This window comes from Bos indicus, chromosome 26 (genome assembly GCF_029378745.1).
Source record: "Bos indicus isolate NIAB-ARS_2022 breed Sahiwal x Tharparkar chromosome 26, NIAB-ARS_B.indTharparkar_mat_pri_1.0, whole genome shotgun sequence".
In the NCBI taxonomy this organism is placed as follows: domain Eukaryota; kingdom Metazoa; phylum Chordata; class Mammalia; order Artiodactyla; family Bovidae; genus Bos; species Bos indicus.
In genome coordinates this window covers 18787427-18858098 of record NC_091785.1, presented here as the reverse complement: position 1 = coordinate 18858098, position 70672 = coordinate 18787427, and the positions used below count along the sequence as shown (strand labels likewise).

The following is a 70672-nucleotide window of genomic DNA, read 5'->3' as shown; positions in this document are numbered from 1 at the left end:
GCACAGGCAGCTAAAGAATAGCCCCCGCTCGCCACAACTAAAGAACACCCTTGCACAGCTATGAAGATCCAGCACAGCCAAAGTAAATAATAATATTAATTATTTTTAATAATTACTAATAATTAATATCTAAATAATAATATTGATTATTTTTTAAGTGTTAACCTGGGGACTTCTCTGGTGGTCCAGTGGTTAAGACTCAGAACTTCCAATACAGGGCTCACAGGTTCAACCCCTGGTCTGGGAACTAAGATCCTACATGCTACGTGGCCAAAAAAAAAATTATTGAACTGAATAAAAATGAAAATACACTGTTAGGTAGTTAGAATAGGAAACAGAAGTCCAAAATGGCGGTGGCTAAAAGACAAGGAAGGGAAAAGCCTGCAAAAATAGAACAAAGGAAGGTCAAAGGAAGGTCCGAGGACTGGAATGAGGACCTCAGGTAGAACAAACAGCACTCCTGGCTAGCCCAATTTACATAGGGCAGGCCCAGGGGGAGGAAAAACATAAAAGAGGAGCCAAAGCTCTTGCTCTCTCTCTCTCTCTCTCTCTCCCTCCCACCCGCCTCCCCCCTCATGCTGGCATGCTCCCCCACTCTCTTCTCTTCGTGTTTTTGGGTTGGCATGCCCTCACGCCTCGAGGATGGATTTTCCTGCTATTTTCTAAATAAAATAGAGCTGTAACACGGAGCTGTAACACTGATTTGTCTAAGAGCTATAACACGGTCTGTCCAAGACCCGAGAGCAGTGACGTGCCGAGGGCTTTAATGTCCATCCCTCCAAATCTTTATTGTGATGAGACAGAACCGAGGAGAATACACTCGCCGGACAACACCATATCAACTTTAAAAAATATTTTGAAACATGTACATTATCATATGTGAAATGAATCACCAGTCCAGGTTTAATGCATGATACAGGATGCTCGGGGTTGGTGCACTGGGATGACCCAGAGGGATGGGATGGGGAGGGAGATGGGAGGGGGGTTCAGGATGGGGAACACATGTATACCTGTGGTGGATTCATGTCAATGTATGGCAAAACCAATACACTGTAAAGTAATTGGCCTCCAATTAAAATAAATAAATTTATATATAAAAAAAAGAGTTAGCCTAGAGGCAAGTGTCTTCCAGATCACGTTAATTTAGTATCTCAACAAAGTCAGGGCTTTGGGTCAGATTCCCTGGAATTCTCTTGACTTTACCCACATGATCATAAGAGGCCTGCAACAGTGATAGACAGCTTATGCTCACACCATACCAACCAAAGACAGGAAGGGATCCTTGTACCCTTGTCTGGAGAACCATCAACATGTTCCCTGGTGCTCCCCTGTGATACTGTGACTTACAGCAAGAAAGAGGTATTTGTTCTTCACCCCTGTCCCTAGCACAGAGCTCATGATACCCTTGGAATTTCCTAAGTGATAAGAGCCATAAAGATGAAAGGAGATTCTTTTGTTATTCATAACAAGGCCCTTTCAACCACACCTGAATTTATGTTAAAATGTGGAAAATCCCTGGATAACCAGCCACAGGATGGGGCTAGTTGCCAAGGGGAAGCAATCATGTGATTAGAGCAGTGGAACTTTCAGCCTCTCAACTTAGCTTCCTAGGAGGGGAAGGGCTGGGGATTGAGTTCAAGCAGTGGCTGATGATGTAATCAATCATGTCTATGTGATGAAGCCTCCATAAAAAAAAAAAAGGAGGCCCTAATTCAAGAGGCTCAGAGAACTTCTAGGGGCTCAGTGAACATGTAGCGGTGCTGGGAGGGAGGCACACCAGGAGGGGGTCCCTTCCCCCACACCTTGCTCTATTTTCTCTTCCAGCTGACTGTTCCTGAGTTGTGTCCTTTTTATAATAAACTGGCTATATCGTAAGTAAACTTTTCCTGAGTTCTGTGAGCCATTCTAGGTGATTCATTGAAGGCAAGGAGAGATCATGGGGATCTTCAATTTATAGCCAGTAGCTTACAAGTGTAACAGGAGAGAAGGGCAGGACACAACTTTTGAAAGAATGACGTAGCCCAAGGACACAACATAAACTGATTAGCATCAAACGGGCCCAAGATGGCAGACAAGACTAAACTCTGATCCTGAATCAGCAAGTGAAATGACACAGCCAGAGGTGCCATGACAGTTCCAGTTCAGTTCAGCCGCTCAGTCGTGTCCGGCTCTTTGTGACCCCACGAACTGCAGCACGCCAGGCCTCCCTGTCCATCACCAACTCCCAGGGTCTACCCAAACCCATGTTCATTGAGTCAGTGATGCCATCCAACCATCTCATCCTCTGTCGTCCCCTTCTCCTCCTGCCCTCAATCTTTCCCAGCATCAGGGTCTTTTCAAATGAGTCAGCTCTTCACATCAGGTGGCCAAAGGATTGGAATTTCAGCTTCAACATCAGTCCTTCCAATGAACACCCAGGGCCAATCTCCTTCAGAATGGACTGGTTGGATCTCCTTGCAGTCCAAGAGACTCTCAAGAGTCTTCTCCAACTGCTACTGCTACTGCTGCTAAGTCGCTTCAGTTGTGTCCGACTCTGTGCGACCCCATAGACGGCAGCCCACGAGGCGCCCCATCCCTGGGATTCTCCAGGCAAGAACAATGGAGTGGGTTGCCATTTCCTTCTCCAATGCATGAAAGTGAAAAGTGAAAGGGAAGTCGCTGAGTCTCGTCCGACTCTTGGTGACCCCATGGACTGCAGCCCACCAGGCTCCTCCGTCCATGGGATTTTCCAGGCAAGAGTGCTGGAGTGGGGTGCCATTGCACCACAGTTCAAAAGCATCAATTCTTCGGCGCTCAGCTTTCTTTACAGTTCAACTCTCACATTCATACATGACCACTGGAAAAACCATAGCCTTGACTAGATGGACCTTTGTTGACAAAGTAATGTCTCTGCTCTTTAATATGCTGTCTAGTTTGGTCATAACTTTCCTTCCAAGAAGTAAGCGTCTTTTAATTTCATGGCTGCAATCAGCATCTGCAGTGATTTTGGAGCCCCCCAAAATAAAGTCAGCCACTGTTTCCACCCTTTCCCCATCTATTTGCCATGAAGTGACGGGACCAGATGCCATGATCTTAGTTTTCTGAATGTTGAGCTTTAAGCCAACTTTTTCACTCTCCTCTTTCACTTTCATCAAGAAGCTCTTTAGTTCTTCTTCACTTTCTGCCATAAGGGTGGTGTCATCTGCATATCTGAGGTTATTGATATTTCTCCCGGCTATCTTGATTCCAGCTTGTGCTTCCTCCAGAATGCAGAGTTCCAAAGAATAGCAAGGATAGATAAGAAAGCCTTCCTCAGCCATCAGTGCAAAGAAATAGAGGAAAACAATAGACGGGAAAGACTAGAGATCTCTTCAAGAAAATCAGAGATACCAAGGGAACATTTCATGCAAAGATGGGCTCAATAAAGGACAGAAATGGTAGGGCCTTAAAAGAAGCAGAAGATATTAAGAAGAGGTGGAAAGAATACACAGAAGAACTATACAAAAAAAGATCTTCACAACCCAGATAATCATGATGGTGTGATCACTCACACTCACCTAGAGCCAGACATCCTGGAATGTGAAATCAAGTGGGCCTTAGGAAGCATCACTACAAACAAAGCTAGTGGAGGTGATGGAATCCCAGTTGAGCTATTTCAAATCCTAAAAGATGATGCTGTGAAAGTGCCACACTCAACATGCCAGCAAATTTGGAAAACTCAGCAGTGGCCACAGGACTGGAAAAGGTCAGTTTTCATTCCAATCCCAAAGAAAGGCAATCTCAAAGAATGCTCAAACTACTGCACAATTGCACTCATCTCACATGCTAGTAAAGTAATGTTCAAAATTCTCCAAGCCAGGCTTCAGCAATACATGAATCATGAACTTCCAGATGTTCAAGCTGGTTTTAAAAAAGGCAGAGGAACCAGAGATCAAATTGCCAACATCCACTGGATCATTGAAAAAGCAAGAGAGTTCCAGAAAAACATCTATTTCTGCTTTATTGACTATGCCAAAGCCTTTGACTGTGTGGATCACAATCAACTGTGGAAAATTCTTCAAGAGATGGGAATACCAGACCACCTGACCTGCCTCTTGAGAAACCTATATGCAGGTCAGGAAGTAACAGTTAGAACTGGACATGGAACAACAGACTGGTTCCAAATAGGAAGAGGAGTATGTCAAGGCAGTATATTGTCACCCTGTTTATTTAACTTATATGCAGAGCACAACATGAGAAACGCTGGTCTGGAGGAAGCACAAGCTGGAATCAAGATTGCCGGAAGAAATATCAATAACCTCAGATATGCAGATGACACCACCCTTATGACAGTTCCAAGGCACTGTTAAAAGATCAAGGAGTGGGCGGTGGCCCAAATCCTGGAAATCTCCACCCCTTCCCCAAACTAGTTGGAATAGTCCTCCCACTCATAAGCATATGAAATTACCCAGCCTATAAAATCTAACCATGCCAAATTTCAGAATGGCATTTGCCCTCTGCAATGGCCTGCACTCTGTGGAGTGTGCTTCTCTCTGTATCTGAATAAATCCAATTCTTACCTATCACTTCGTCTCTCACTGAATTCTTTCTGCAATGAGACATCAAGAATCTGAGTTTCATTTGGTCCTGAAACCAGGTACTGTGGGTTTTGGCTGGGTTTGAGTCTCAGCCATGTGGGTCAAGTCCCAAGCAGGATTTTGGCTGGTTTCGAGTCCCAACAGCTGGGTTCAAGTCCCACCCTGAGGTAAATGGTTTCAGAAGTACAGGTAATAACTGGACAAGAAGTTGATGTCTGAAGTTGGGGTATTAGCGGAGAGGGATGGTCTCATGGGACTGAGCCCTTAACCTGTGGAATCTGCCACTCACTCCAAGTAGATAGTATCAGAACTGGACTGAACTGGACGACACCCAGCTGGTGTCACAGCATCACTTGTTGTAGGAGAAGCCCTCACTTGTTGAGTGACCAGAAGCATCGGAAGTGTTAAGAGAGTTTCTCCCTTTACATTCCCCTCCACACACTTTCAGCTTCCCACGTGGCGCAGTGGTAAAGAATCCACCTGCCAACACAGGAGATATAAGAGATGTGGGTTCGATCCCTGAGTTGGGAAGATATCCTGGAGGAGGGCGTGGCAACCCACTCCAGTATTCTTGCCTGGAGAATCCCATGGACAGAAGAGCCTGGCAGGCTACAGCCCATGGGGTTGCAAAGACACAACTGAAATGACTCAGCAAGGATACACACACACACCTCCTGATGTCTTAGTGGCCAGAATTGTATCCCACACCCACACCTAAGACAACCACTAGCATTAATAATTTATTGGGTTGGCCAAAAAGTTTATTCAGGTTTTTCATAAGATGGTACAGGAAAATCCGAACAAACTTTATGGCTACGTTAATATACTAACCAACATTTCTCTGGGCTGCTTCCTGGGTGCCTGGCATCCCATGTGTTCAGCACCAGAGGTTCTGATACAGGCATGATGAATACCTGGCAAGACAGTCCTCGGCATAATGAAGAATGCAGGCTCTAGGGTCATAGCCTGGCTCTACCACTTGCTGTTGTATAAGTTAGGGAGATCCCTCGGTTTCCCCTTCTGTAAAACAGGGATCGTAATAGAGCTCCGGCTTTGGTGTTCTAGTTGCTCTTGGATTCAAATCCAGCTTCTGCCACAAACTAGTCATGCAACCTTAGAAAAGTTTCTTGGCCTCTCTGGACCTATACTTCCCCTTCTGTGAAATTGGATAAATAGACAGCCTTATCAGGATATTAGGAAGAAAAAATGCAGATAAAATTCGGAGCACACCATCATTCAAGAGAGCATGTAGGAAAACAGAGCATTTAGAGATCACAGTAAAGACTGGCCCGAAACTCCAAGGATCTAGATATGATGGCAGCCCTCATATGTCTGAAAAGATGTGTCTGGGAGAGGCATCCAGCTTGATTGGTGTGATCCAGAGGGTAGAAATCCCAGGGAAGGAGACAAAGCTTCAAGGGAGAAAACTTCAACCTCTCTACCAGGAATATCAGCCTTGAGGGTATTGACTTGAGCCTGGCAGCACCAGGCAGAGGCCAGCTGAGCCAAGGTCCCAATATCTCTGGGTGCTAAATGCATGAGGTCCAATAAAGGAAATCTAGCCCCAGCTCCCCAAAATGTTACGGAGATTTCCTCCAACAGAGTAGTCCTCAAACTTCTACAAGCCTAAGAACCTGGCAGTCCAGTGGTTAAGATTCTGAGCTGCCACTGCAGGGGATGCACATTTAATCCCTGATCCAGGAACTAAGCTCCTACATGGTCTTAGTCAAAAGCATAGCATGGTCCAAAAAAAACCCAAAGAATCATTTGGGGAAGCATGTCAATAAAACTGACCCCAGGCTCCACCCAGAGATTCAAATTTAAATTTAGTAGTTTTGAGGAGATTCCACATTTTTGGCAAAATGATGAGAGCTCCAAGGACCAGACTTGAGGACTCCTGGTCTAAACTCCCACTGCTGCTGTCTCAGAGTCCCAAGGCTGGGGCTGAGCCCGCAGGTAAAAGTCACCATACATAAAGAACCACTTTGTGCTGAGAAAGACGGGCACAGGGAATCTGGCACCTTGATGGTGCTCAGAGAGAAAACAAAACAAGTGTTAATGGATTCTGGTCCTAATTCAGGAGGTGTGGCACGCCGGCACCTCAGAGGAGAGAAGTTATTCAATGTGATCACTAGAAAGGTAGGGGATGAGACGGTGTGTCAGGATGCTCTCCAAAAGGCACCCAGCCGTCAGCCCTTGGCTGGAGACTTGAGGGAGACCATGACCAAGGAACAGCTTCCTAGGTGTCTCAGCGGTAAAGAATCCACCTGCCAACGCAGGACACACAGGTCTAATCCCTGGGTTGGGGAAGATCCCCTGGAGGAGGAAATGGCAACCTGCTCCAGTATTCTTGGCTGGAAACCCATGGACAGAGGAGGCTGGTGGGTGGGCTACAGTCCATGGGGTTGCCAAGAGTCAGACATGACTGAGCACGCACATGCACACCATGACCAATGAAGAGTGGCAGGGCCCAGCTTCGGGGGGCACCACTCATCTTCAAGTCTTTGTGAATGGCTCCCCTGGAGTTGCTCGCTGGGGGCAGAGGGGGCCTGAAAACAAGGCTACAAATGCACAGTCCAAACCCTTTGGCACAGGGTTCAAAGTCCTTCAGTCGCCCCAACCCAACCTGCAGGTGCCTTTTCCTCTGAGTGACTTCTTCTGGAATTGCTTTATTTGTAAAAAAACAAAACACTGGGGATTCTGTTCTCTAGTCCTGCCCCTGTGTGCTCTGGCAAATCCCACTCGCATTCAAGACCCCAGCCAGTATCTTTTCTCATGTGAAACCTTTCCCAGTGCCGCAGACACAGCAGTCTCTCCTCCCACATCTGGGCCCCCCTGCACACTCTGTATTCTACAGCAGAGCTGAATACGTGCCCATGTAGCCTCACGAGGGCAGGGGCTCTGTCTGTTTTGCTCCCTGGTGCTTCCCAAATGCCTAGGACGGTGCTCGGCATGTACAAGATGCAGTGTAAATATTTGTTGAATGAATGAATGAACTTTGCAAGACAGAAGCTGCCAACCACTTGCACCACGTGAGCCAGCCAATGGCACCTGCACCAGTGTTCATGGAGGACACAGAGCCCCAGGAGCCCCTCTGTGTTATGCAAAGGTGAGGCACACAGACAGGCATTGCCCAGAACTTCCCACAGCCAGACAAAGACCACTGCTCCCAGTCTCCCTTGGAATGCAGAGTGAGTATTGAGGAGCAGGGGGCTACATTTTCAAAGGGCCCCAAAAGTCTCCTGCTCAAGCCCTGCACCCTCAAAGTGGCTGTTTGAGAAATTCTCCAGTGAAGAGGTTTGATGGTAGCTGAGAGCAACTTAATGGAAATCACACCACAGTCTCCAAAGGGTAGGGGCCTGTCCAAGCCCTGTATCTGGTCCTAATCCTGGCTCCTGAAGTCAAAAAAAGAGGACGTAGCCTGCAGCTGAAGCTGACCCCCTCTTAGCACCCAGCCTCTCAGGCACTGAGTGAACGTGAACTGAAAGAATCAGAACTTCAGGAGCTCAGGACCTCCCTGGCGGTCCAGTGGCTGAGACTCTGAGCTCCCAGCACACAGGGCTCAGGTTCAAGTCCTGGTCAGGGAACGAAACCCAACATACTGCAACTGAGGATTCAACGCCACAACTAAAGATCCCGCATGCTGCAATGAAGACAAATAAATAACTTTTTTAAAAAAGAAAAAGAACTTTGGGAGGTCAAGAATGAGCCGCAGTCTGCCTGAGAAGCAGGTCACAGCATCCCTGAGCAGTCAGGTGAGGACTCACAGGACCGTCTGGAACTGGAGCCAACAGTTAAAACCCTTAGAGCTGGGGCCTGCGAGTGGATGGCTCACCCTCTCCGTCCATCTTCCGTGAAGCACTTCAAGGCACAATGGAGCCCACTGGACTGAGCAGCACCACGGAATCTTGGATACTTTGGAAGGCCTCACTAGGGACATGCCAGAAAATGGATTTTTTCCCATGATTAATTGAAAAAATAAGAGCTGTGATTGCATTTTGTGAAGCTGATAATTTAGGACCCATTCAAACCATTGTTTTGAATTATTTAGGTACACAACATGTATTTAGTTAAAATGAGAAGAAACTGACTCTCTCTTATAAAACTTGAATACCTTTCTTTAGGTTCAAAACAATGAATTTATTACATGCATTTATTAGAGGCAATTTTCTAAACCAGACAGCTTCCTGGGAAGCATAGACACCATTTAAAATTTAGATGCTAAAATAAATCACTTGTTCCTGATAAACAGCACTGTGCAGACATTAATCAGCTTCAGGGTCGCAACTGATGGGGGCTGGTTACTCCAGTGACCTGCAGAGGCCAGAACTCAGGGTAGGGGGGTGACTGGCTGGGGGTACCACTGGGACAAACTTCTGGGGGAAAAAAATGCAGAAGTAGGTCGGCAGGAGTAAGGGGGGATTTGATTTTGTTTTATTTCCACTGAGCACATCTCTTCAGTCTGAACCAAACCAGTTAATTTAGGCCAGGGGTCAGCAAACTTTTTCTGGAAAGGGCCAGACAGTAAATATTTTAGGCTGTGCGAGCCAGAAAGCAAAACTGAACAACTGCCAGCTAAAGGGCTACACGGTCTTTTTCACATTTACATTTAAAACTGTGAAGTCTATTCTTAGCTCTTGGATTGTGTAAGACCAGGTGGTGGGCTAGATTTGGTCTGTGGGCCACCGTCTGCCAAGTCCCAATTTAAATCAGGCAGTTACTGAAGTGTGGTAACTGGAATTCCCAGGCCCTAGATGTATGACTTACAAAAGTGATGTTTTGGTGCCTTTAGCGACAATTGCATAGCTAACTCCTTAGAACAATTCTAAATAAGATAATGATACTACCTGATGTTTGCAGAGCACTTTACAATGTCTTCCCCATCTATGTAAATGCCACCATCACCAGGAATCATTCCTAATTCTAACCCTGCCTTTCCTTCCTACAATCAGCAAGTTCTGATGATTCCTAAACATATCTCAAAACCAACCACTGAACTCCAACAGATGCTTACACACCATGTTCATAGAAGCATCCATCACAATGGACAAAATGTGGAAATAACCTACATACTTATCAACAGATGAATGAATGAGCAAAACACATAATATCCATAGAATGGAGCATTATTTAATTGTAAAAAGGAACGAGGTTCTAATACAAGCTACAATGTGGATGAACCTTGAAGGCATTCGAACTGAAATAAGCCAGAAGCAATATGACAAATACTGTATGATTCTACTTCTATGAATTATCCCAGAATAGTCACATGCATAGAGACAGAAAGTGGAACAGAGATTACCAGAGACTGCGTGGAGGAGGAATGAGGAGTTATTATTTAATGGGTACAGAGTTTCTGTTTGGGATGAGAAAGTTATGGAAATGGATGGTGATGATGGCTGCACAACATTGGGAATGAATATAATGCCACAGAATTGTACTTGAAAATGATTAAAATAATACAAATTTGTTAAGAATATTTTACCATAATTTTCTAAATTAAAAAAAAAAAAAAAACATAAACACCCACCAGTGTCATAGCCTCTGCCACCACCTTAACCCAAACGACCATGATTTTTGGCTTCTTGACTAGCCTCCCAATGTCCCCTCTTGTCCCCTACGCCGCCTTCTCCACAGAACCACAGAAATCAGGTCACTACTCTTACGTAAAACTCTTCAGTGATGTCTACCCGTGTTCCTGGACGTGTGGGTAACAGACAAGCCACGTCAGCACCTCTGGAGTGCTCGTGTGAGATACAGAATCTCAGGCCTGGCCCAGACCATCCTATGCTGGTGGGTGATGGTGCCTGATGCAGAAGCACTGGGGAAGCCAACCATGCCCCACCCCAAGCCCCAGCTCTCCTTCCTGCCTCCTCTCTCCAGCCAGAGAAACTTCTTCCTCTACCTGACTCCCTTGTTTAGCCTCCCTTGCAGCTAGCACCATTCTGATTCATCAGAGGAAGCAGAATCTGCCTTGTATAGATGTGTTTGCCTAGAGTGGCTGCGGACACCTACACCCCGTGGGGGCAGTTTGCAGAACATCAGCCCAACACCATCAGGCAATCACTGAACTAGGGTTAACAGCCAACTGGGTTCCCATTACCTTGAGAGTAAAACTCAGGCTCCCTGCCAGTGCCCACAGCGGCCCTCCCCTAGCGGCTCCTGCCTGACCATCCTCCATCTCATACCTCTCTCCCCTCTGCTCATGATGGCCCAGCCACCAGCCAGACCTCCGTGGTGACCCCTCATGGGGAATGTTCTTTATATGGTTGGCTCTTTACATCAACAGGCTCCAGCTGCTCAGATGGTCCCTCTTTACCAACCCATCTGAGGTCGAGTGAGTCCCATCACCTGTCTTATTCATGGCACCACGCACTATGAGAAATCACCATATTTGTTCATTCATTGACAGGTTTATTGGGTATTTCCTTACCCTCCCCGCCTACCCTATTTAGATCCCATGAGTGGGACCGAGGAAGGACCTCAACTGTTCTTACTGGTTCCTAGAGGATCTCTGGTCCCTAGAAAAGTGACCAGCTCCAGATAGGGGCTTGATAAATCATTGCTGATTGAATAAGGGATGAACATACAAATACTGGTCACATGCCTTATCCAATTAGTTCTGACCACTCACTACTCTATGACATAATCAGGATAAAAGTATCTAAAAAAAAATCCGTCTTGCTGGTGAGCAAAAGGAAATCCCAAGTGGCAAAGTGGTTCCCAGCTAATAAGCAGCAGCAGGTCCAGTGTGTAACCCACGGAGGGGACACAGCGGGATCCAGTCCCAGCCTCTGCCTCACCTGCTGTGTGACCTTGAACTGACCACTGAGGCCCTCACCCTGTGGTTTCCTCTTTGAAAACAAAACCGACAGCACTTCCATCCTAAGAGCAGAGGATTAAAGGAAACAGTTCAGATAGCGCCTGGCCTGATGCCTGGCACACAGGAAGCACTAACAACACTAAAGCACTAAAAATAGTTATACTCCTTGCTAGTTCATATTCATTATTCATGGCCATCTATAACGATAGTGCCGGAATTATTATGTTAGCTCACGGATACTGAACGCCACAATCAGGACCGCGCTGGCTCGAGTCCTGACCTCATACCCCGCTCGTTGGTCTCCAGCCCCCATGGCCCCCAGCACAGTCCTCACCCCCTCTCCACACCCCAGGAGCAGGAGCTTTGGAGGGGTGAGAGGTGTCCGAGCCACGGCTCTGTTGGCCTCCCCTGTCTGCCTTCAGAACCCAGCCCGGCCTGCCCGCTCCCTTCAACCCCACACCTTCCCCTGCAACAAGCAACTGGGGCCCTGAGTTGCTGCAACTCATAGGAGCCCTTCATGAGCCCTTCCCTGCCAGTGGCCTGGGTGGCTCCAACTCCCAGCACAGATTCTGAGATGAGGCTGCAGGTGACACCCTAAGGCTGCATACAGGCCTGTGTCTCCATCTCTGTCTGCCCAGGGGCAGGTGGTTCTCTGAGCTCCAGACCGGCAATGGGCACAGCTGGGGGTTCTGCCTGCTGTGTGGCCTCAGCTGGTCCACTCCCCACTCCCTCCAGGGAGCGTCTCTCTTCACCATGGGGTGATGGAGCACATGAGGTTTGGCTGACTCTGGAACCTCAGACAAGCTGCTTAAAATCCAGAAGCTGTATTGTGTGCACCAGAATCTCCTGCGAGGAACAAAGACAGAGGCAGGGCTCCACCCAGAAGAACAAGGGCCACCACTTACTGAGTGCCCAAAGTATGCCAGGCACGCTTCTCCACGTTCTATCCACATTGTCTCATTTAAGCCTGATGGCAACCTTGTGAGGCATGAACTATTATTATTTCCATTGCGCAGATGAGGACCAAACAAGGCAAAGAGGTCTCAGGCATAGTCACACAGTTAAGTAAGTGTGAGACTCTGGTTTGAATACAGGCAGTGTGACCCTGGAGCCCACAGTTCCTCCCCCTAGCCCCATCAGAACATCAGAACCCACTGGGCTGAGTACCCCATGACCCACCTGACTGCCACCCCTGGAGGGACCCCAGGCAGTCAGGGACAGAGAGCCCGAGGGAGAAGAGGCAGCACCCCTGGGCTTGATCAGGCCTGCCAGATGCAGCATCTGCTGCCCCAAAGGCCAGACAGGCCCCCTTATGAGGTCCCGCCAATGGATACGGGGGCCATTAATGAGGCCATCATGACAGACGGAGGCCAGCATGCCAGCTTCTCCGGAGATGGCTCTCCCTCCAGAGGCGCAGTGAAGGGCCATGGGAGGGGCAGTGGGCCCCACTGGGACCAGGTGTTCTGGGCTCCTGCCATGCCTTGGAAGGTTCTGTCCTGGCTCCTTCCTTCCTCTGTCCTTTCTCCTCCTCTGCCCACCTGGAGGCCAGTGACTTTGGCTCTAGCTATGTAAGGATTCCTTCTTGTCCCAACACTGGGAGAATGAAAAGAGCAGCTATTTTCATCCCCATCCTCTCCTTTCCACTTGCTTGTGTGACACATGAAGTTACTGAGGCCCAAGCATCATAGAATCACTGGCTCACAGGTGTCACTCTCTTAGAATCGTCTTGTCCAAGGGTTTTCAACAGGGAGTAGCATTGATCCTAACAGGCAGTTAGAAAGAGTGGGGTTGTTTTGGTCATCACAATGCCTGGGGCTACTACTGGCACTTAACAGGCATGGCCCAGAGAGGTTCAATGTCCTGCATCGCATTAAAACAGTTCTGCACAGTGAAGAATCGCGCCACCCGAAAAGCCAATAGTGCCCAGACCATCGCCACCAATTTCTATAGAAGAGGACACTGAAGTTCAAGAAGGAAAAGTGATTCATTCACAGTCACTGTGGGAGAAACTGCCAGTTGCCTACCAAATCTGCTTTTCCTTATTTCCTTAGAAAAAGAAACTTACAAGTAGCCAAGAGAATCTCACCCAGCTCAGAGATTCCATGTCCTCACTTCCCCAGCAGCTCTGTGTGAGCCACATGCAAGGTTTTGTCCAAAGGATTAAGCAGGTGTGTTGTACAGGACCCCCAAGAAGCCCCTTTGAATGTGTGCCCTTTCCTGCCCTTCCTTCTCCTGCCGCCTGAGATGCAGATGGAGCCTCAGCAGCATCCTTGCCCCACAAGGGGATGTAGTAAGGATCAAGGAGCAGTAGCATGAACCGTGTCTGAGGCCTGGACAAATGTGAAGTCTCCACCCTGGCCCTGAACCACCTGCCTTCAGATGTCTGATACATGAGAGAGAGAGATAAATTCTTTTTAAAGCTATTGTTATTTGGGTGATTTTTCTAGTAGTTGCCACTAAATCGATACAGTCATGTAACTGGTTCAGATTAACATTCATCAAACATTTTTCGAGCATCTACATGTGACAAGCAGCAAGTTGGGCATCTTCACAGACATTATCTTCCAAAATAATCTTAGGGGATCTGATTCTTAATCCCAGGTTGCAAATAAGCATTTAAAAAAAAAAAAGCAAAGACCTAAAAGAGGAAGTAACTTCCTTATCTGTGGCAAGGAATGAGCAAGTGGCAAAGCCAAGACTGAAACCAAATCTCCCGACTCCTCAACTATTGAGACTTCTGCTTGTGATGAGAGGAAAACTGTAACTTCATGGCAATGGCATCACCCATCCTTCATGACTAGGACAGCTGTGTGTCTGGCCAGCGTAGGGCTCTTTGTGACGAAAATAAGCCCAGGAAGGCCGTAAAGTCTCCTGCCATGAATAAGGCCGCCGTTGCTCTTTCTCACATAGCAAGGTCACAGTCACTCATTCTTCATGTGAACTCCTGGTCAGGGTGGACAAGGCAATTCAGGCCAGTTCTCTACTGAGGATAGTGAAAAGAAGGTGAGCCAAAAAAAACTGGAAAAACATCTTCTTGAAAACAACAAAGATGACAAAGTACTGAGGAATTGCTGGGCTAAGATCTGGGAGAAGACAAGAATCCAGGGACAAGCCCAGCCCACGAAGCTGCGCAAATGTCCAGAGAACATCTGCTTACTTGGGAGAAACGGGTCCTGGAGTGGGAGCTGGGGTCTGAGTGTCCACACAGGGCTGGAGAAAAAGAAGAGAAAACCGCGAGCTTGGCACAGGTGGGAACGCTGAGACCCACACCCTCACAGCAGTGGGACTACACACCCTGGGTAGGGTGCAGAGAAGACACAGACCAGCCCTCACACAGACTTGTACCCTGGTTTCTTCCCAAAAATATCAAGCCTTGAAATTGAATTATGGTGATCCCAGTATAGTAGCATCCCCAAGCATTCACGCAAAGCAAACAAAAATACTTTCTACATTTTGAATCCAAGGTGTCTAGATAGTATTCAAACATCCATGAGAAAAACCGAGGAAACAATAGACAGAAACGAGCCCTTCAAGGACGTTTTCATGTATTGGTTGGTCTGTTTCAGAGAAGGCTGGACTCTTCTGTGTTCCAGGCGACACCTGTCAGTCACTTGTGGTAATTCGATTGCCAGGGGCTGCCTTAGAAAGGAGCATGTGACACAAAAGGATAAATAAATTGTGGTACATATTCATACAGCGGAATAGTATTAAGTGAGAAAAAGAAATGAGTTATCAAACCACAAAAAGACACAGTGGAAACAAATGCCTTATCACTAAGTGAAAGAAATCAATCTGAAAATGCTGTATAACTCCATGACTTTCTGGAAAAGCAAAACTATGAATAAAAAGATTGGTGGTAGCCAGGGATTACAAAGGAGGGAAGGATAAACAGGAAAAGGATTTTAGGTCAAACTCTTCACCTGAATGGTGGATACATGTTGTTATACATTTGTCCAAACCCAGAGAACCACAACTCCAAGGGTGAACTCTAAACTATGGACTTTTGAGCAACCGTGTCAATGCAGCTTCATCAACTATTAAAAAAAAAAAGTACCACTGTGCTGTGGGTTGTCCATAGTTGAGGAGACTGTGCATGCGTGGGGCAGGGGTATACAGGAACTTTCTACTCTGCTCAAATTTGCTGTAAACCTAAAACTGCTCTAAAAAATAAACCCTATCGAAAATCAAATGTTTTAAAATGATACACCAGAAGAAAGAGTTCCTTTCTCTTCTCAACAAGACCTTGTGAGATGTGAAGCAGCATTCAGTGATATGCTGTGCAGAGAAGAAGACTTGGCTTGCTGCAGCGGTGCACCAAGGGCGGGGCAGGCGTGGTCCACCACAGTGCAGGCAAAACGTGAGTGCAATGGCAGAGGCTCAAAACCAGTGAAACAAACCAAAAGTCAGTCTCCACTTTGTTATCATTAAGCAGCAGTCTTAAACTCTATCAGTGATAAAATATCCTTCCCTCAAAAAAATCACTTGTTGATCTAATTTCTAAACTAGTGTCATGGTTACTGTTGGTCTTTAATACACGTTAACTTCCAATTAGCACATTTTCATTCCTTATCCTTTAATAAACATCGTATTCCATGTGGCAGTTAATTAAAATATCCAATTATCTGGACAGCCTTTGATACACACAGACTTATCTACACATGTGGTATTTTTTTTAATTAATAGACTTTATTTTTCAGAGTGGTTTTAGGCTTACAGAAAAATTGAGTGCACAGAGTTACCCCTAGTATTAACATCTTGCATAAGTGTGGTACATTTGTTATAACTGACAAACCAGTATTAATAGACTATTAGTAACTAAAACCCACCATTTACATTAGGGTTCACTCTTTGCATTGTACTTTCTATGGATTTTGACAAAAATACAATGTATCCACCATTTCACATTATATAAAATGGATTCACTGTCCTAAAAAATCCACTGTGCTCTGTCTATTCATCTGTCCCTAAAGCCCTGAAAATTCCTGATCTTTTTTCTGTCTCCATAGTTTTCCTTTTCCAGAATGTCATAATGTTGGAATCATACAGTAGGTAGCCTTCTTAAATCAGCTCCTTTCCCTTGTCAATCTGCATTTAAAGTTCCTCCATGTCTTTTCATGGCTTGATAGCTCATTTCTTTTTCTTATGAATAACATTCCATTGAGACATCACTTTGCCAGCAAAGGTCTGTATAATCAAAACTACAGCTTTTCCAGTAGTCATGTATGGAATGTGAGAGTTGGACCATAAAGACAGCTGAGAGTCGAAGAATTGATGCTTTTGAGCCCTGGTGCTAAAGAAGACTCTTGAGAGTCCCTTGGACTGCAAGGAGATCAAACCAGTCGATCCTAAAGGAAATCAACCCTGAATATTCATTGGAAAGACTGATGCTGAAGCTGAAACTCTAATACTCTGGCCACCTGAAGAGCTGTCTCATTGGAAAAGACCCTGATGCTAGGAAAGATTGAAGGCAAAAGGAGAAGGGGGTGGCAGAGTATGAGATGGTTCGATAACTCAATGCACATGAATTTGAGCAAACTGCAGGGGATAGTGGAGGACAGAGATGCCTGGCGTGCTGCAGTCCACGGGGTTATATAGAGTTGGACACAACTGAGCGAATGAACAGCAACAAATATTCCATTGCATGGATATACCGCCATGTGTCCATTCACTTTATTTGCTTCCTGCTTGTTTGTTTCTGGGGTAAGTTCCTAACTGTTCCAATTCATTCAAGCACACTTCAGGTGCAATTTGTGTCCCCAAGCCCCAAGATACGGCACATTCCTACATTTAAACAGTAAATTCAGAATAAAAAATGATAGCCCACTGGGTGTGAAAACAAACAAACAAAAAAAAATGCAGGACTTGAGTTCCTTCAGTTCTGTCATTCTATGGGACCACTTGGAGGCTTGTTTTGTGTTTAAAATCAAAAACTGTGTTGCAGTGTGAAGTAACAAGTAGAAAGCTTTTGTTTGGTGAGCAATTTTTGTTTATATGTGAAATATTTTACTGAATTTGAATACCCTCAAAACTGAAATTTCTTCTCTGTTTGCTTGTTTCAAAACTAAAGAACAAATTAAGAAATAATCATCACTGATCATTGCATGATTACTAATCAAAATAATTTCAGCACATTAATAATTCTAAATAAAGATGGCCTTAGAAGTCTAAGATTTCCGCCACCTAGTTCACATGGCCTGAATAGTATCCTCACCTTGAATGTGGGTGGAACAAGTGAATATAATGGAATATTATAGTCAGTTGACTTTAAGTTAATCAAAAGTGATATTATCTTGGGTGGGTGTGACCTAATCAGGTGAGTCCCTTTAAAGAAGGTGATTCAGCAGAAAGGTCTCTCCTACAGGCCTTGACGATGTGGCCTCGATGAATTCCACAGCTACAAGAAAACTAGTTCTGCCAAAAGCCACATGTGTTTGGAAGAGGATCCCAAGCCTCAGATGACCCCACTCCCAGCAGACACTGTGACTGCAGCTTTGTGAGACCCTGGGCAGAGGATCCCACTAATCCACGCCTGGACTCCTGACCCATAGAAACTGAGATGATGAATGGGTGTAAGTTGTTTTAAGCAGCGAAGTTTGTGGACATTTATCACCACAGCAACAGAAAACTAATACACGTGCCTAAGGCCCCCAGTTGGCCAGAGACAGAGTTGGATGAACACAGCCCAGTCCACATGCTGTGTAGGAATCCCCTTCAGTCCTCGGAGACGCCAAAACAGAGACGTTATGTGTCTCAGTCAAGGTCACACAGTTGGCAAGTGACCAAGTCTGGCTGGATGCCAGGCCTGACCGACTCCAGGGCATCTAAGGACCGGCTCCGTGGATAAGTCTGCAGGTGGTCAGCTCCCATGGTGACATGTGGTGCTTTCTGGTGATGATGGGACCCCAAAGCTAGAAAGCGCCTGTAAAAGAAGCAGTTCCCACTCCCAGACTCTGCTGTACCTCAACCCCACCTGGTCACCTAGCTAAGTCATGGAGCCAGGCCCCAGGCATGGCCTCTCCCGTGCTCAGTCTCTCAGTCGTGTCCGACTCTTTGCGACACCATGGACTATAGCCCGCCAGGCTCCTCTGTCCATGGAATTCTCCAGGCAAGATTACTGGAGTGGGTAGCCATTCCCTTCTCCGGGGGATCTTCCTGATCCAGGGATCGAACCTGGTTCTCCTGCATTGTGGGCAGATTCTTTACCATCTAAGTCACCAGCCCTCTGTTTATGTCCTTTATATCACGTTTGTGATTACTCCACTTGCACATCTGCCTGTCTCAGCCTCCCTACTCGAACGTCAGCCCAGTGAGGATCCCCATGTGACAAGGGCTCCCAGTGCACAGAGTAGGCACTGAACGACGTTCACCAAACAGATTATGGAGTGAGAAATGATGACTTCTGTTCCTCCTCTGGATCCCTTTCTCTTCCTTTCACATGGCCCCATCCAGAGCCCTAGGTCTTCACAGACAGCTCCCTTCAGAAGGGATGAAGCCCCCACCCTTGCCAGTTCCACTCCAAGTCACCCACTCCACCCCATGTGGAGCTTCTGGGACGAACACCCGCTGCTAGGCAGCCTGGGGTCTCCCAGTTTCCCAGACACAGCACTTGCTCCCTCTGCTGGCTAAAGTGAGCAAGTACATGGCGATCCCTCCACACTGGAGATGCTGGAAGGCAGGAGTAACAGGCTCAGGTGGGCTCCCAGCCAGGAGGGGTGGGGGAGTTGAGGGGAATCAGTAGCCTGGCCTAAGTCTTGCCACAGTGAGAGGGTACTGCCCTGAGGCTTGCAGCTCTGGAGCACACTCTGGCCTCAGCCTTACCCACAGGGCTGGCAAAGCCTCAAACGCCTCAGATGCTCTGTCTCCGCCAAGCAAGGCCAGGATAGGGACCCCAGACCAGCAAGCAGGACAGGCTTCCACCAGGAGAGCACATTATTCAGAGGGAAGGCAGCCCTCTAGCAGTCCAGCCCCGAGAGCTACCGAGTCCTACCCCATGACAATAACAGCTAGCAAGGCACACCTGCTGCATCACACACCTCATCTATCCTTGCTGGCTGGGTACTCGCCACATAGACTGGAGGTGTAGTGGAGGTGGTGCAGTCAGAATCTGAACCCAGGTCAGTGTGACTCTAAAAGGCCCTGCTTGTTACATGCCCTGTCTAGGTGCCTCGTGTTGTTCAGTTGCTCAGTCGCGTCCGACTCTTTGTGACCCCATGGACTGCAGGACGCCAGGCTTCCCTGTCCATCACCAACTCCAGGAACTTGCTCAAACCCTTGTCCATTGAATCAATCCATTGATGGTTAGATGCTACCCAACCGTCTCGTCCTCTGCCATCCCCTTCTCCTCCTGCCTTCAATCTTTCCCAGCATCAGGGTCTTTTCCAATGAGCCAGCTATTCGCAACAGGTGGCCAAAGTATTAGAGCTTCAGCTTCAGTATCAAGTCCTTCCAATGAATATTCAGGGTTTTTTCCTTTAGGATTGATTGGTTTGATCTCCTTGCAGTCCAAGGAACTCTCAAGAGTTTTCTCCAACACCACAGTTCAAAAGCATCAATTCTACATCCAAGGAGGCCTTCTTACCTAAGATGGGTCACATGTGGCTTCAAAGCTAAGGCTGGCTTGGGTGTGGCTGAAGCTGGGAGGTGCCTGGGATGGGAAATGTCCTCCCAGGACCAGATAGCACCATGGACACCTCCTGGCTGGGTAACCTTAGACAAATCACTTAACCTCTCAGAACCACTGTATTCTCCTCCATGAAAGATTGCAGAATTCCTATGGTTGTGGGGATTAGAGACCATGTGTGTCAAGTTCCCAGCACAAAGCACCCAAGAATAAAAGAGCTGTTATTGCTTGTCTCTCTCTGATATTCCTCCCTTCCCTTGAGCATGGGCTGGCCTTCGTGACTTGCCTCTAACAAATGGAATAAAAGGGGAATGATGATGCAACTGCAGAGAGCAGGTGATGAAAAGCACTCCATTTCCTCCATGTTTGCTTCTGGATCTCTCAATCCAGAGAAGCCAGATGCCAGGTCCTAAGGACACTCAAGCCGCCCACGTGGCCTCCAGCCAGCAGCCACATGAGTGAACATGGAAGCAAGTCCTCCAGCCCCAGTCAAGCCTTCAGATAACGGCAGGCAGGCCTGGTCAACGTCTTGACTGCAACCTCATAAGACATCCTGAGTCAGAGCTACCCAGCTAAGCGGCTAAATTTCCCACCCACAGAAACTGTGGAGATAATGCTTGCTGTTTTAAGTTTGATATTTATTAGAATAAAAACACAACTAAGACCCTTTGTAATCAGCATCCTTGGACCAGCATTTGCTTTGGGGTTGAGTTGCCCTGGTCTCCTCCCCATCACTGTAGTCACAATCTGCATTGAGGAGGGTCCAGACCCTGTGGAACTGGCCGTGGAAGAAAGAATAATAACTAATATTTATTGAGCATTTACCATCTGCCAGGCATTGGGCTAATAAGCACTTCACATTTATCTTCCTAACAAAAGTCCCAAGAGGGAAACACCATCATCCTTGTCTTACAGATGGGAAAACAGAGGTGCCAAAAGGTTGAGCACCCACCCAAGATTACACAGAGAGCAGCAGAGCTGGGGTGCGAATCCAGCGCCACGATTCCAGCCCCCGGAAGCAGTGCTTGGCCACCTGAAGGGCGCGGTGGCTCCAAGGCCCATTTCCCTCTCCCGTCTCACCCCCAGCCCCCACCACCGCCACCGCCCACGCGCTTTCCTGTGAGCGTGACTAACATGGCTTCCGGACAAATCCCACCCAAATCCCGCCAGGGTTCTGAGACAAACCCCCACCGAGCCTGTTGTCCCTTCACCAAGGCAGTGCCTCTTCCCACTCCCACCCTTCAGCTGCCCCAGCGCAAGTCACCCAGCACATTCATGGTGAAAGGTCCCTCCCTCCAGGTCATCCAGTCCAGCCCCCTCGCATTCGTTCAGATGCAGAGACAGTCCCAGAGAGATGCGATGGCTTATCTAAAGACAGACGCAGCCGAGGGAGCACAGAGGCCCGAGCCCAATCTCCTGGCTCCTCTCAACCCAGGTGCACCCTCAGGCTGGCTTTCAGGGCCACCGCCCCCCACCCCCTACCCAGGTACCCAGTGTAGGCTCCACCCACCCACCCAGATACTGGGGATTGAAACTCGATACCAAACTTCCCAGCATCCTCCACTAGCCCCAGCCCCAGAGGAAGACAGGAGGAGGGGGCTTATCTCCACCTGTGAGGTTGTGGTGTTCACCCCACCCCCACCCTCCCTGCCAGGCAGCCTTGATTAATGGGCTGGTGCTATCTTATCTCCCAGCTGCAGCAGTTAGGGATTAATGGGTGGTGGCAGGGCCCTGAGAGGGCACGTCCTGCCCCCAGATCAACCCAAGAGTTCTGCAGGAGGGCGGGGAGCGGAAGGAAAGGGGACCGCCATCTTGCTCGTCCACCCAAACTGGCTGGGTCCCTGGGCAATGTGCAGAGCACCCAGGACAGGGCCTGGCAATCAATAGGGACTTAATCAATGGTAGCCCCTGTTACATCCTGCTGTTGTAAACCCTTGGGGGCCATGCCTGCCCTGGGGTTGAGCTGCCAAAGTCTCCACCAACGTTGGCACAGCCTATGGATTAATGAGAAACTCACCTCCCCACTCCAGCCTCAGGTGTCTTATCTGTAAAATGGGAACAGGTTTGGGGTTAGAAACCAGGTTATAGGTCCGACATTATTTAGAATGACCGGGAGTGGGTTGAGGGATTTATTTATCCATCTGTAAGGCTTCAGAAAACCCCTTCAAACTCAGCCTCAATTTTCTCATTTGTAAAAGGGGTATGATAATATCTGCATTGCCCACCACGTGGTGTTGTTAACATGTAACAACTTATGGAAAACACTGCCAGGACTGTTGCATGTCACAATGAGTGCGGGTTTCCAGAGGCAGTCAGACACCAAACTCTGACCAAGAGGTTCATGCTGATACCAGTTGCTACTGAGAGACTCAACCCCAAATCCAGGCTCAGCTTTGGGAGAGAAAGGTTGTTTGGAGTCACAGGCCCTCCAACTAGGACTAAGGGAGGTGGACCAGATGTTCTGCTAGCCCAGGTTGGTTTTGGGTTACTTACTCTGTTGCCTAAGTGCGACTGTTAGCAGCACCCCCTTTCACTCTCCAAGCATCCCCCCTTGCAGAATCAGTCATGTGGTCCCTAGGCTGAAGGAAGGAGATTCTACCCTCCCTCAAGGAAAGACAGACCCCATCTAACACTCAGCTGTGGCCAGCATAACTCCACTGGTTACGCTGAAGTCAGGCAGCTAACTCCACCAGGGCCACGCAGGGGCAAACTCAGAAGTCCTGGGGCTCAAAGGACTGCCCCCAACCTCCTCCCTAGATTTCTCAAGAAACACATGATCACTTCCTAGGGAGAAGGAAGTATATGAAGATGAGTGAGGGATGGGGGGTGGGAAGAAGGGACTTTCAGATGAACAGACAGAATAAGGGAAGAATGGATGAATGAAATGAGAGAAAGGAAAGAAAAACAGATGGATGGATAACGGGGAGAGTGGATGAATGAAGAAAGGAAGGATGGAAAGATATTGAAAGAGAGGGATAAAAAAAATGGATGGACGGACCAGGGGAGAGATGAAAAGAGATGAACATCAGGGCCCTTTGATGGCCCCCAGCCCTTTGACAGAGTACAGCAAACAGGGAGCCCAGCAGAAGGTTTTCTTTCCAGAAGGACATACAGATTGATCCTTTGGGGTCCCAAGAAAATAATCTTCCCTCCCCGACTCCAAAGACATTCCTAGGACAATTCCTTCCAATTCACTTCCTGCCTCTTCCCACTGCCCCTGCCACAAAGGGCAAAGGGCAGCACAGCCAGAAAGCTATCTGCTATCAGCCCCATTCACCCCAACCCTGTTTACTCTGGGTCTGCAATTAACAGAGTCGCCTTCCCAGATCAATTAATAGTGGGGGGCTTGAAAAGGCACTGGGAGCCCCGACAGGTCTGGTTACCCATTGATAAGCAATGGGGAGCTGATGGCAGCTACTCCTCCTTAATCCTTTTCTGAGGTGTCCCATTGGCCACCCTGCCCTGACTCCCACACCCAGGTCCCAGGCAGCTCTTAGCTCAGGAAGGCTGATGTGGGATGATGGCACTGAAAGCCCTGCCTCAAGGTACGCAGGGGCAGCTGGGGTCCTGGATCTGCCTTCACCTGGGCAGCAGCCCCCAGGATCAGGGTCAAAACACTGTGTGGTCTAGGGGTGAAGATCATGGGTGCTGGGAAGGAACCAGACCCAAGTTTATAGACCAGCCTCTTCTCACTTACCAGCTGTGTGGCTTTTGGCAATGATTTAATCCCTCTGAGTCCCAGTCTTGCCCTCTATAAAATAGGGACGATGGCAAGTCAGACCCACGTCAAATGATGCTGTGAGGATGGAACAAGTTAACTTACAAAACACACCAAGCCACAGCTTTGGGCTCCTTTAGGGAACCTGGGGCACCTTCTCAGCCTCTTCATCCTCCAGGCTCCTTCCCCTCTCCCCTAGGGTCCGCTTAGATGCCAGCAGACAATAGGAGGTTCTGTTTCTTCACTGGCCCAGAGAGGGTGCAGAGGTTCCTGGATGTCCAGTACAGAAGCCACCAGCCACACAGGGCTATTTACATTTAAATTAACTAAAATTAATATTATTCAACCAATGGTGGCTCGGTGGTAAAGAATCCATTTGCCAGTGCAGGAGACGTGCGTTTGATCCTTGAGTCAGGAGGATCCCCTGGAGAAGGAAATGGCAACCCACTCCAATATTCTTGCCTGGAGAATCCCACGGACAGAGGAACCTGGCAGGCTACAATCCATGGGGTCTCACAACAGTCAGACACAACTGAGCAACTAAGCAACAGTAGAAAGGACTACAGTACTGAGTCATGCTGCTGCTGCTGCTAAGTCGCTTCAGTCGCTACAACATGGATAAACCTCAAAAACATTCTGCTCAGTGAAAGAAGCCAGGCAAGAAAGTGCGTATACTGCACGACCAGATTCCGATGAGATGTCCAGAACACGCAAATCCATAGAGATATAAGCAGCTTGATAGTTTCCAGGAGCTGTGGGCAGGTGGGAGAATGGGGAGAAACTGCTTAATGTGGACCTAAGAGTTGCCTTTTGGGGTGACAAACATTTTTAGAACTAGATAGAAATGGTGGTGTCTAACATCATGAATGGACTCAATGCCACTGAAGTATTCACTTTGAAATGGTTAATTTCATGCTATGTGATTTCATCTCACTAAAAATAATAATGATGATTTAGAATTCAGTCCCTTAGTAGCAGGAGCCGCATTTTAAGTGCCCAGTAACCACATGTGGATTGTTGTCAGCCGCTAAGTCACGTCCAACTCCTTGGACTGCAGTACACCAGGCCTCCTGTTCTTCACCACCTCCCAGAGTTTGCTCAAACTCACGTCCATTGAGTCAGTGATGCCGCAGCTCCCAAATTAGAGGACCCAGATACAGAACGTGTCCATAACCGCAGAGAGTTTTTAAAACAAGCTTGACCTTCAGGTAATCAAATAAAATTAGTGGTAAAACCTCTTCCATACATTATCTCATCTGACTCTCACCAGGATGGCATTTTCGTTTACAACATGGGGAAGCTGAGACCCAGGAAAGAGGGAATTTGCTCAGGAGAGGCGGGCCAAGGACTTGTGCTGAGGTCTGTTAACCTCTGAGGTCCTTTCCGCCCTCCAGAGTCAGCCCCGGGAAGTGACAATCAGACTCCCTGGCCGTCTGGCTGTCCTGCTAACCTTCCTGCTTTCTGCTGAAGGGCCTTGGCACCTGTTTAAAGCAGGCAAGGGTGTGAAAGTGTACAATCTGGAAGCTGAAGGGTGTCTGGTTCCTGCTTGCAAAAGCTGTGGGGAAGAGGACATTGCCAAGTGATTTGGAATTCTAACAAAAATTCCAGGAAGCTAGAGGCTGGGTGAGCGGAGGGGAAAGAATGCACCTTCCCATGACCCCAGGTCGCCCGGCCACGTAACTAGGTCCAGAGGGCACTGACCACGTTGTCTCTAGTGGACCTTCAGCTGTCTTCAGAGCCCTTCAGGGTGGGCTGAAAAGGCCTGAAAGTTTTCCTGCCTTAATCTGGCATAATCCAGATTGTGTGTGTTAGTCGCTCAGTTGTGTCCAACTCTTTGCGACCCCATGGATTGTAGCCCGCCAGGCTCCTTTGTCCATGGGATTCTCCAGGCAAGAATACTGGAGTGGGTTGCCATTTCCTTCATCCAGATCGGGGCAGTGGAAAAGCATGGAAGGCTGGAGAGTCAGAACTTTGTTCAATTCTAGCTCTATCGCTTACTGCCTGGATGACCTTGAGTAAAATGCTTAACCTCTCAGAGCCTCAGTTTCTTTATCTGCAAAATGACTAACTGTTCTGAAGATGTGATTTGTTATCTCAAGATGACAGATGTGACTCCCAAACACCCTCTAAAGATGAATTATCTTCACCAGGACCCAAGCGGTTCTCAACCACTATCGTTTTAAGGATCTCACCTGAAGTATGAAGCTCAGGGAAGTCTTAAGATTAAAATCCTCATCAGTAATATTACTAATAATAGCAATGGTGCTGGCATGAGCCAGACTCACTGAAGGGTGATTATGAAATCGCAGACAGAGGGATGGGCTGGCTGCCCTGCCTGTACTCAAAATATGTGTTAGAGTCAGATCATCTGGAATCCTCCCAGCTGTGCGACCCTGGGCAAGTTCCTCAGTCATCTCTGACTTCTCATCTGTAAACCTGAATGATAATAACATCTACCTCTCAGCCTTATTGAGAGGTTTAAATGAGATGAGAAAGCACTTAGCAACATTCCTGGACATACAAAAGTCTGCAAACACCATTTATTAATCAGACCTGGGTGCTGCAGAAGGTAAGAAGGTATGCATACTTGGCGTTCTCTGTCATGTCTGACTCTCTGTGACTCTATGGACTGTAGCCCACCAGGCTCCTTTGTCCATGGGATTGCCATGCCCTCCTGAAGAGGATCTTCCTGACCCAGGGATCAAACCCATGTCTCCTGGATCTCTTTCATTGCAGGCAAATTCTTTACCACTGAGCCACCAGGGAAGCCCAAGAAGGACATGAACCCAACTAATTACATCCCCAAGCAGAGAAGGCAGATTGTGTGGAGCTTCCAGAAGGGAAGAGTTCTCATTTTAGCCTCAAGGAGGCCCATGAGCCTTGGAAAGTGGCTAGTCCATGAACAGGAAGAGGAATGGAAGTGATGAGCCGGCATGACCTCCTCCACGGCCAGTATTTCCCATCTGGGTCCCCACATCACTGCATCAGAACCACGTGGGAGTGACACGTGATGAACTAGAGTCTGCAGGTGGCCCAGCAATCTGAATAGGTATTTTAACCAGCTTCACACTGCAAATTTGGGAACCTCTCTCCCCTCCTGGCTGTGGGGTGTGCCCTGTGACAGCCCACGTCAGCCAGCCTAGTCAAGGTAGATCCAGGGGGCACCGACAATTCATAGGCATGGGAAGTTAACCCCAGACCTCATCTGCCCATCAAAATACTTCTAACAACTAAACAGAAACAAAAACCGTGGGACAAATGTAGGGGTGAGGAGTAATGTGTGGCACAGTGCAGACACTGACCGACGTCAGGAGATGACCAATGGATCAGGGTAGTGAAAGTGTTAGTCACTCAGTCGTGTCTGACTCTTTGTGAGCCCATGGACAGTAGCCCACCAGGCTCCTCTGCCCATGAAATTCTCCAGGCAAGATTACTGGAATGCATTGCCATTTCCTTCTCCAGGGGATCTTCCTGACCCAGGGATCAAACCTGAGTCTCCTGTGTTGCAGGCAGATTCTTTACCATCTGAGCCACCAGAGATTCATTTTTGACCAATGATTCAGGGTAACCACTGACCAATCAGAACAGAAGTGTGAGCAATCAGAACACTCAGAACAGCCAAATAGGGCCCAACTGGCTGCACATGGCCCTGGAGAGAGTCCACACTGGTCAGGGGCCACTGTGGGAGACAGGAATGCTTGGGGCAGGGCTCTGGGCCCCACCACAGCCCTCCCCACACAAGCCCCCCTTCTCACCTGTCTTATCTGCTGAGTTCCCACAAGCCACATCATTCGAAAATAGGATCGCCTTACTTTAAAAACACCACTGGCGAAAAGCACTGATCTATGAGTGCTTCTTCACAGGGGCCCTGTTGGCCTTTGGGGCAGAACAAGTCCTGGTCCCACAGGGCTGGACTGGATGAGGCATGCTTGGTCCCTGCCCAGTAAACGCTAGCAGCAGCCCCCAGTGGTCCTGATGACCAAATGAGGTGCAGGGAGTGGGGGGCAGGGGCTGGCCTATCCATCCAACTGAGAAGCACTTCTCCAACAACTGAGAGTCAAGACGTGGAGCAACCAGCCTAAAGCCATGGCACAGCAGGTGAGGCCAAGCCACATCTCAGACAAACCTCATCAGGGCCTCAATTTCCCAGCAGTGGGCAGGAGGGAAGTAAGGGCCCTTTTCAGAGAGCCTTTTGTGGGGCACCCATGCCTTGAACCCCCGATAGCTGGAAGAACAAGCACCAGGTAGCCCCACTGTGGCCTGAACCCTCAGCGTCCGAGCACAGAAGACCCATTCTGGGGCCAGGCAAAGAAGCTGCGACCACCTCGGTGGCCCTCGGGGCAAGTGCCCAGCAGTTCCCAGGCCAGGGCCCCAGCTCCCTCCCAGCCAAGGACAATCACTCCATTGGCTAGGGTGGGGAGAGGAGATTCACTGGCCCTGCCCAGCTTCTCCCCACCCGAACCCTCTCCTTAATGAGGCCATTGTCTGCCCAGGGTTCCCCCAACAGCTGGCTCCCACCCCGACCACTTCTGCCCCGGGTTTCCCCTCCGCGGCCTGCCCTCCAGGACCTTCTAAGGGCTTCCTGACTTCCTTCCCTGCACCGACAGCACAAAGGTCCCTGGGGCCTCTCTGACCCATAGTTCCCCTTACAGGGCCGCACTTCCCTCTCCCAGCCTCTGCTGTTTAAATAATCAAAGATGCATGGACTGCCAATTCTTCTGTTTGGCGTGAGAGAGGGAGTTCCATCCTGTGAGTGTGCGATTCCAGCCAAAAGCAAAGAAATCTGCTCTTATATTCACGGGCAAATGAACCATCCTATGTTGATTTGTGGAAACATGGAGAATAACTTACGGAGCTTTAATAGTACCTTCCCAGACCCTGGGTGGTCAGGAGCCAGCGGAATAGAGAATAGCTATCAGCTGAAACATTTTGTAAATCTAGGGTTCCCAGGGCCCCCTGCAGCCACAGCCGGGGCTGAGAGAGTAGGGGCCCTGCACTGACTGCCTCCTGTGATTGCACAAAACTCTTTCAGCACTTACACTAGAGCACTTTTAAGAATCTTCAGGTACTTCTCGTTTAATCTTACCAGCCAATCTGCAAAAGGAAAGTCCCCATTTTGCAGATGGGGAAACTGAGGCATGAGGAGTTGTATCTCACCCAAGTTCCCAAATAAGCAGTTGAGACAAAAGCCTAATTGTAGGTGCCTTTGATTCTGTGTCCACTGCTCATTTTCTCCCCCACAGAGCAGCTTTGGGGCACCTCTCCACCCTGCACCAAGAACCCACTCTAGCTGTGATTAGAGGCTATCAGCTGGCTGTCCCTCTAGACCTCACACTTCCTGAGGGCAGTGGCCCAGCCAACGGGGCCAAACCACTGAAGCCCCGTTACTTGAGTCCCACCGAAGTATCTGCTCCAGCTCCAGGGCCCCCCTCCCCTGTAAAGCTGTTTGGGTCAGGGCTGGACAGGGTAGACCTGCTCCCAGCCCTTCTCAGATGCAAGCCACAAGTCACAGAGGAAATTCCTGGGTTCAAGTCCTGGCTTTGCTCTTTGGCTATGTGACTCTGGGCAAGTTGCTGAACTTCTCTAGGTCTCAAATTTCTCGTATTATATGGGGAAGATAATGTCTCCCTCCCAGTGCGGGTGGAATAATTAAATGAGGCAATGGATGGGAAAGCACAGAATATAATGCCAGGGACCTAGGATGCACTAAACAAGTGTTCAAGAGAGTAGGGGGAAGGAGGAGGTCTGCACAAGCTTAAAGGACTTGTCCATCACCCCCAGTCCCGCAGCAAGCATCTGATACCTCTCAGCTTACTCACTCAGTCCTCTATGGCTCTCCCCACAGTCACCCTACAGCCCTCCTGATCATTGCTGGGCCTCCCAAGAATTCCAAAAGAGCCCAAGAAAGGTTAAAGGAAGGTGGCTCCCACCTGAACCCACTTGGCTCCAAAGACTCCTTTCTTCTACTTCCTTCCACCAAGTATTCATCCATCCAATCAGTCATTCATTCATGCAGCATGTATCGAGCATCTCTTACATGATTAGCAGTGGGCTGGGAGCCAGAGAAATGGAGATGGACAAGACAAGTCTTGCCCTTGTGGAACCCTCAGCCTGCTGGGAAGCCAGAAACTGAAAAAAAAAAACCGACCTAGAGAGATGATGGCCAGGAGATGAGGATCGCATAAGGAGGTCTGGGGTTCTGTGAGTTCTCCCAGCCAAGAGGCCTGGACTACCTGGAGCCTTGGCAGGGATCCTATAAGGCACTAGAGTTGTCATCTTCATTGTATAGATGAGGAAACTGAAGCACAGACAGGTTAAATAACTTGCCCAAGGTCAAGGAGCATTGCTGAAATTAGAATCCAGTCCCGCTCCAGAGTTCATGGTCTTTTTTTATTATTATTTAATATTTGGCTGTGCCTCCCAGCATGCAGGATCTTAGTTCCCTGATCAGGGACCTAACCTGTGCCCCTTGCAGTGGAAGCATGGAGTCTTAACCATTGGACCACCAGGGACGTCCCCAGAGTTCGTGGTCTTAACCCAAACATGTGGGTGCCTCTCTGAGATGCTTCTAGCTGGGTTGCCCACTAGCCACAGCCTCAGGGCTCCCAGGTGTGCTGGGGACCCAGGGTGAAGAGGGGACTGTTACTTGTCCTTCTCTCCATCCCAGCCCTGTCCAAAGAATATCAGCCATGCCCACCTTCCACCTTACTTCCTGCTGTACCTCAGACAGGCATTCTTAGAGCTAGACCAAGACCCAGGCCCGGGACAAGTCTGGCCTCTCCTATTTTTGCAGAACCACATGAGATCCAGGACAAATGGAAAACCTGTTGGTGTCCAAGCTCCTGGCAGGGAAGACTAGGTCACCTCCCTGGCCTCTCTACTCAGTGGCAGTAAGCCCAGGCCCTCCAGGACAAGGCCCCCACTGCCCCGAGATCCTGAGCAGGCCTTCCTGAACTGCTGCCCAGAGACAGGTTGTGCAGCAGGAAGGGGGGCGCGGCTACGGGCCTGTGGGATACATGTTGACTTTGAAGTTGACAAAACTAAAATGCTGGAAAGAAAAACAGTGCTGTCAGTGTGATAGGAGAGCACTGGACTGGGAGTCAGGAAGGTCAAGTTCTAGTTTCCTCTTACAGAAAGTGGTGGGGGGTGGGAGGATGCTGGGGGACAGTAGTCATGGGTTCCCCCTGGCACTAACAGTTCTCTTCATTTCACAGACCACTCACCCTGGGCTTTTTGCTGAGCACTCAGCAGCAGTTGCTGTGAAGACAGGTATCCCAGCAGGGGAACGCTGAGACTGCAAAAGGCAGGTAATTCCAGGAGGCTCTGGAATAAAGACGAGATTCAGTCTCACATCCTCAGGCATCACATTCCCCCAGGGGGGAAGGCAAGCTTGTGCTGGCAAGACCTCCACACAGCCAGGGACAGGGACTTCCCTGGTGGTGTAGCAGCTAAGACGCTGCACTCCCAATACAGGGGGTCCGGGTTTTGTCCTAGGTCAGGGAACTAGATCCCATATGCCCCAACTAAGACCTAAGCAGCCAAATAAATAAATAAAAATAAATATTAAAAAAAAAAAAGCTGGGGACAGAAGAGGTCCCACCTTGGGCCAAGAACAAAGTCAGCCTCATCTCCATCATCATCCCAAAGCCCTTCGTTTTCATTATTCTCAAGATGGCCCCGTGGAGAATGCAGGACAGAGACTGCATTCCTCACTTCACAGATGAGGAAACTGAGATTCAGGGTGTGGGAGGACTTGCTATTAAGCTGAAAACACACAACTGAGATCTCCCAGCTCCACGCATGGCGCACTCCCCCACTGGGACACGCTGCCACCCCCAGAGCCCTTGTAGGGGCATGAACGTGGCAGATCTCTCGCTGTGGCTCTGTTCTAGGGCTCATCACACAACTACTATACGCCGGGCGCTCTGCTACGTGCTTCTCTCATCCGGTATCCAGTACATCTTCACCACCACCCAGTAAATAAATGTTACTAACCACATTTTGCAAATAAACAAATTCAGGTCCAAAGTCCAACAGACATATGTCCAAAGACACACAGCTAGGATGTGGCTGGAATTCACCACCAGTCAGTCTGACTCAAAGCCCTGACTCCTCCCACTACAATTCACTGCTTTCACGAGTCCACATTCTCCACATGGGCCAGGATAGACACTCTTTCTCATGTACACCTGACCCACAGCAGGTGCTAGCTAAATGTTAGTTCATGAAATCATTTTTCCCATGACTAAAGATTAAAAGGAACAAAGGAGGCTATTTCAAACAGATAAAAATTACAGTCCAACCAGAACACATAATAATCACAAAACTTTATGCTGCTAACAATGCAGCTTCAAAGTGTAAAAAGCAAAACTGAATCAAATGAGACAAAAAAGAAAAATTAACAAACCCACAAAGTAGATTTTGTACACCTCTATCAGAAATGACAGAGGAAATAAGCCAGTGGTTCTTAAATTTTTTGATCTCAGGACCTCTTTACACCCTTAAAAATTGAAATTTTTAATTAAAGAAGTTTTGTTTATATAGATTTATACCTATTAGTATCTACCATGGTTAAAATGAAAACTGAAAAAAAATAATTCATTTCAAACAACCATAATACATCCATTATGTTAACAGAAATAGCAAATTATGTGAAAAATAATTATATTTTACAAAACAAAAAAATATGAAAAGACTGGCACTGTTTTGCACTTTCGCAGTCTCATTCATGTCTAGGTTAATAGAAGACAGTCATATATCACCTGTTTTCAATCTGTTGTTACATGTTGTTTGGGTTGACATATATGGAGAAAATCTGGCTTTACATAGAAATGTAAAAAAGAGAGTATTTTAATAGCCTTTGAGATATTATGGCTATCAAATTGATACTGCCAAAATATTGACATGTGGCAATTCTTTCAATGTTGGTTGTAATGTAGAATCTGAATCCACATCAATAAACTTTTCTTACTCAACAAAATAAAATCCTTAAAATTCATTGGTCTGTCTTGCACTTTGAGTAGATCTTCAAATTACGTACAATTTTGGCCTTGTAGACTCCCTAAAAGGCACTTGGGGACCCTCAAGGGAACCCTGACCACAAGGAGAACCACTGAAGTAGGCACTGAAAAGGCAGGAAAATAGGGATTTCCCTGGTGGTCCAGTGGTTAAGAATCTATGATCCCAATCGCAGGGATCCTGGGTCCGGGGAATAAGCTCCTGAACAAGCTCCCACATGCTGCAACTAAGACCCCATGCAGCCAAAAAGAAAAGAAGAAAAAATGTAGGTTTTGATAACATTAACTAGCCAGGTGTTTGTTGGCCCCACAGCTTGAGGGATCTTAGCAAGGAGTCCTAACCACTGGACCACCAGAGAATTCCCCATAATTAGCAAGTCCAATCAAAGAGTTATCTGTGTAGAACTTTGCTCACAACAAACCATGAGTACACATTGTTTTGAACAAGCAGGTTCCTCCATCAGCTGGGGGAAACGTGTGCCTGGACAGACAGCAGACGCTCCCGGATGGACAGATGTCCAGCATGCCAAGTGTTTCGCCCAGCTGCCCTGGCCCTGGAGCAGGCTCATCAAGAAGGGAGACCCTGTCAGAGCACAGCCCCCTTCTTTCTCTGGCACCAGGGCCAAAGTAATCCGCCGGCCTGGCCACAGAGGGAGAGCTTCCCTGAATGGCTGCCCCAGGGTCAGCCCCCACCCGGGTTTGATTCTTATGAAGGGCTTCCCACCTCAGTTTCATCACGGGCCCCATATCCAGAAGCCTCAGGGGCCCTCAAGACAGAATTGTCAGGTAAAGCCTACCCATCTTCCTCTTCCAGGAGGTTTCCAGCCTCGCCCCTCTGCCCTTCAGAGGCCCTGGAGCTGCCAGGTACAGACGCCCCCGGCTCTCAGACCATGTGCAGTTCTTACATAAGCAGCCCAGAAACAATGCTTCACTCTGTCCAGGCCAGGCACTGGGATGCCAAAAAACAGCACAGGAGACCAGCTGCCCAGGGAGCCAGCACCTTGTTCAACCACCTGGGAGCCCCAACAGTCTTGCCAGTGCCCAAAACCAGACTTCCCCCAGAGTAGAGAAGCTCTGCCAAGCCCAGAGCAGGGGGTGAGTGGTAAGCTGGAGTGCAGGGAGCAGAACTACTGCTCAGAATCCCAAGCCGGAGCCAGGGCCAAGGTGTCCGAGGGAGCTTTCAGAGCACACACCACATTTATATCCTAAAATCACACATCCCTTGGCGAGCTAACATTCCTGGATGCCTGTTATGTGCTGGCATTGTGCAGGAGGCTTTCTTTCCATGCACCACTTTGTTTGCCCCTCACAACATCTGCTGAAGAGGTTCTATTTCAAAACAAGGAAATGAAGGGTCAGAATAGCTAAGTATGTGCCCAAGGTCGTCACTCATAGAGTATGCACTCAGATGGGAACCTGGCTCTTTCTGTCTGCAGAGTCCAAGACCTTGCACCACTACTCCACTACACTGTCTGACCCTGCAGGGAACGGCCCTTCACCTTCTAAGTGGTCATCCCAGAACCTCTCATGCCGGAGTTGGGAGAGGGAGAAATGGGAGGAAAGTGTGTTCCTGGACATCAAAACAACAGAGGGCTGTTCCACCCGAGGGCTGTTCCACTCGAGGGATCTGCCTAATTTTCCTTTGCCTCCTCGGCCATGTCTTGTGTCTTTTTCTCAAAACTAGATCAGATGAGGCAGGCCCGATGTCTTTTGTATCTCTGTATCCCCATCTGTGGGATACACATCTCAAGCTTTGCACACAGTAAGTGGTGTGTGAGTGTCATCTGACTATTAAGAGAAGTGGTCCTTACTGCTCTCCACTAGCACCGCAAGGATAGATCCGTGGGAAGATGGGAGCCTTGGAGACATTCAGGAGAATGGGGTGGGGAGGATTTGAGGGCAAGAGTGTAGGGAGCAAGTGCCCCAGAACTTCTTCCCCTAGCTCAGAGCACCCCAAACCCTGCTACAAGACTCCTCCCCAGGGTACCCTCCCCAACAAAGGCTGGGGAGTCAGGTTTTCAGTTAGGTTCTCAGGAAGGAGCCTACCATCCCACCCCACCTCTGAGCCTCTTAACCAAAGCTCCTCCCACAGAAAGCCAATGGAAGGCAGGATCCAGATGGACCGTTAACATTGGGTCCCTGAAACCCTGCCCCTTCTCTGATGCCTCCCTGGATATCCTCCTCAATTCCTTCCTTCTCTAGGCTCCCAGAGGAGATACACTCTCCTCCCTCAGCATTTCCTACTCTAGGCTGAAATTTGTCTTAGAGCTGAATAGTTCCCTGGTCTTTGGAACCAAACATCTGGATTCAAATCATGGCTCCTTCATCTGTTAGCAAGGTGACCAAGGGCCAGTTACTTCACTTCTCTGAGTCTCCCTCCCCACCCCACTCCCACCCCTCTACAGACACACAGATTCACTAAGCCTACAGACTCAGAATCCAGAACCCCTGGTCATGACCTGGCTCTGACTCTTGGAATCAGATCTGGATTCAGGTCCTGGCTCCAATCCCTACTTAATCTTTTTAGGTCAGTGCCTTTATCTGTAAAGCACAGATAGTAGAAGTACCTACCCATCTTATGCCATTATTGTGAGAATTAAATGAGGTAGTTTATGTAATGTGGTCAGAAAGACTTGACACATGGGAAGCACCCAATAAGTATTAGCCATCATTGGAAATAGTTGATAAGGTTATGAAGTGCTGTGCAGTGTCTGAGGCACTAAGTAAGTGCTCACTAAACAGCAGGTATGATTATCTTGGCCCCAACTAAGCTGGGATGTCCAGGAGGTGGGCTCTGGATCACATCCATCTCTGATTCCCCAGCAGTCAGCACAGCTGCCCGGAACCAGGCAGGAACTCCACAAATGCGTGAGCACTGGGGGTGAAGCACTTGCCCGGCTGGACCAGGAGGGTGTGAGCAGCCAGAAGACTCCTGCCGGGAAAGGGGAGAACCCAGGTGTCAGGAAAGAGAAAACAGAGCAGAGGGGTACAGGCCGAGACGGAGAGATAACCAAGTGAAGTGAGTGAGAAAAGGAACAGGAGAGGCTGTGTCGGAGAGAGATAAGGAGACGGCTAGAGACGAGGAAAAAGCCTAGGGAGGTGAAGGAGTCCTGGCGAGAGGCGCAAGGCGAGGCTGGAGCACTGGCGGGGGAGCAGGCGAGCGGGAGAGGGGCGCACGAGCGGGCGGGACTCTGGGCGGGACGCGCGGGCCCCAGGGCAGGAGGGGCCGAGGGGGCGCCACCCTGCCTCCCCGCCTTGGGGCGGGGGCCGGGCGGCCGGAGATTGGCTGCGGCGCGCGGCGAGGCCGGGGTTGGAGCCCCAAGGTGGGAGGCGCCAGAATCACTCGGTGCGCCCGGGAGCGGAGCGAGGCTGCCGTCCACTTGGGCGACCTCAGCGGCGACGGAGTGTCGGGGGCCTGCGCAGCCATGCGGGCGGCGGCCGGGGGCGCGCGGGCGGCCGTGCTGGCTCTGCTGCTGGGGGCGCTGCACGGGGCGCCGGCGCGGGGCGAGGAGTACGACTACTACGGCTGGCAGACCGAGCCGCTGCACGGGCGCTCGTACTCCAAGCCGCCCCAGTGCCTCGACATCCCCGCCGACCTGCCGCTCTGCCACACGGTGGGCTACAAGCGCATGCGGCTGCCCAACCTGCTGGAGCACGAGAGCCTGGCCGAGGTGAAGCAGCAGGCGAGCAGCTGGCTGCCGCTGCTGGCCAAGCGCTGCCACTCGGACACGCAGGTCTTCCTCTGCTCGCTCTTCGCGCCCGTCTGCCTCGACCGGCCCATCTACCCTTGCCGCTCGCTGTGCGAGGCTGTGCGCGCCGGCTGCGCGCCGCTCATGGAGGCCTATGGCTTCCCCTGGCCCGAGATGCTGCACTGTCACAAGTTCCCCCTGGACAACGACCTCTGCATCGCTGTGCAGTTCGGGCACCTGCCCGCCACCGCGCCTCCAGGTAGCGCTCCCGCCCCCGCCCCCTGCGCTCCGACTGCCCCTGGGTACCCGTGAGCCGGACCCCAATGGATGCCACAGCCCTCTAGAGGTGCCATCTCCTCTAGACACACACACACTCAGAGTCTTTGCTCAGCCCTGCATGTCCCCCCGAAGCCTTCCAGCCTTCCCCTCCCGCCATGGCCTGCCAGAGTAGTGCCTCCTTGCGGCTCTGGACGTTCAAACTGGTTCTCTCCCATTCCAACTGCTCCTGAAACCTCTCCTGGCTTTCCCTCGCAGCTTCCACCTTCCTAAGCTTCTGGAATCCCAGGGGTGTGAGGGCAGTGCTGTCACTTCATCCTGAGGCCTCCAATAAATGCCTTATCACCCCTCTCAGCCCACAGATACCCAGGGTTGCTAAAGATGCCTTTGGCCTCAGCAGCCCTGGACCCCTACCTGTGTTGGGATTTGGGGAGGGGCGGAGGCTAGGGGAAATGATGTAGCCAAAGACTGGGGGCCAAACGCAACTCTGGGCTATGGTTTCCACCCTGCCCCTATTTTCTGCACCTGGGAACCCTAAATTCTCCCACTCTTTCCCCAGTGCCCCAGGCAGTCAGACCCCTGGGTAAGGCTCAGAGCAGAATGGTGAGCAGGGTGCCAGGCTCTGCCCCTAACAAGGAGCCCTTGGGCAAGTTGAGCCTCTGTCTCCTCATTGTTAAATAGGAAGCAATCTCAGGTTCCCCAAACTTCTAGACTCTTAAGTGCCACCTTCCTCCCCACCCCCATCCCATTACCCCTCATTCCTCTCTGGTCTCAGCCTCCCCTTCACTGTGCACCCCCCTCATTCTTCTCCCCACTGTCTGCTAACCTCCTTTCAGACAGAGTAAGCCCCTGTTGGACACCAGATAGGAGAATAAACAGTGGCACCAGGCAAGGAAGCTTCGCCTGGGTGGCTGATATGAGAATCCAGGAAGCCCCTGGCTCTGGGACTCTCCCAAGGGGCAGCACTGCCCCAGTTTTCACCTGACCCGGCCCCCCAAAAGCAACTGAACCCCACCACACCCCACCCACCGCTCAGAGCTAACCTCACCCATGCTATCCCAATCCTATGCACCCACATGGGACCTGAGAGTCGAGGTTGGGTGGGGGTCTTGTGACCAGAGAGTGGTGAGAGAAGGCAAACTCCCTATTCTTGGGTTAGAAATGGGACCAGGAAAGGAGAGACACCGCTCAAGAAGAAACAGCACAGTCCCCAGCAGGGATCCTGGCAGGGCTCTTTTATTCTGGTTTTCTTGGAGCTCAAACTTGGAAGGCAGGGAAATCCCATTCTTAGAGTCCCACCTGGCTCTGCCCTCCCACTCCCACCCTCTTTGAGCCCCTCGCCCTGCCATGATGGGGCGGCCTGCCAGGAGGCAGACACACAGAGACAGGCCGGGCGCACATGATGGCCGCAGCTGCCAGGGTCATGGGGCAGCCGTGCCTACCTGGTCAGTTTCGTCCCTTCACAACCTCGTCTCTGGAATCTCACAACCACTCAGTGAGCATGATCATTACCATCATCCTGATTCCTGACGGGGAAGTGGAGGCTTGGGAGGCGGAGGTGGCTGGTCAGTGGGGGAGCCTGAACCCTAAGTTTGGCTCTTTGGCCTCTGATCCCCTCACTCTATCCCTGCTTCTCTCTTCAGTGACCAAGATCTGTGCCCAGTGTGAGATGGAGCACAGTGCTGACGGACTCATGGAGCAGATGTGTTCCAGCGACTTCGGTGAGTGTAGAGCCCATGTGGCCACTGCCCTCTCCCCAGAGAAATACACTTTTTTTCTTTTTGGCATCCCAGGGACTTCAGAAGCCGCTCCCCAAGGCCATGGTCCATCCCTAGCCAGGGCTCTTGCAGCCTTTCCTTGACACTGCCTACAGAAGGGCCTCCAGGGCTGGATTCTCTTTGTGGGAGGCAGGCTTGGTCCAGAGATGGATGGGGGCAGCAGAGGGGAGAGATGGGCTCCAGGACGGAAGCGCAGCCCCCTGGCCCCCGGGCACCTCTGCCTAGTACCTGATGCATCTCTGGCTGGGGGTGCTGTGGTCCCCGGCCCCACAGCTTCATCCTGAAGCCTCCTCATTCCTGGGGCAGTCAGGACCTGGCTCCCATGCAGACCACACAGCCGGGCCTGTGGTCTTTGCCCGGTTGGTTCCCGTTTTGTGCCTTAACCTCATTGTCTCTAAAAAAGAGAAAGCAACGAAACCCTTCCTGTAGCAAGTCTTTTATGTTGTTAGTCTGTTTGGGAAGAGAACATTATTATTGCAAGGTGTGTGTATGTCCAAGAGAGAAAAAGAGCGGGTGGGAGAGAAAGAAGATTTTTATAACAATGTCTCTCCCTGGGTGGCCAAAGCTACTCTCTGGCTTCTCCCAGAGATGGGGATCCAGAGGCCCAAAGAAGGAGGATGCTACCCTACGTGACCACGCCCTGCTCTATTAGGCTCTTTAATCACCTCGCCCACTAGCCACACACTCCACAAACATCCTACAAACTCCTACACATACCGCAGACATCCTCTTATACACAAAAACGTGCAGCAGCACCACACTACACGGTCACACACACACACACATAGAGGTGACTGCAGCGCTTCCCGACCCTGCGTGTCACACTGGGGAAAGCGTCACGTACTGCAGAGCAGCCCCTCCCCGGAGCTGGCATTTACCAGCCCACCACTGCTCCAAACACCCTCCACACACATGCACACACACAGCCAGAAATCCTATTTGGAAGCATCCATCCCCAGAGATCACGAAGTCCAGCCTTCCTGCATCACAAGGACCCCCTCCACCAAACGCTCCCTCCAAGTGGTTATCTCCACCCCCAATATTTTCCCTTCCCTGGGGAGCCCACGCCCAAGTTCACTCCCCAAGGAGAGCTCTCCACCCTGCACCTGGTATCATGGAAAGGCACAGCCCAGATCTCAGTTCAAGCCAGGCTCTAGAATTCAGGCCCATCACCACCTCTCCAAACCTCATTTCCCCACCACACCCATTCATGTCAGGATGAAAGCCGATAATGTCTGCACAAGTCCAGCACCTGGTGGGAGCTTCGTAAGTATACATGCGGAAGCTCCATGTCTCCAAGGCCCAGGCCTGGAGCTTCAGGCAGAGCACCAAGCATGGGGTCACCAGCATCCTAAGCAAGCCTGATGGCTCTCATGGCTGACCCCCTGTCCACCCCCCACACACAGTGGTCAAAATGCGCATCAAGGAGATCAAGATAGAGAATGGGGACCGGAAGTTGATTGGAGCCCAGAAAAAGAAGAAGCTGCTCAAGTCGGGCCCCCTGAAGCGCAAGGACACCAAGAGGCTCGTGCTGCACATGAAGAACAGTGCTGGCTGCCCCTGCCCACAGCTGGACAGCCTGGCTGGCAGCTTCCTGGTCATGGGCCGCAAAGTAGACGGACAGCTGCTGCTCATGGCCGTCTACCGCTGGGACAAGAAGAACAAGGAGATGAAGTTCGCAGTCAAGTTCATGTTCTCCTACCCCTGCTCCCTTTACTACCCCTTCTTCTATGGGGCAGCAGAGCCCCACTGAAGGGCTCTTCTCTGCCCCACCCAGCCATGCCCTGTCCTCGGTCCCCATCCCTGGGGCACTCTCTCCTCTGCCCACCTGGCCTCCCCCTCCCCAGGCTGACCTAGCCCCTGCCACAGAGTGGTTCACGCAGAGCTGTGCAGGTACAGGCACTAAGGGATGGACACGGAGCCAGGCTGTCCTTGACTGAGGGGTTCTGGGGTTCTTGGAGGTTAGCTCCCAGAGAACCAGGCCTTTCTCAGTTCAGGGGAAGCCCCAGGCTCTCAGAAAGTAAGCAGAGAGAAGAAAGCAAGGGAACGGCGCAGGGGCTCGGAGCAGCCTGAGGTGGCGGCTTCCAGGGGAGCCGGTAGTGTCAGCCCGTCTGTTGCAGTGGGGCCTCACCCGGGAGAGGGAAGTCTTGACATTGGGCTGAGCTACTTGGGGGACAGTTCCCGGACCCCATGCCCCTTCATGTGTCCTCATCATAGCCCCCAGAGGAAAGGGTCATGGTGCCCTCCAGCCACACTTTCCCACCTCCCCCATCTCTGCCTGTCTCCTTCCCCACTGGACTGGGGAGAAGCCCAGCCCAGCCCCCTCCCAGAAGCTCGCTCCTCAGCCTCCGCGTGTCCCTATATCCTGATGACCATAAATTATTGCTTCTGCTGCGAGGCCATAGGTACTAGACTGATGCAGGTAGGATTTGATTTTCTATTTTTTTTTTAAGTTTTTAATTAAAGAAAACAAACAGTTGATTTTGAGCAGGTGATTTCTTTGTCAGCCAGTTCCAGGAGGGAGGGCGAGGGGCCATTCAGAAGGGACTTTGAGAAAGAGGCCTTTTTGTAACCCACGGTCTGTCTACACAGACATACTTGGAATGCCTAAAAAGAGCAATTCCCATGATTTTGCAGGATCCACTGAGAACACACAGCAAGGGTCACCCTTCTTATCCCCACAATGAGCCTAAGCGAGCGATGGGGATGACTATCCTTTTGTCTCAGAGGAAGGACAGAGATGCCAAGTTCCCCAGCCTTCTCCCACACTCAGAAGGTTCCCGTGGTCCTGCAGCACCTCCCTGACATGGGCAGTGCCCGCTCCAAGGAGCCCCCAAGAGGCTGGGCCACAGGGAACTACTATGAAGGGCCAGAGGCCTAAACTTGTCACTCCCACCCCTTAAGAGCTCAGACACCCCTGGACACTGGACGTGTAGCAGATGGTGGCGTGAACAGGTGCTACTCCAAGCTGGTCCCTGGAGCATCAGTGTTGCCTGAGCTGGTGAGAACTGCAGCAGCTCAGGCCTTTAACACTTTGAAGCATTTGGGGAGCTTTTACAAAATACTAGGCCCTAAGCTAAAGCAATTAAACCTGAACCTCTGGAGGGTGCTCCAAAATCAGCATTTCCAGGTGCCCCCTGGGTGGTGTGCAGCCAGGGCTGAGAACTTCCATCCAGATAAGCCAACAGCTGAGGCTGGAGGAGGGCAAAGGGCTGAGCTTCTTCAGGCTGGAGCAGTCCTGTTCCTGCTTGCAGGGAGAGGACCAGCTCTAACGCTTCCAGGGGCTTCTTCGGTGAGCTCAGGGCAAAGGGAGGCTGCTACCTTGAGCTGGATGAAGCAGCAAGGGGAGAAGCCTTGAAACGGAGGCGACAGGCTACTGTCACTCAAATGTCCAGAACATGGGAGGGATGATGCCAGGGAAGCGTCCTGGGGTACCATCAGCAGATGCTGAGGGACAGGGCAGATGTACCGAGCAGGGGGGCCGCAGACACCCCTAGACTGCTTTCCCCACCAACTGGGGTTCAGCTGGGATGCCAAGTCCAATCAAGACCTGCTGCTCCTCCGAAACAATGGAGCCACGTTCTCTCTCTCGATGAGGAAAAACCCTGGCTTGCTCCCGCAGCTCTCAGAGAAGCGAGAAACGAAGAGGCCAGTGCCAGCTAACAGGTGGTCTGACAGCCGGCCATAAATCACCTCCCTGGCAGTCAGGTGGCCCCACCACAGGTCAGGAGCGGCAGAGGCCCGCTTGTTTCTCCTTCCTCTGAGGACACCGCTGCCACCCACCCTCGCCCAAAGCCTGCCCAGCCCACCTGGCTCCCTGAATCCACCCCTTGTCTCCCAGCCTCCTACCCCAACCAAATATTTATGGACACTTCTATGGTCAACCAGGACCAGGAATTATTTTTCCACTGAATACACAGGGCTTGGGCTGCCTCTGGCCGGAGCACAATACTGACCTCTGTCAGGTGCTGGCAGCCCGTGAGAGGGAGCGGGCAAGGAGGGGCTCCCTGAGCCCATCCTGGGAGGCCCCGGTAAGGCGCTCCTCACCCTACAAAGGCAGCAGGCTCCGCTCTACCTCACCTCTGTCCCCAACACCTGCTGTCAGAGCCCCCAGGACTCTCTTTCCTGGGACCAGACACCCAAGAGGACCAGCAAGGCCTGAGCCCTTGCTCATTCTGTCCAGCCACAGAACACTCCCTCCTGGCCAGCCTGAGACAGGCGGCAGGGCCGCCCCGCGAGCGTCTGCACTGCGTGTCAGTGACTGGGGGGAGCAGAAACTCCCAGAGACAGCGGGGCTTCCCCAGGCAAGGGGGTCTGGAGCTGGGAGGTCCACATCCCAGGCTCGTTCTGTCTTCCTGCTCTGCCTGGGGTGGGGGGGATGGGAGGGGGTACCTCCTCCTCCCAACTTCTCAGCCACATTCCAGGGAGCAAGGCAGGGAAGGGCTAAGAGCAAAAGCTGCCCGTGAGCTGCCTCTGGCCCTTTTGATCAGGAAAACAGTAATTTCCCAACAAGTCCCACCTGGTAGGTTTCCACTTCTTGCTCACCAGCCAACATTCAAGTCACATGGCCGGCCCCAGTTGCAAGGGAGCAAGGAAGTCAAGTGTTTCAGTTGAGGACAAAAGGAGCGTTCTGATAGTGAACAGAAGGGATTCAGGGAAGGCCTCCAACACTCAGGATCGGGTGAGAGAGGCGGCAGAGCCCAGTCTGGGTTCCAATGCTGTGACCTAACGACCATGTGACACTGGGACCACCGCCCAGCCGGAAAATGGAGTCATCGTGTCTACTTCACAGGGTGGCTGAGCGTTAAGTGGAGAAATGCGTGAAAAAATACCTGGAAACAAGGCCCAGCTTTTAGAAAATGTTCATTAAATAGTCATTAGTATTTTTATTAACCAAAGGCTTTGACCTAGCACAGTGCTTACGCAAAATAAGTGCTTATTAAAGTTCTAATTGATTTGTTAACCAACTAAGAAATGCTTCTGGCAGGAGGGCAGGAAAGGCAGGAACATCTAAAGGCCATAACTGTTACTTCTAGAAGGGGGAGAGTCTACATTTGGGGTTTTGTATCAGAAAACACATACCCAGGTATGTAGGGCAGTAGAGGGGAGAGACATATAATACCACAGTAGCACTCAATATATCAAGCCCATTAATGTATAAATAACCAAGTACTTAGGCATTCTTACTTAAACGTCCCAGTGTAGGTACTATTATTATCCCTATTTGTTATTTTTTAATTAATTGTTTAATTTGGCTGCACTGAGCAGCATGCAGAATCTCTAGTTCCTTGACGAGGCACTGAACGTGTGCCCTCTGTGGTGGGCAAGTGCAGATCCTAACCACTGGACTGCCAGGGAATTCCCCGTCCCCACATTCATGATGAGGCTCGGTGGCAAAGGACCCACTTGCAACGCAGGAGATCTGGGTTCGATCACTGGGTCGGGAAGATCCCCTGGAGGAAGAAACGGCAACCCACTCCAGTATTCTTGTCTGGGAAATCCCATGGACAGAGGAGCCTGGTGGGCCACAGTCCACAGGGTCACAAAGGAGTCAGACGCGACTTAGCAACTAAACAACAACAATTTTAATGATGAGGAGGCTGAGGTTCAGTGAAGTTAATGAACTTACTGATGGACACACAGCTGTACTTAGCAGTGTGGTGAGGATTTGACCCCCACGCTCTAACCCTGGGAACTACTGCCTACAAGGGGCAAAGCTGAAGACAGGTGGGCAAGATCGGTGTGGAGGCAGCTGTGCTTCTGCCACCCTGCCTCACAGGAAGATTTCGGGGGGCCCCTGCTCAGATCCCACCCCAAGGGCCCTGCGAGCAGCAGAGAAGCCAGTCTTGAACACCCCCCTCACTCCTCCTCCCCTCTCAACCCCGTCAGCATCCAGCCTCTTGGGTCCCACAAAGGAAGCTCTCATCCCACAAGTGTTCAGTTGGCTGTAATCCTGGCTAAAGTTCACTCCTTGGGAAATCCAATGTGGGGGGTGGTTGTTGCTGGAATGTGTGTGGCTGGGACCCAGTGTCCCAGCCCAGACAGCAGGCTCTGCTGGGGCCAGGGGGATCCGGAGTCCCCAGCCCCCAGCTGTGCCCGAGAATGGAATGTGCTGCTCTGGGTGTTGAAAACGACTCAGCCAGGGAGGTGGGGCAGTGCTGGGAGCTGGGGGAGCTCCTGCCACAAGACTGCCTCTGTTCCCCTGGAGGCTGAGCCCACTTCGCTAGGGCTGGTGGTGGGCAGGCCCCTTCCATTAGCTCAGCGTCTCAGAAACTCCTGGAGTGTGTGGGGGCAAGGCAGAACAGAGGGTAGGTGACAGCCAGGACTGCTATGGTGACCCAGTTTTTCTCTGGTGCCTAGAAGCACCTGTGACACAGTTCACACCAGGGCTCCATGGTTCACTAGCTATGTGACCTTGGGCAGGTTATTTCACTCACTTACTCACTGGTTAAGTTAATAACAGAACCTAGCTTTGGGGACTCTCATGAGGTTTAAATGAGATGACACACTCCACACACTGCCCACTACGAGTGCTCAATAAACACAGGTACTATGATCTTAGAGCCACCAGGTGCAGGAGAGATGCTGGAGCCAGGGCCCCTTGATGCCTCGAAGGTTCCATGGAGACAAAGGGATGATACTGGTGCTTCTCTTGGCTTCAGCTGTGAGGGCCAAGTGACCAACGACCACAAATCCGGAAGACCCCAGAAACCACGGCCAGTTCAAGGTCTGCCAAGGATCACTGGAGACTGCTCCCCACCATGAGCAGCCCACAAAAAATGATGGACAGAACCCTCAACCCAAGTCAGGCTGTGGGAGCTGGCTGTCCATCCAGGTCTGCCCAGCAGGCCCCAGGGCCGTCCTAGACCTGGCTCCCGTCCCCTCACTGGGTCCCCGAGAACAAACCGGAAGACATCTTTAAAGCCAGGCATCCAGGTCTACAACAGACAATCTGCCTTCTAGGCTATGCTGCCTTCGGTGCTGTCTACACTGCAGACCCCAGAGAGCTGGAAGGCGCCACCCACTCCTCGTAAAGCCCTCCACGGCTCCATCCCCCATTTCCCAGTGGCACCTGCACTCTAAAGCTGTCCACTGCTGGCCTGCTCTGAGGCCCTCACATGCACCTCAAGGGGACAAGAAGGTACCCTCCCTTCTTCACTGACCCCAGATGAAAACCTTGTTTCTCACGCCCCTGAATCCTACGTCCTGAGAGCTCCTCAAGCTATAGTCTGTACTCCACCAACATTAGACTTGTTTTCATTTTCCCAACATAAAATATTGACTCTGCTTTTTCAAACTACAGTCTAGCCTCATTCTTTCCTGAATAATAATCTATAATTATTCTCTGGTTTTAAAAAAATCGCTGTTCTAAGCCATGCGGGGCAGAGTTGTTTTGCTATTCCTGAAGACTGCCAGGAAGAGAGAAATAAGTTAGCGTTTATTGAGCATTTCCTATGTGCCAGGCACCTAACTTCCCACCTAAAGTGGACTGTCTTATTTAATCCTCACAGCAACCATATGAGATAAGACCACTCTCCACCCACTTTACAGATGAGGAAAGCAGCACAGACAGGCTTGGGGCAAGCCCCTCCCTGTAGCAACTCACTCCAGCGTGGGTGCAGTCAATGTAGAATAGGCCAAGTGTGGAGCTGGCCCATCACAGCACCTGCCTTTACTGCCGCTGGGATGCTCCCTGGCTAGTGCACACTGCTCCGGCTCTGAGCAAAGCCCTCTGGCTTCATCCTCCAATGTGGTGGGAACCACATGCTCATGCGGATGCACTGTGGCTCCCACAGTGAGGGGCTGGACTGGATTAACTCCGAGTATCCCTCCAAGTGACCAACCGGGCCACATGCCCTCCACGAGAAGAACTTCCTTCCTGGGCCTGTGCTACCACTCTGTGCTCTTTTGCTCAAAGACCCTATTTTCCACTCCTCCAGCATTTCCTCTGGACTACCAAGCTGCTGAAGACACTTTGGTACTAAGTACTGTGAACATGCTCTTCTGTAAAAACTGCCAGAGCAAGGTTCTGGCTGCTTCCCTGCCTCCTGGGGCTCCTTGGGAGCTGCTGGGGCTCTGCCATACCAGGGGGAGGGCCCAGATCGAGGCCTCAGTGCAAGGACTCCCCAGGCATCGCCATCCAAGGTGCACGTGCATGGGGTCGTGAGGATGTGGCTGCAACCTGACCTCGACCCCAAGGCAGAGTCCCTCTGCCCCCTCCTTTACTGCCTCAGGCCTACGGTCTGAAGACACCACTCTGCAAGATTCCACGCCAAACCTTTTGCAGCCACCACTTAACTTCCCTGGGCCTCAATTTCTTCCCCTGTAAAATGGGAAGAAAAACAGAACCTACCTCATAGGGCCATCTTAAGGATTAAATGAAATAATGTGTATGAAGTGCCTCTCGTGGTGCCTGGTGCCCAGCAAACAAACACCCCCCTACCAACCCCCTACCCCTAGAGCACTGCTCCCACTTCCCATCTCACAGCCAATCCTCTTTCTGGCTGGTTCTCAGCCTCCCCCAGAGCTGATCCTTTCCTGCTTTCTCAGAGGGATTAGCTAAAATCTTTCCATTCTAAAGCCTGTGTGGCTTAGTTAGCATTTACTGAGTCCTGGTCCTAACCCCAAGCCCTGGCCCTCACAATGTGGTCACAAGACGGCACCTCAAGTCAATCCGACAGGCATCTCGCTGAGCACCTCCTGCGCAAGGCACAGCTTTCCTCCAACCCCAGCTCACACACGACCTCAACCTCCGTGGCCCCTCCGCCCCGTCCTGAAGACACAGCCCAGGCCTGCAAACCTGGCCAGCGCTGGGGGGCACCTGGCTCTCTAGCCTCAGGGAGAGGGGGCAGGCAAGGACCAGAACGAAAACATAGGAAGCTTGAGGCCTTTTTATTGACAATTCTCCATATACAAAGACATCCTTGTAGTTCCTCTCCAGTGTAAATAAAGCATGAGCACTTAACTCATATCTCAACAGGACCAAGGAGCTTGAGGAAGGGGGTCTACCAAGGCCTGCCTGGCTCCCCAGGGATTTGCCCCTCTGGGCGTGGGGCAGGCCCCTGGCTCCTAGACTGGCTGGCCGGGAAAGAAAGCTGGCCTAGGATGAGCCCTGACTCCCAGCTTGCCTCCTCACATCCCAGCTGAGAGTATAGAAACGTCTCCACCTCCCAGGCTCTGAGTCCCAGGCAGCCCATGAGTCCAGGGGAGAACCCTAGGGCAGGAGAGGGCCCCCATCTTCCTGATCCCATTCCCTGTGCCCCATGTTCCCGGGAATCATGCAATAAATAAATAAATACTTCAAAAAGGCAAGGAAGCTCCTGGGGAAGGAAGGGGTGCCTGAGCCCGCTCATGGCTTAGGGAGAGACACTGAGCCCTTAAGAGTCCAGGGTGAAGACAAAACTGTTGCAGACAGGATGGGCACTCCAGGTGGCCTTATCCTGTAACTGAGGCTGCCCTACTACAGATCAGCCCTGGAATCTGAGACCAGCCTAGCGAGACCCCACACTTCCCAGGCCCCCAGAGGTCAAGGGCTTCAGGACCTCTGCTGAGCTTACCTGGCCTCACACTCACTCCATGGGACGAGGGGCCAGTGAGGGAAGCGGTAGCTCTAGGCCAGAGGAGGGTGGCCAAGGCTCTGAAAATGGGGAGCAGGAGTGACTGAGTGCCCAGCATCTTCCCGGCAGAGCTGAAAACACTAGGATAACATGTGGGCTGAGACTGTAAGCCAGGGTCTCTGCGAGGTGGGGCTGAGGCCTCTGAGCTGCTGCGGCTCCCCGTGTTTTGCTCTGCTTAACACTGAAGGGTTCTGCCAGGCCCTCCTCTGAGAGAATCTGGGAACTCTGACCTTGCTTCTAGAAGTACTTTTGGTCTTGACAGCCCTGGCCATGCCCTCTGGCGGGGAAACGAAGAGCTCCTGAGGCCTGCAGGAACACTCCAACAGCAGAACTGGGACACGGTGCATGCCCTTCTGCAGGCTCTGGGCAGGCAAGGGCCTGGCCCAGCACCCAGCGGGGCAAGAAGCGCTTTTCCCAACCTCTGACCTCCAGCCTCAGAGAACTCCAGGCATGCAGGGATGCCAGAAGACCAGTCCAGATCAGGCCTGGCTCACTGCTGCCCTCTAACTTCTATTTCCCACCCAGCCCTGAGTTCCCTAACACCCAGAACAGAGCAGGGCAAACATGCCAGTCCTGGTGGAGGAGCAACCACTACTGGCCATGCGCAGGAGTGAAGGACTGCTCCAGAACCCGGATGCAGACAGCGGGGGCAGGGAGGCAAGGCCTACCTAGCATTCAGACCACATATGCCCAAGGCTAAGGGTGGGGAGAGTGGGGTCTACCGCTGGCCCCGGGGACAGGTGGCCTCTTGGACCCTGGCCCCTCTTCTCACTTGCTCAAGGTCTGGTTACACGAGGCACACACAAACACAGTCTCTCTCTGGGCTTCAGGGGCTGAAAAGGAGGAAGAACTTGGTGAGATGCTTCCTCATGCCCTCTGGCTCATTGCCCCTCCAACTGGAACCACCTCCCCATCCCACTCCACCCCACCCCAAGCCCCACACAGACCACCCTCCCCCCGCCTACAAGCTCACTGTCCCAGCTCACGCACTCGCCCTCAGAAACTTCTCTTTCCACGGGACCTGGGGGTTCCGAGAGTGACCATGCCAACAGCAAGCCTCTCCCAGATATTCTATGCGTTAGACATTATTTTGGCACCAAAAGAATAACTTTTAAAATGCTTTTTAAAATAAAATACCAGGAGAAAATTTTCCAAAATGTTTTAACAGTGGTTATTATCTCTGGGTGGTAAGATTACAAGATTATTTTTCTCTTCCTTCTTCTTCTGTATAGTAATTTCCAAATCTTCTAGAATAAGCATATGTTACTAGCATGACCAGAAGAATGAAAAAATAAACACATTCAATTTAACATTGTAACATATTACAAAGCAGTCTGTAACACATGCTCCCTTTTTTTTTAAGCACATGCATATGAATTTATCCCATGTGTGATGGCATTAATGACCCAGATGGGTCCACACCTAACAATTCTTTCTGAAATAGATTAGGAATGTCTTCCTTTCTTTGGTTTTTTCTTTTGTTTACAATGAGTATGTATGGCTTTTATAGAAGGAAAAGAAATTAGTCTCTTTCTCATTGCCTTGGTAATGTTTTTAATAAAATAAAAAGCATGAGACTGAGGACTGTGGTCTCCCTGGGGAAGGCAGGCGTGGAGCTGGGGAGCCGGGTGAGGCTGCTCACGTTCTATCTTCTAACTGCAGTGAAGTGGTCACTGGTATTCACTACTGGACTTCATAATTCAGATACATTATATACATATGCTCTTGTCCATGCAGCAAATATTTCCATTTTTCCTTCCTTAATGGGAGATGGAGGAAACCCCGAGTTCCCTGGACCTCTCACTGACCCTGGCTCCTTCCCACATGGAGCACCCCTCTTAGAAGAGGGAGGCGGACCCCGACCCCCAGCCTGCACCACTCACCTGTGGCCCCCATGGAGGACCTGGGCACCTTGAAGGAGCAGCATCGAGAGCAGAAGATGTTTCCACAGTTACTGCAGTTCCGCTGCGGATGAGAGCCAAGGTCAGTCTCCGATCCCCACCCCCAGACACTGGGGACAACTCTACGAGTAGGGCAGTGCCTGAGCAGGGCAGGACTAAGACCAGAAGGGACATCCCACAGGAAGGCTGGTGAAGGCGTGGACACAAGGGAGGGAAAACCTGCTCCTTTGAGTAACCGTCCGACCAGACCCCAGGCCTCACGTGGCCCAACAAGTCAGACTTCATCTGTGACACGGCACTACTCCCCTACATCTCATCCCGAGTCCCCAACAAAAGCACCCTCGAGGAGACTTACCCTCTTCTTCAGCACTGAGAAGGTGGCCGAGCAGCCCGTACAGCTCCCTGAGAAACAGAGGCAGCAGCTCAGCTCTGACCCAGTCCAAACATCTCAACTCTCACCTGCTCCTGGGTCTTCTTCATGGCGACACTACGGGCACCAACCCAGCTCCTTGGCTGGCAGCAAAGAGCAAAGTCCACAGCCAGAGGAGAGGTTCAAACCACTCAGGAAAAACCAATGTCCCAGACTACACACAGCTGCCGCCCCTGCTCCCACCCGGGGTTTAGAGACCTCCACCCCCACCTGCAGGTCCAGCCCAAATAGAAGAGCATCCAGCAGAACCTCCCCCTGAAATGACACCAAGGTGGGAGGGACCTGACAACAGGCATCGCTCCGATGATCTCAGATGAAACCCGCCTGACACGATCCCTTCCAAAGTATCTTCTTACAAACACTCTGCCCACAGCTAGAGGGAGAAACACCTCCTGAACACCAGACTCCTGCTTCCTGTCATCTGAAGATTCTAGGACAGACGTTCAGAACCAAGTGCCAACCAAGACTTGCAGGGCAAGAGGTGAAGTTCAGAACCAGGTGCCAACCAAGAAGACTCACAGGGCAAGAGGTGCAGGCACGTGTGTGGTGGGCAGGCCGGGGTGGATACCACCAGGGGAAGAGATCCTGCCTAAGCGACCAGATACAACAGGACCACAAGGTTTCAGATCAGGTTTTAAGCAGAAGCAGCAACAGCAACTTAGAAAACAGCTGGGAGGAGGCAACGGGGGTGCAAGAAGAGATGAAGATGGGGAAGAGAGGACTGCCCTTTCTTTTCCCCTTTCCTGGCCATATCGCACAGTATGCAGGATCCTAGCTCCCTGTTTAGGAACTGAACCCGTGTGCCGCAGTGGAAGTGTGGAGGCCTAACCACTGGACCGCCAGGGAACTCCCCCGATCATGCCTTCAGATACTACATCAGGGCAAAGGGACTTAACAGAAGCTGTGCTCGCTGCCCACCCATGCTTGCAGGAAAATTAAAGAAGGGAAAGGTGGGCTGCGACAATGACACAGTCTGATGAAGGGCATACACGCAGCCGAAAGAAAAAACCCAAAAGGATGGAGGGGAGGAAAGGCCACGCTGGGCCATTATGACTTCCAACAAGCTCCTGAAGCAGAAACTGATGAGAACAAGCTCCTGATGAGAACAAGGAAGTCCCAAGGGCGCCGCCAGAAATACTGACCACAATTCAGCACAGAAATCTCCATGCAGATAGGGGTCACTGAGCCAGGGGAGAAAAGGCTGGGGTCCAGATGAGGCAGGAGGGTGTTCACAACAGGGGACCAGAGAGCCCAGCCAAAGGCTGTGGGAGGGAAGGGAGCTGGGCTGGGTCCTGGAAAAACCCGGAAGGAGACAAGACTACTGAAGGACATTTCTACAACTTGGGGCCTGCAGGCCTCCGATGATCCGATCAAAGCAATTACTAGGTTCAGGGCACATGGCCAGGCCTCCAGGACCACCTGTCTGGCCAGGCACAGAGCACCAGGCCTCATCCTCACACAAAGGCCCAAACAGATTCGGGCTGTCCAGCCAGAGTCCCCCATAGCTCTCACTAAATGGGGACACACTGCCTGCATTGGAGGACAGGGACCCAGCTCGAGCAGGGACAAAGCTGACACCAGTGGGTGTAAGGCAGATGCTGTTGCTGTCAGTCAGCTCACGACCCAGGCAGAGCAAAGGACACAGAAGAGCACGGCACACCGCCAGCGGGTGGCGCCACCCCAGCCAACAGGCTGCTCTGGGACTCTGCTCCCAACACCAAAAATCAGGGCAAGGCAGCCCGCCTCTGCCTCCCCTCAGCAAGCAGCGTGGGCTGGGAGGAAAGAGTTGGGTCACAGACTGGCACTCTGGACCCTCTCAACTGTAAGGAGTACCAAGGCCAAGCACCCCAAGGCAGTCACGTGGGCTAACAAAACAGCCACGCACCACACAGGGCTGGGGCCAGGGCCAGTTCTGCATGCTGACACCGGCTCAGGCAGGCATGTGGAGAGCACCCCTATTCCTTGCCAAGACCTACCAATTCTTCCTGCCTGTTTTTAGCAGAGGTCCTGATTCATCATGTGAGATGCCCCAGGGGCAGAGAGAGCAGAGGAGCCTGAGACCATTGCCAGGGCGACGGGCACAGAGCCTCCAGGACAGAGTGGGCTCTTCCCAGTAGGACTCCCCCACTTGGAGGCCACGGAGAGGCTCATGAGCAGCCTGCCCTCCTCACTCCTCCCGTGGACCCCCCTCCCTCCACTGGCAGCCAAAACAGAACGGCCCCCAGAGCAGCTCACTCACCCAGCCCTTCAGGACGCAGACCCCAGAACAGAGCTGCTATACCTGCCCTCACAGCCAAGAGCCCGACGATGCCTCAAGGGAGGGACAGCAAGCAGTCCTAAGAGTGGAGGGCTAAGTGGGGCTTAGGAGAATAATTGTCTTCTGGCTTCGCCATCCTCGTGGGAACCTGACAACACTTCACCCATCTCGGTAGGGATTATCTGAACCAAAAGCCAAATACAGAAATGGGATAGGCATAAAACTGGGGCACTTCAGACACCAGGGCCAAGGGAAGATGGTGAGCTAGAAAGAAGTGAGTGAGATCAGATAAGGTGGATCTGAGTTACAGCTCAACCGCGTGCTGGCTGAATACTGGCCAAGTCACTCTTTTCAACCTCAGGTTCCTCACCTGTAAAATGGGAGCATCTAAGGGGCTTTATTTAAAACTCACAGATATAAAAGTATGGTTTGCCAGAACAAGAGCATTAAGTCTGGTGTAATGTCATCTGGGACTTCTGAAGCCTGGCTGCTTCTAAGGACTAAGTGAGACGGCGTATGTGAAAGTGCACTGGACACAGAGCGATCGGCAGCAGTCAGCAACCATCACAAATGAAAGGAAGGGATCCTGAATGCCTGGAGGCATTCGAAGAGCAGAAAGAAACAGGGTGTCCCAGGATGTCTAACACTCAGGAGTCAACTGCCCTGGTCGCTGCAGGAGCAGGAAGGCAGGCCCTGGAGCGCCCAGGTCAAATACCTCACGATAAACCCCACGGGCTTCCTCGGAACTCTCTCCCACCAGACCTCATGGCACAGCCAGCCCATCCTCCTCCCTGTCTGCTGACAACAGGCAGAAGCAAGGCTCTGCTTCAGGACCAGGGAGACCCCTGAGTCTCCAGTCGTCCAGGCTCCAGCTATAACTTCATCTGGCTTGGCTCACGCTCTTCTGATCAGAGCCAGGCTTCCAAGCTTGTTAGTCAGCTCAGTGTGTCTGACTCTTTGCAACTTCATGGACCAGAGCCCTCTGGGCTCCTCTGTCCATAGGATTTCCCAGGCAAGAATCTTGGAGGGGGTTGCCACTTCCTTCTCCAGGGGACTCTCCTGATCCAGGGATCAAATCTGGGTCTCCTGCATCGCAGGCAGATTCTTTACCATCTGAGCCATCAGAGAAGTCCCTCCAAGCTTCGAGGACAATCAAGTCTACCTTTCTCCAAGGTCACATTCTTGGATCCACCCCTCAGTCAGTATAATGAGGACTGGCCAATCTATGGACTTGGCTGGGGAGAAGGGAAGCCGGGGCTCTATCATCCCCAGAAGACAGTGTTTCCTTCCATTTGCTTCCAATCAGACTGGAAAGATCCAGACAAGTGCCTAGGCACCTGAGGGAAAGACCAGGGCCTCCCGTGATAAAAGCAGCCCTTATGAAGCACTCACTATGAACCAGCCAGCAATGTGCCAGCACTTCATAAGCATTCTCTCTCTTGAGACCCACAGCAACCCTGTGAGATAAGAACTTGTACTATTCCCTTTTGTCATTGTTTAGTCGTTCAGTCGCGTCTTCAGTCACGTCCGACTCTTTGCGACCCTATGGACTACAGCACGCCAGACTTCCCCATCCTTCACCATCTCCCAGAGTTTGCTAACATTCGTGTCCATTGAGTTGGTGATGCCATTCAACCATCTCACTCTCTGCCGCCCCCTTCTTTTGCCTTCAACCTTTTCCAGCATCAGGGTCTTTTCTAATAAGTCAGCTCTTTTCATCAGGTGGTCAAAGTATTGGAGCTTCAGCAACAGTCCCCTTTTACAGAAGGAAAACTGAGGCACGGGGAAGTGAAATAATTTGCTTAAGGTCACCTGGCAGCAATGGGGTTACCTAGACACTCAGACCCCTCACTCAGCCGCACGCTCCACCGCCTGCCATGGCTCCACCTGCCTCAGGACCACACTGCCCCGTGGTCCCAGAGGAGCGCTTCCAGAACTGAACTCATCTTCCCACAAGAAGTAATGAGGAGAGACCCCAGAAGGAACCCGTGCTCCCTCCCTCGCAGCCCCGCTGTGCCTGTGCTACCTCCCTAGGGTGCCATGGACACAGCTCTCCTCCTCAGAACGCTGCACCTCTGCCCCGTGGCCAGGACACCTCCAACCCGCCCTCCCCCGGCATACCATAGTTGTTGGTCGGGTACCGCTTGCGGAGCCGCTCAGTGAGCCGCGACACCTTGCTGCGCAGCACCTCGTTCTTGCTCAGGAAGCCGTTGTCCTGCAGGACCAGCTCGTCCTCTGCCGGGCACGGGGCCCCCTCGTCATCCTCCTGCGGGAACAGCTCCTTCCAGTCCTGTCCCCTCCTGACAGAGCTCTGGGACCTGCATGCGTGGCGAACCCCACGAGGCGTGGCGAGCTCGGCTCAGCCACCCTTCCTCAACCCCCTCAGCCCCTGCCCACCTCACCAAGGCTCCTACTTACCAGCACCACCAAGTGGGTCTCCTGCCTCCCAAGGTGCGGGGGAGAAGAAAAGAAAACAGAGAGAAGATAGCAAGAAGGAAGGTGCCGGGAGGGGTTCCCCAAGCAAAAGGAAGCACGGGAGTGCTACCACACTGACTCTGAGCACGTACTGAAGGGCGAGGTTAACAGAGACCCCGTTAAGGATCCCAACATCAATCAGCCGGGGAGAAGGTGTGTACTCAAAGAGTCACAACTTAAGAGTCCACAGTCGTACATTCAGGTTTTGGAGAAATCTCAGCAGTGGAAAATGGAAACGCCCATGCGGATGAGGCTACAGTAACAGCCAGCTGGGTGAAAACCATAGGCCTGGAGGAAACGTCCAAGACCTCCATTTCCTGCATCCCCCACTTCACAAGAGTCATAAAGAGTGAATTCCTCCTATTTAAAAAAAGCCATAGAGCAAACATGACAATAAATGGCGAATGCCACCAGGACTCCGTGACCAGGGATGACAGGAATCGGTGCGGATTATGTGACTTCTCTGAAGCAGACAGTCTCTCCTCAGCTACACTGACCACTGCAGACTCAGGGCTCCCAGAGCTGCTGAGTTTTTAGAAAAACTGAAAAATTCAGAGTTTTTACTATAGTCTCTCCAATTTTTAAATATCGGCTAAAAAATTAAAGCTTTGCGTGCCAAATAAAACACTTCTGCAAACTACCAGTGTGAACCATTGTCCTAAAACCAGGCAGACTGTTGAACTTTCTCCAACCCAGCACTTGGCCATGCAACTGCTTTCTTCAGCCTCCCATTCTCACCCCTCAAAGGGACATCTGACGGACCTCATCCTTCAGAAGAGCAGGCAGAGACCGGGGCAATGCCCTCCTCCAACTCTGCCTGCCCCACATCAAAGGCCCCAGGCCCACAGTCTCCAGCCAAGGCAGTAAACGGCCCACCTCCCCTAGCAGGGCGCTTCCCAGAGGCCTGCAGAGCCACCCCCGCCCTGGGCACCCAGGACAGACGCCAAGGTCAGCAAGAGGACGGGCAGAGGTTCGGTGGCAGCCTTTCAACCAGTGGGTCTGAGCACAGGGCACATTTCACCTTCTCACTTGGACATAAGAGAACTCTCAAAGCCCAGACTTGGAATGTGAGAAGCCACACGGCGCCAGGACCACCCAACTTCTGACCTGGCCAGCTGGGGGTGCCAGGGAAGGCCACCCACCTCAATCGCATCTTTAAACTCCTCGTCAGGCTCGGCCTCCTCCGCCTCCTCCACACTGCCCGGCGTGAGGTCCTGGGAAGAGAGACCCTTCAACAGTCAGAGCAGTGACAGCCCTGCCCCCAGGGAGAGGCCACCTCCCCAGAGCCAGCATCCAGGTTTCTCAAAACAGCGGTTCACGCCTCAGAAGAAATGGCACAGCTGCCGGCAAGAAGGAAGTCAGGGGAAAGAGAGCAGTCTCCAACCGATCAGGACAGAGAGAGGGACCAAGGCCACGAAAGGACCGACAGTGGCTGCAGAACATGGTGCGTGAGAGCAGAGCTCTGGAACCATAGGGCGGGGTCTGGCTCCCGACCCCGCCGACTGCGGACAACCACTCTGTGCCTCAGCCTTCTCTTCTACAAGGAGAATAATCTCATTCTCAGAAATATCCTGCACCTCATGGGTCTATAAAGTACTTGAACAGCAGAGTAAACACTCAATAAAGCATAGCATAGCCCTTATTACCACAGTTATTACTATTAAGCACTTCAGAGGAGGCGGGCCTGGGAAGGAAGAGGCCAGCCCAGGAGCTATACAGTATGGACAGGCTGGTAATAGGGAGGCCAGGCAGCCTGCCCACACCAGACTCTGCCCGGGCAGTTAGGGGTGCTCACCTCTGTGGGCGTGGGTGCAGGAGTGCAGTCCACCAGAGCGCCCTTCCCCCCAGCATCTGATGGTGGCGGGCTCTCAAAGGCACTCTCTTCCTGCTTGGGGTTCATCCGCCGCTGCAGAGATGCCCTATATTCAGACACCACTGCCCAGGGTGAGGAGAATGGGGCGGAAGACAGAAACAGGATGGAATGAGTGTGTTCTGGGGATACCCACCACTGCACCTGGCTGCCTCCTCCAGCACCCACGCTCTGCTGCAGGAAACAGTCACCCTCCTAAGCCTGAACAAGTTACCTAACCTAAGCCTCATAAACAAGACAGATATACCAACACCTACCCCAGGAGATTGTTAAAGAGAGATTAAATGCAGTAAGTGCCCGATAAATCATGGCTTCTATAATTAATTTCCAACCACAGGGAAGAAAACAAGCATAGCAATCACCCAAACATATGTACAGGCCCAGGCATCTGCGACTCAAGGCCTCTCCAGACCACCTCACTGCTTCAGAAACCAGACGGCAGATGGGTACTCTGGGATTACACAGAGACGAGGCAGTGATTCCTGGGGGACTGCACCCTGGAGGTGGGTGGCAACACTGGGAAAACCTCCCTCCCTCGTCTCCCAGAAGCCACCGTATCACGTGGGCAGTGATTCATCTGCCTGGGGAAGGGAAAGGGACCCCTAGTAGCAGCCTCCCCTGGGTCCCACCTCCCTCTCCAAGGCAGGACTCTGGGGTGGTGCTGCCCCCTGGTGGCAGGCACAGCAAACACATGATCAGCCCGGACCCCATCTCTGCCCGGTTCTCCTGGGCTTACCTCGGAAGAACTCCACATTCCCCAGAAAGAGTGTGCTGTTTAAAAGGGCAAGGACCCAGCACAGAGGCAGCAGATACAGCATGCAAACCGTGCCCAGGAGAGCCCCATAGAACCTGGACCGACAGAGAGGAACCACAGGATCAGAAATTCATAAGATCAGAAGCAAACTGGTTTAGGGCATACCCACAGGAGAGTCTGGGCAAGAAGTAGCTCTGGGAACAGTTAATATGCTGACAAGATCTGCTAATCAAACAAGGGGAACATAAAGTGGGGAGAAAGGGTTTACAACCACCAACAGGTCACAACTGACACCTAGAGGCCGCAGTGGTGGCTGAGGATAGGGCCACCTAAGTGGGTTTAACACACATCACTCCTCAGGATCTAGACTCTGAAGTCTGGAACAAGACAGATTTGGAGCCGGTACCATGGAGAGCACTGAGCACAGTGTCTGGCACCAGGAGAGGCTAAACAAGCACGAGTCGCTGTGAGTATCACACACGAATGTGAGTATCACACACGAAGAGCCTCAAAAACATTCATTTCACTTGATCCAATAGTTCCATCCTAGAATTTATTTTAAGGAAAAAAGTTTCAAAAGACTAAAGTTAAACCCATAAAATGTGCACTACAGGGTTAGTAATTAAAAGTAGAAACTGACTAAATACACAACAGGATGTATAATATATAATTTCATAAATTACAGTATAATCACTATCTATATTGGTGTGGTATTACAAGTAATTCCTAAAGCTATGTAGCAACATGGAAAACCAATTATATAGTACAATAAGTGTGAAAAAAAAAAAGGAGTCTCACCTACACTCTGAGCTATAGACACCACGTGCCTATGACAAACTCTAGCAGGCAATCCAAACATGAGATCGGCTGCTATACCAGGGTGGGAGATTACATGGTGAGTTATTTTTCTATTATTAAAATATTTTGAGCATAGTGCGCAAAGAAGGTGTTAAACCAAAGCAGGGCGTTAAAGCCCACAAGCCTACGTGCTGATCTGCACACAAGAGCCTAGAGGGCTCTTTTCCCCTGAGCTAGGGCGACAGGGGGCTCTTAGGCAGCTGTCTTTGCCTGGGGCCCTCAGGGCAGGGGCGGTGGGAACAGAGGGGCACTCACTGTGAGGACACAGCGGGGTTCTCCCAGTGCAGCACGCGGTAGGCGGCTTCGCAGGTGCCGCACAGGCGGCTCAGGAGGGCCTCCAGCTGGATCAAGCTGCAGACACAACACAGGGGCTTGTGCACGCTGTGTACCCTGCCTCACCCGCCTATGTGGCCTAACAGAGCTCCAGGGCAGCAGGGCCCAGGACTTCGCAGGCACAGCTACCTAGGTTCAGCCAGTCCCTTCAAACCCCTTGGAAGGGTCAGGGAATTCGGGGAAACTTCTTACATCTCAGGCCCCTTCTTGGAAAACTTGCTGAGGTTCCGGCTTTGGTCTCTTCCTAGCTGTTGGTGTTGGGCCAGTTACTTAACTTTTTCAAGGATGCAGTTTTCCTCTATACCATGAGGAGCAGGGTGCCACCTCCCAGATGCACTGGAGCTGTGAAGACGGATGCCAGGATGCACAGCAATGTGTTTCCACCCAGGGTTTCAGGTAGACTGACCTGAAGAGTGTTTTGAAATGGATCCCCCACCCCATCAAAAGCAAAGAGAGCATGTTTGTGCAATGAGCACCCAGATCTTGGTTTCTGAAGGGCTCCTTGGAGAAATGGCTGATTCTAGAGCAAGGCAGGGAATGTGGAAGATGAATTTGAACATTTTACTGTATCACAGGGTTTCCCTCATAGCTCAGTTGGTAAAAAATCTGCCTGCAACACAGGAAACCCAGGTTCGATCCCTGGGTCGGGAAGACCCTGTAGAAGGAAATGGCAACCCACTCCAGTATTCTTACCTGGAGAATCCTAGAGACAGAGGAGCCTGGCAGGCTACAGTTTATGGGGTCGCAAGAGTAGGACATTACTTAGCAACTAAACCACCACTGTATCATAAAATATAAAAAGTGAAAGTTGCTCAGTCATATCCGACTCTTATCAACCCCATAGACTATACAGTCCATGGAATTCTCCTGGATAGAATACTGGAATGGGTAGCCTTTCCCTTCTCCAGGGGATCTTCCCAACACAGGAATCGAACCCAGGTCTCCCTCATTGCAGGCAGATTCTTTACCAGCTGAGCCACAAGGGAAGCCCAAGAATACTGGAGTGGGTAGTCTATCCCTTCTCCAACAGATCTTCCCGACCCAGGAATCGAACCAGGGTCTCCTACATTACAGGTGGATTCTTTACCAATTGAGCTATTAGGAAAGCCCAAACTGAGGACAAAATGAGATCAAAATTAATAATCACAGTAATGGGTTATAACCCATTGAATAAAATTTTAAAATCCTGCATTCATATAGATAATCAGAAGGAAAAGCTCTTTCTTACAGAATGTCAGGTAATAATGACACTTAGGAGATCACCTGTGCAGCCATCACAGTGATAAACTGATAAAAGCAAGACCCAACATGGGTTTCAATGCAGTGGGTGAGTGTCTGACGAGGAACAAGTTACCCAAAGAAGTCTCAAAGTACCCCACTCAGATTACTAACTCTAGAGGCTAAAATAGTCACTTTACAGTGGAGAAACTTTCACCAAACTAATCAAAGTTAGTATCCCCCATAACAGTGACATCATGTACCTCTTGATATGATACAATGACAACGTCACATTTCTGCCAAAGATGCAAAACCTGAATCCAATCGTGAAGAACCAAACTACCCAAAGAGAAGGCAAGTTCTACAAAATAATAAACTTGTTCTATTTTAAAATGTCAAGGTCATGAGAAACAAAGACTAAGGAACTATTCCAGGTCACAGGAGACTAAAATCTAAATGTCACGTAAGAGTCTGGACTGGAGCCCAGATCAGGAGAAATTTATATAAAAGACCTTATTAGTACAACTGGCAAAATTTGATCATGAACAGTTATTAGATAATGGCACTAATGCTAATGTAATAAATGTTAAATTCCCAAAATCTGATTACAGGACTGTGGAGATAGAAGAGAATGTCCTTGTTCTTAGAAAATATATACTGAAGTGTTTGGGGCAAACAGACAAGATGTCTGTGATTTACTTTCAAATGGTTCAGGAAGAAAAAAATTACGTCTTAGTGTAGGGAGACAGATGAAGCCAATGTGGCAGAACATTAATAAGTGTTCTATTGGGTAAAGGTCGATGAGAGCTCTTTGCACCATTCCTAGAACTCTTCCATAAGTTTAAAATCATTTCAAAGGAAAAAGGTTTTTTGAAAAACTGCAGATATGCAGCACCCCCGCCCCCACAGGTAACTGACTCAGAATTTCTTCAGAGGAGCCCAGCCCTCCACTTGTTTATAATTTTTTTTGAGCTCCACAGATGTCTCTGCTGCCCAGGAAGAGATGAGAACCCCTGCTGTGTGTCACGGGAGCCACTGAAGCTGCTACAGCTGTTGTCTGCCAACAGTCTGAAGGTGCTTCCTCAGGAGCTCCAGCTCTGTCACATTTAGGAAGTTCCTCCTAAATGTGTAAACCACAGTGCAGTGATGATGACTAATATTTAACTGAACACTTGCTGGGTACCAGATGCCCAGTTAGTCTTCACAACCACCTAGGACGTAGGCCTATACTTTTCTCATTTAACAGACGACAAACCTGAGTGACCTGCCCAGAGTCACACTGCAGGAGCTGGGGTTTGAACCCGGGCAGTGGCTCATGCGTGCGTGTGCTCAGTCAGGACCCTAAACTGTGGAATCAGCTAGATCTGGCTTCCCATCCCAGCTTGGTCACTTGCCTTTTTCCTCCTTCATCAATGGAGGTCAACCATAGTAGCCATCTCCCAGAACTCTGACAAAGACCAAAGGAAATAACATCCACGTTTTGCCTTAAACAATGTCCGGTGCCCAGCAAGCACTCAGTGTGGTGGGACTGGTACTGTCACCATCCCTTACCTCCCGGCCCCTTCCATACTCACAAGCTCTTCACCTCAGCTACGGCCTCAGGGCGAGACAGGCGAACTCTCTGCAGGTCCTCCTGCCTCACACTGTGGTACTTCCTCCTCATCAGCTCAGACTCGGACAGCCGTGCCCGGCAGCCCTCCTGAAGGTAGCCCAGTAGGGCAGGCACTGAAATCATTAGGGCGCCCACTGAGTACCAGGCACCTGTGGGAGCAACAACACTGCAGATAAGCAAACAGCAGTGCCAGGAGCCGCCACCCACCCAGATGTCCACGTGCTCGCTCCCTCACCTCCTCCAGGCCTCTGCCCAAAAGAGCCCGCCCCAGATCACCTGGTATGAAACAGCATCTCCCCACTCACCCCCCAGCCTCTTAACCCAGCTTTAGTTTTCCTCACAGAACTAACCACCACAAGGCAGACTACAGGCATGGCTGTTGGCCTCTCCGTGAAGGTAGGCCCCAAGGGCTAGGACTTTCCCCATCTGGTCACTGCCGTAGCCCCAGACCCTTTCAAAAATATTAAAAACCCCTCTACTAGTACACAGCACACAGCAGGTAGCTCGTGCCCGGGATCTGGCCATGGGGAGCTCCCGATGTCTGACATTCTGACCTTTGGGTCACAGGGGCTGACTGGAAGCCTTCCACTGGCATTTAGGACACCACTGACCACTTTGGATCGAGAAATGTTGAGGCAAAAATAAAATCCAAGGAAGGAACTTCTTCCATGTTAACATGGAAGCAAGCTAACAGAGCAGTGGGTACAAAGTAATTAAGTATCTGTCACCTGAACTAATTTTTCTGTGGAAATATATTCAGAAAAATCTAACAGCTTAAGAAGGATATCTGAGTTTCAGTGAGGTGGAAAAGCGTCCTACTAAGACGCTTAAGACACAGAAGATGAGGTCTTATGTGAAATGGGTTTATTCTTCAGCTCACTGAAACCACAGGAAGCAAAGGAGACACTTGAGAAATGGGAATTCAATAGAACAAAGGCATGAAGATAGGACCCAGCTCCTCAGAACATTCCATCCCAGGCCCTTTACTCACTTCCCTTGATGGGCTTGACTTTTTCTGCAGCCATCTGCCAGTTCTAACCAAAAGGGCTGGGTCACAGCATGCCTTTTCATAAAAGGTCCCCAGGAGACATCATTACCCAGGACCCCTCCAGCTACCTACCTGTCCACACACCGACCTCAAAGGCTGCAGGCTACAAACCCCTCACTGCTGTTGGCTGCCTGGCAGACCCCACCAGGCTCACTTGCTGAGCCAGAGAAAATCAACAGGCAAAAATGCCTCATCAGTTCACCTTCCTAGTACCTTCACCCCAGGTCATGTCCTCAGCTGACCCCGGAAACCAAACTGGGAAAAGGTCAATGCATTTAGTCCAGAGGAAACAATAATAATAGCTATAATGTACTGGCTGCTTATTTTAACTGTGTTAAGTGTTACACATAGATTATCTCGTACTTCACAACTACCCTCTGAGGAAAGCACTTCTATTATCCCCCTTCAGAGAAAATGAAATTTTATCCCTCAGTCATGTCCAACTCTTTATGACCCCATGGACTATAGCCTGCCAGGCTCCTCCGTTCATGAAATTCACCAGGCAAGAATAATACTGGAATGGGTTGCCATTTCCTTCTCCAGGGACTGAATCCAGGTCTCCTGCATTGCAGGCAGATTCTTTACTATTTGAGCCACAGGGAAACCCCATTCAGAGATGAGGATGATTAGGCCTTAAGAGACAGATTAAAGAACTTCTGATGTCACACCAGTGGCCCAGTCAGGATTCTAGCCCCAGGTGGGTCTCTCAGGAGCCTGTGTCCTGACACTGAGCAGACACGGAGAGAGGCTGATCCCATAGCAGAACAAGCAGCTCCCTCATACAGGGCCAATTCTCAGAATTCCTCTCCACCTTCATTCACAAAAAGCCCTGGAAGCAGTTCTTACCCTCATTCAAGGTGAGGAACAAGACGTTGAGGCCCAGGCAGGTCAGCAAGGAACACAATGGCGTCTGCCACCTGCAACACAAGGCTGTATATTGTCACCCTGTTTATTTAACTTATGTGCAGAGTACATCATGCAAAATGCCAGGCTGGATGAAGCACAAGCTGGAATCAAGATTGCTCGGAGAAATATCAATAACCTCAGATACGCAGATGACACCACCCTTATGGCAAAAAGCGGAGAAGAACTAAAGAGCCTCTTGATGAAAGTGAAAGAAGAGTGAAAAAGCTGGCTTAAAACTCAACATTCAAAAAACTAAGATCAGGGCATCCAGTCCCATTACTTCATGGCAAATAGATAGGGAAACAATGAAAACAGTGACAGACTTTATTTTCTTGGGCTCCAAAATCACTGCAGATGGTGACTGCAGCCATGAAATTAAAAGACGCTTGCTCCTTGGAAGAAAAGCTATGACCAACCTAGACAGCATATTAATAAGCAGAGACATTACTTTGCTGACAAAGGACGGTCTACTCAAACCTATGGTTTTTTCCAGTAGTCATGTATGGATGTGAGAGTTGGACCATAAAGAAGGCTGAGCACTGAAGAATTGATGCTTCTGAACCATGGTGTTGGAGAAGACTCTTGAGAGTTCCTTGGACTGCAAGATCAAACCAGTCCATCCTAAAGGAAATCAGTCCTGGATATTCATTGGAAGGACTGATGCTGAAGCTCCAATACTTTGGTCACCTAATGCAAAGAACTGACTCCTTAGAAAAGACCCTGATGCTGGGAAAGATTGAAGGCAGGAGGAGAAGGGGATGATAGAAAATGAGATGGTTGGATGGCATCACCGACTTTATGGACATGAGCAAGCTCTGGGAGTTGGCGATGGACAGGGAAGCCTGGCGTGCTGCAGTCCATGGGGTTGCAAAGAGTCAGACACGACTGAACTGAACTGAACCTGCAATACAGAGAGTCCTGGTCACTGAAGGCAGCTGCCCCTCCAGCCAGGTCTTCCCAACCAGGAGCAAGAGGAGGCCCGGGAGCTCAGAGGTAACTCAGACAGTCAGGAAGAAATGAAAAGTGGGCCTCTCACTTGGACAGGCGACCGGGAGAGAGACCTGAGGTCACACCCCAGGCCCCAGGGTGAGAAAAGGTAGCCTCTGGAAACCAAAAGAGGAGGAAGAATTTATAAAATTATCTCTTAATGTTATAACTCTGTTTAACCTGTGTTGTGTAAGGTTTTATTCTCTTTAAGAGGTGTCAATGACATTCTTCTTTAAAGGTTTCCTTTATTCTTTGTATTTACTGAGATATAGTTGGTATGCAATATATTCTTTTTTTAATTTTAAAGGAACATACACCTCCTGCATAAGATTCATCTAAAATGAAAATTGAGTGAACAAATGTGAAGGATTTCTTTGACCTTATCTGCCATTTTCTCTTCTTTCTGTGAGTTTTAAACATACATTAATTCCAAAGGAATGAAAATTATAAAGATTTCAATATATAAAAAATGAAGACAAACTAGGATTAGCATTCTCTCAGCAAACATGCCCGAAGTGAACTGGAACTCTCAGAACCAAACACAGACCCGGCTTCCACCACCACCAAACGGCAACACAGAAGCCCCCAAAGACAGAGGAAAGAAAATCAGAGTGAGGGTACTGAGTTCAAGCAAATGCCGCTGGCTTAGTCCTTGATAAAGCACATTTAATAGGATAAAGGGAGCACAGATGTAATAACAAAGCCACTGACACCTACATTCTAAAGAGCAGTATCAGTGTATATAAGGTGAGCCCTCAGAGGAGAAAGGTAAATATAAAAATCAACAGCTAAGTTGCAATGTATTCAGAACTTCAATGCATGTTCTTTTGCTCTAATTGGGGTATTTCACAGTTACAAAATGAGGTTAACTAATTTATGAGCTGCTTTTATTTTTTAATGAGAGTTATGAGTAAGGGAGTGAAATAACCTTTCTCTTCGTCTTAAAATTGCAAACACTTCAACTTACACCACCCTAATTAGACCTCAGACCCATCTACTTGCTCTACCAGAGCAAAAGCAAATTAAAAGTCAGGTCTAAGGCCAATCCCATCTCAGAAATAAAAACATTACACAGCCACTGAGGTCACTTTCATTTAAAGCCTTTTTTTTTTTTAATTAAAAAACAAAAAAGATTTCTTTTGGCCACGCCCGAGCAACACGTGATTTCTTAATTCCTCCACCCCCAGGGATTGAACCCATGCCTTCTGCAGAAGTGCAGAGTCTTAACCACTGGACCACGAGGGAATTCCCCGCTTCTTCCATTCTATCTGATGTCTTTATTGACACTCTGTTCATGGAGACCCACTTACTGGAGTAGCCGATCCCAGAAGAGAGAAGTCTTAAAAATCAACTGCGGCTCCAGGCTTCAGACCTCAAAGAAGCTCAAGATTAGGTCCTTCTTCAAAGTCAAATCCTCTTTACTGAGAAAGAACAACCAAACACACAAACGAACCTGACAGCCACTTTCACAGACCAGTGCTCCATCTCCCAGCGGCTCGGAGGCCACAGCTCCTGGGGGCTTTTTAGGCCCAGTGCTCCTCCCCCAGCCAACTTTTTCAATCCCACCACATCCTCAGATTTCTAACTTCATAAAATGGAAAAATCCTAACACATTAGTGCCAAGAAGTGCTGATAGACCTGTGCCAGAATAGGAAAAGGGCAGGAGATATATATATAGATATATAGATATTTTTTTAAGGATATATTTAACTTTTGCACTTTGCCACAAAAAGGCAAAACACACATACACATATATGCAGGTATATACATACCCATGCTTGTGTGCACAGGTGCACGCACATATACACAGTAGAAAACACAAGACAGCATAGCCCTGTGAAGCCCACACACTCCCCTGAGGAAGACCACAGTTCATCGCAGCTAGCTGGTCATGATGGAATTACAAAGCCGGCCCCTTCTGACACCACCTCCCTACCCCTTACATTGACAGCACAGTCATCTAAAAGTAGAGAATGTTGCTCTGGAACCCTGATAGCTCATCTCTAGGGATAATGCCATAAATTAAAGGAGTTCTGGGGCAAACAAGAGAAACGGGGGGCCTTGGACAGAGTTAAAAATAAAGTTCCAATTATTTCCAGACTGAGGTTAAGAATGAATACTCTGTAGCACCTCGAGAAATTAACCCAACTCTACTCGCCCTGTCTCCAACCTGTCTCTCTCAGGCATCTGAGCTGGTTGAAGGTCTTTACTAGAATCTGATGACCTTCTCCCTAGAAATACACACATGTGCCTGCACAACTTTACAGGCAGGTTCAGGAGAGTCAATAACCCCTACAGCGCCACGCACAGGCTCTAGATGAAGAACGACTGCTCTTTAGGACAAGCTGGTTTTATGTGACTCCCATTACCATGCAATATTAAGAACACAAGACCTTTGCAAAAAAAAAAAAAACTTTATTTTTTTTTAACTTGAATCTAATCCAACTTTTAAATTTAACCTCCAGTCTGCACCAGGAAGAAACATCAACCAGACAAATCTAGGTAGGAAATTCTCCAGCACACTCAGCTGAGCCTCCAGCACATCAGTGTCATGAAGACCATTTCAACAAGAAAGATCTAAGGGACATAATAACTGCACAGAATACATGGCCCTGGTTTGGAGCCTGATTGGGCCAAAACAATGGTAGATGACATTCTTGGGGCAACTGAGGAAATGTGAATATGAACTGGGTATAGGGTGATATCAAGGAATCACATTGTTAATTTTGTTCGGTATGATGTTATTTTTTTTTAAGCATTATTATTTAGAGACAAACAGAAGTGTTTTGGGAGCAGAATTGCATGTATTTGTAATTTTAAATAATTTAACAAAAGAAATAAAGTGAGCTGAAAGGAGAAAAAACTTACCGAGGATGAAAATCAAAGCAGAATAGGAACAAAAAATTTTGAGAGCCATAAGCCTAAAGGATTAGTGAAAATAGTACCTGTTTATTCATAGATACTTGTTTGCATCCTAATTTTAATATAAATTATGCTAATATTGGGAGAGAAGGAAAAAGAAAAAAGCATGCTTCAGCTAGAAGGCCCAATGGTCAAGGCTAGGTAGCAGTCCTGGGATACGAGCTTATCCAGCCACAAAGAAGAAACTCTGGTGAAAGACCAGATGGTTCCCAGTACCTGCCTCTCCTGGGTTGGGTCTGAGATAGGGGGTGGACCAAGAATAAGCCCAGAGGCCCAGCAGACCTCCCAGAACTGCTCCTCAGCAGGGCAGAAAGGACAGCCCAGCCACTGCCTAAGTGGCCAGTGCAACTAAAAGCAGGAAGGCAAAAGGCCCAGCAGGTTAGAGTAACTCTAAATAAAATCTGTACCTGAGCAAATACCGGACCCCATCGCCGGCGTCCTTCAGGGGTTCCAGGTAGACCTCAAGCCGCTTGTAGGACAGAACCAAGTTGAACAGATCAAATGCCGGCAACTTGGTAGGAACAGGTAGAGACTCCAGGGTAGCCTCGGGGACCGTGCTGGGGCTCACCTCCGGTCCACAGCCCTCTCGCTCTGAGGTCTGCATCCTGTAATCATAAGAATTCCTGACATTTGCACTGCACTTCCAATGCTCAACACATTTCTACCTGCATTATTTCATGTGGTGCCATAACAAACCTATAAGATAGGCAGGGCTACAGGGGGAAAGCCCATTTCACAGAGAAAGACATTCAGCAAGGCGAAGTGAGTTACCCAGAGACAGCTGACCCCTGAAAACATGGGTTTGAACTGCACGGATCCACTTATATACAGATTTTTTTTTAATAGTAAATACTACAGTTCTAAATGATCTGCAGTTGGTTGAATGGTGGATACGGAGGAATGGCAGGAGGGCCTACTGTAAGTCATACTCTGGTTTTCGACTTCGCAGTCAGCACCCAACCCCTGCATTGTTCACGGGTCAACTGTATAAAATCCTGCTCTTCTGACTCTCCATCTACTGTTCTTTTCCTCCACAGATCAATCAAGAGTATAAGCAATAAAGACCAAACACACATGGCTACCGGTGGGAGGCAGCCTGGGGTCTCAAGAGAAACGATGTCCTGAAATGTTCTTCCACTTTTTCCCTAGTTAATTCCTATTCATCCTTCAGGTATCAGCTTAAGCATCCCTCTCTGGCTCTGAGAAGACTTTGCCAACATCCCCAGTCTGAACTGGGAGACCCTACCATGCTCACAAAAGATCATGTACTCACCCCTAACGGCACTTACCACACCAAAGCAAAACTCCGTGCTTTCTTGCCAGTCATCCCTCTTAACCTTGACTTCCACCAGGTTAGAGACTGTCTTCCACTGTTTATGCACACAGTGGGCATGCAATAAATGCTCGCGGAATGAAGGAATCAACTGCTCATCCTCCAGGAACCCAGAGCTTTCTTCTGCCCGGCTCCAACCTCTAACCTTTCCCCCGCTCCCTTCAGTTACCAACAACTTCCTGAACCAACCCTGCCCGTTACCCTCCTCCCCTTTTCTCCTCCTGCACCCCACGCGGCCGTCATTACCTTCCACAACACTCCATTCCCTTCCTTCTCGGATGCGGAGAGCCACAGGCGCTCTCATTCTCTTTCCTAATCTCAAACTCTACCGAAACGCTAAGTTTAAGTAAACAAGGAGGCAGAGCCTTGGCGCACAGCAACAATAGGGAGTCCAAGGGTAGGGGCTTCGATCTGGGACGGCGGGGGGGAAGCGGGTGTTTGAAGGGGAGGGTGACAAAGGGGCCATCAGGAACCTGAAGTCCCTGCAGGCGGAGCTAGGACCCAGGGCGGGCGCGAGGAGCACGGGAGGAGGTGAAGCAAGTCTGCCCCGGCAGGGGCCGGGCCATCATCTCTGCAGGTCAGGGAGGCTGACGCGGCCCAGAGGACCAAACCAGAGAAGGCCACACCCAAGGTCCCTGGGCCAGCAGGTGGTGGCCCCCGTGGCGTTCTGGCGCCCAACTCCGCACAGTTGGCAGACGCACCAGGGTGGGGAGGGGGTGGCACCTCACCTACCCGGTCGCTGCGTTGATGGGGAGGGGGCGGGGACGGCCAGGAGGCACCTGATAGGGCCACTGGACCCCGGAGCGTTTCCTCAGGCCCGCCCCACCCCGACGACGAACCTCTTCCCAAGGCCGCTCTGAAGTCGTAAGACTGAGACCCTCCTCCGCCTTCCCCTCCGCCGCCACTTCCGGGACGCGATTGCTCTCCGGCGCCGAGCCCTGACGTCATCGCGCCCGCCCGGCCTCCGGCTCCGCTCCCGGGGTAGCTCCGCCCACTCTGGGACAGGTGAGCCCCGGCAGCCGCACTGCGCCTGCGTAATTTTTCTTCTCCGCCCGGGGTCCTGGCTTAACTGTAGTCTTACCCGCGGTTCGCTAAACCCTGGGAGCTTCTGCGAGGGGATTCTGCCCCTCGTGGCCCCCGCGTCGCTTCTGGCAGGGAACAGTTGAAGTGAAGATAATCTGAAGAATTTATGTCTGCATCCTCTCCCCACCAACTTTGGTACTTACCTGACTCCCTGTGGACCATGAGCTTACAAACGGCAGAAACCATACCCCTGCATGCCCGATGCCTAGCAGAGAATGCAATTCTGTTCAGTGTTTCCTGAGTAGCTACTGTGTACAAGGTCCTGGGCAAGTCCTTCCCAATTCAACCCACTTCTCACTGTGTTGCCCAGTTAATCGCCCTTAAAGCTGCCTTTGCATTAATAATAACATTAGCCTTTATTTACGGAGGACTAACCAGGCGCCGGGTACTGGACTAAGCTCTTTGTGTGCGTGCTTGCTAAGTCACTTCAGTCGTATCGGACTCTATGCGACCCTATGGTCTTTAGCACGCTAGGCTCCTCTGTTTATAGGATTCTCCAGGCAAGAATACTGGAGTGCCTTGCTGTTTCCTTCTGCAGGGGATCTTCCCAACCCAGGGACTGAACCCGCATCTCCTGCATTACTGCTGCTG

General features: G+C 50.4%; 2 protein-coding genes across 7 annotated transcripts; one reads left to right on the top strand and one right to left on the bottom strand.

The window, feature by feature from the left end:
* Window positions 1-36081: 36081 nt before the first annotated feature.
* On the top strand, window positions 36082-40958 carry SFRP5 (secreted frizzled related protein 5). Its single transcript, XM_019953173.2, has 3 exons — window positions 36082-36682; window positions 38343-38420; window positions 39884-40958. The coding sequence occupies exons 1-3, from the start codon at window positions 36160-36162 to the stop codon at window positions 40228-40230; spliced, it is 948 nt and encodes a 315-aa protein (XP_019808732.1). The 5' UTR covers window positions 36082-36159; the 3' UTR covers window positions 40231-40958.
* A 6392-nt stretch (window positions 40959-47350) lies between these two features.
* ZFYVE27 (zinc finger FYVE-type containing 27) lies at window positions 47351-69943 on the bottom strand. 6 transcript variants are annotated; one of them, XM_019952967.2, is made up of 13 exons: window positions 69838-69943; window positions 68073-68270; window positions 63697-63767; window positions 61765-61951; window positions 58895-58990; window positions 57764-57876; window positions 56953-57092; window positions 56300-56371; window positions 55101-55121; window positions 54804-54948; window positions 50351-50397; window positions 49978-50059; window positions 47351-48927 (listed from the first exon to the last, which is right to left on the bottom strand). In XM_019952967.2, exons 2-13 carry the CDS (start codon window positions 68267-68269, stop codon window positions 48863-48865), a joined length of 1236 nt encoding a protein of 411 aa, XP_019808526.2. In that variant the 5' UTR covers window position 68270; window positions 69838-69943; the 3' UTR covers window positions 47351-48862. The 6 variants fall into 6 exon arrangements, with proteins under 6 accessions (XP_019808526.2, XP_019808525.2, XP_019808524.2 ...); XM_019952966.2 differs by having other exon boundaries at window positions 69727-69922; XM_019952965.2 differs by having other exon boundaries at window positions 69731-69922.
* Window positions 69944-70672: the final 729 nt, after the last annotated feature.

What these genes read in the sequence shown, in the direction of transcription:
- SFRP5 (XM_019953173.2), top strand. Translation starts at nt 36,160, where the DNA reads ATGCGGGCGGCGGCCGGGGGCGCGCGGGCGGCCGTGCTGGCTCTGCTG. An exon ending in GCCCGCCACCGCGCCTCCAG is followed by an intron (nt 36,683 to 38,342) that starts GTAGCGCTCCCG and finishes TTCTCTCTTCAG; the next exon opens with TGACCAAGATCTGTGCCCAG. An exon ending in GATGTGTTCCAGCGACTTCG is followed by an intron (nt 38,421 to 39,883) that starts GTGAGTGTAGAG and finishes CCCCACACACAG; the next exon opens with TGGTCAAAATGCGCATCAAG.
- ZFYVE27 (XM_019952963.2), bottom strand. An exon ending in GTTCCTCACCTTGAATGAGG is followed by an intron (nt 61,952 to 63,696) that starts GTAAGAACTGCT and finishes TTGCTCCCACAG; the next exon opens with GTGCCTGGTACTCAGTGGGC. An exon ending in GAATGTGGAGTTCTTCCGAG is followed by an intron (nt 57,093 to 57,763) that starts GTAAGCCCAGGA and finishes CACCCTGGGCAG; the next exon opens with TGGTGTCTGAATATAGGGCA.